The sequence below is a fragment of the Arvicola amphibius genome, chromosome 3 (assembly GCF_903992535.2).
Source record: "Arvicola amphibius chromosome 3, mArvAmp1.2, whole genome shotgun sequence".
Taxonomy (NCBI): Eukaryota; Metazoa; Chordata; class Mammalia; order Rodentia; family Cricetidae; genus Arvicola; species Arvicola amphibius.
Genome location: NC_052049.1, coordinates 119,473,250 through 119,545,338, shown reverse-complemented (window position 1 = coordinate 119,545,338; position 72,089 = coordinate 119,473,250). Strand labels below are relative to the sequence as shown.

The 72,089-nt window shown below is 43.6% G+C and overlaps 2 protein-coding genes across 2 annotated transcripts; both read left to right on the top strand.

The window, feature by feature from the left end:
• Positions 1–14,467: 14,467 nt before the first annotated feature.
• Positions 14,468–45,944, top strand: C3H11orf53 (chromosome 3 C11orf53 homolog). The gene is made up of 4 exons (XM_038322216.1): positions 14,468–14,650; positions 40,590–40,632; positions 44,132–44,430; positions 45,543–45,944. The coding sequence occupies exons 1-4, from the start codon at positions 14,468–14,470 to the stop codon at positions 45,942–45,944; spliced, it is 927 nt and encodes a 308-aa protein (XP_038178144.1).
• A 6,277-nt stretch (positions 45,945–52,221) lies between these two features.
• On the top strand, positions 52,222–65,122 carry Colca2 (colorectal cancer associated 2). The gene is made up of 5 exons (XM_042054720.1): positions 52,222–52,360; positions 57,708–57,802; positions 61,502–61,556; positions 62,881–63,110; positions 64,751–65,122. The coding sequence occupies exons 1-5, from the start codon at positions 52,222–52,224 to the stop codon at positions 65,120–65,122; spliced, it is 891 nt and encodes a 296-aa protein (XP_041910654.1).
• Positions 65,123–72,089: the final 6,967 nt, after the last annotated feature.

Sequence of the window (72,089 nt, the reverse complement as noted above, 5' to 3'; positions counted from 1 at the left end):
TGGCAAATCATTATAAATATGATAGAGACTGTCCCACCCAAACCTGGACAGAGAGGCTCACCCTGGTTATATCCCTTGTAGAAAATTATCTAAATATCAGCTAAAATGTCTTTTTAAAAGAGTACATTATGATAAAAATTGTCATTAAAATTATCTCGTCAGGGCTAGAGAGATAGCTCAGGGGTTCAGAAAGCATTCTTTCTTCCAGAGCACCCAAGTTCAGTTCCCAGCCCCCTCAGCAGGTCAGATCCTCAGAGGGGATCTGACACCTGCTTCTGGCCTTCAGGAGGACCCAATGCACTTGTCAATTCCACACCGATATACACAGAAGCAAAGTCAGTTTCCAGTGGAAGCCACACATCTAGGAAAACATAAAAACATCTCTGGACGTAGTCCAGCAAAGATGCCTGCGACATAAGGAGCTCCCGCATATGCTGGTCAGGCCTGTGTGACAGAACAGAAACTTTGTTTCCAGGTTCTGAACTTAAATGCCCCATCGACTGAAGAATGGATAAGGAAAATGTGGTACATTTACACAACGGAGTACTACACAGCAGAAAAAATAACGACATCTTGAAATTCGCAGACAAATAGATGGATCTAGAAAACATCATACTGAGTGAGGTAACTCAGACCCAGAAAGACAAATATAATATGTACTCACTCATAAGTGGCTTTTAGACATAAAGCAAATAAAACCAGCCCACAATTCACAATCCCAGAGAATCTAGACAACAATGAGGACCCTAAGAGAGACATACATGGATCTAATCTACATGGGAAGTAGAAAAAGACAAGATCTCCTGAGTAAATTGAGTAAATTGAGAGTGTAGGGATCATGAGAAAGGGTAAAAGGGGTCGGGGAGGGAAGGAGGGGACCAGAGAAAAATATATAACTCAATAAAAACAATTTAAAAAAAAGAACAGAAACCCACTGTGTTTAATAACATATAATAATTCAGAATCTGAACTAAAGTATTTCAGGCAGCCCTCATTGGAGCTGCTTGGTATAAAATTTAGCACAATGCATTGCATGCATGTCCTGTGTTCAGGACCAAGGCTGCAGTAAAATTGCACCATGCAACACAGGCAAGCAGAACCAGAAACACCTCTGGTTCATTAGACATTTGATTTTGAAATCATTTTTTGGTTATCTGCGTTATAGGACTGTGAAGGAGAAATGGGAGGAGGGAAGGAAAGGAAGAAGGGGTTATTACAAACCACACACAAGGAAGGTCAGTGTCTGTACAGCTCTCACGTCAGTAAAATCATCTTGGTACATCCACAAGTAAACCATGAGAGGAAAAAAAGCGTATCTGTGGCTGAATCTTAAAAGAATTGCAGAATTTTTATCAGCACAAAGTGAGGGGATGGTGCTTTGATTTGAGACTAGCATAAACAAAGACAGAGGCTATACAAGGACCCTTGAGCAACACTGAGCAGGGCTGAAGATCTATTATTTGGTAGGGTGCTTGGCTACCATGCACAAAGCCCTGTGTGTGATCCCCAGCACTGCATCAACTTTCTCGTGGCACACTTTTGTGACCCCATCCCTGTGGAGGTGGAAGCAGGAGTACCAGAAGTTTAATGTCACCCTCTTTAGCTACATAGCAGAATCGGGGTCAGCCTAGGATACAATAGGACCTCTCAAACATAAATAAATAAAATACACAAACATTTGAGTGACTGGTTACAGCTGCCGTAGACGCCATCAGCTCTTAGGATTTAAGAACAGGGAGAGGAACTCTTTACCATGTGAATTACCTGGCAGGGCTCTGTAATACTCAGACTGGGGAAGTCTGGCATAGACTGAACTTTATAAGCATTCTGAGTGATTCTGAGGAAAGTGGTCCAAGAGCCACAGGAGAAACTATAATGCTTAGAGGAAAGCAAGGGCCGGCAAGGTAGGAAGGTAGGATGGAACCAGATCATGGGCAGACTTGACAGCCAGCTAAGAAGGTCGGTGATCTTCATTCTGTCAGCAGTAGGAACTCATAACTATGTAAGATTGTTGTACTCTACTTGGAATTATTATTTCAGGCTCTTTTAATAGTATGATGTTTTAAGGCATCTACAGGCTCACTGGAGGTTATTATTGAGACACTGAATAATCAGCCTAAGAAGTTCCTAAGAATGTGACCCTGAACTGCTGTCTGCGAGAGCCCAAGATGAGCCGGAAAGACTGCTGGACACCGCTGCTCCAGGAAGGACATGTCACCAGGGTCAATGTAGTCCACGAGGTGGGAGTCAGAAGCAGATAACTTGAGATGAGTTTTGCCTTTTTGGTTTTCTTTTAGACATCCAGAAATCCAAGCAGTGTTACTCCATGAGAAAAATGAGCACAGACATTGAGTATGCTAATTTGTACATCAGAAAATTCCAGAAGTTCTTTTAATCTACAACAGTCTATCTAGTGTAGCAGATCTAAAATCTCATCCTCTCAGACCCTTTAACTCTCTTACAAAGTATCTATGGCCCCAAAGGTATTTTTAAATATGAATTATTTCTGTATTTCCACATACACTTACAGTATCAAAATCAAAACTAAGAATTGTTAGCTCTTTCATTTAAATTGACAATAACAAAGCAATACATATTAGCACTCTTTCTAAAAAATGTATTTTCTTCCCTACTTCCAAAATCTTTTCAGTGAGAAAAACGGAACTGAAATTTGCAGTTTGGTGAATTACTTTATCATTCAACTCCATAGAAAACAGCTCTAGTTTTTTTGTGTCTGCTTCTCCAACCTGTGCTATCATGCATCCAGGAAACTCTCAGATTCACCTATGAGAAACTGAGAGGGTGAAGGATCAATTGCTCATTGCTTTTATTATGGAGATAGTTTTGGACTTTGCAGAGCCCCTGGGATCTCTAGAGCATACTGATGTTTTAGATTCCTTTGATCTCACTCCGGTTCTTGAGAAGCACTGGACGGTGCCTGTGTGAACCTATGGAACATCACTTGTACAAATCTAGAAAGGCTAGGAAAGATGTTCCAGAAGGTGCCTAGTTCTAACCTTGTTCAGAATAGCAGACAAAAGTCTAAACTAGATTATTAAGCAGCAACTGTAGGTAGCTAAAGAGGAGTGGGGGAGATGCTGAAATGCCTGCCTTCTGTTCTCGTGAAGTTTTTCTCCAGAGGAACTCAGAGCACCAAAAAGAGTCTTTTTTAATGAAGACATTTGATCAAAGGCAGCTCTCCATGTACTCCTTTGAACCACACTAGGAGGGCAACTTATAGAATGTTTTTTTAAAGCAGCTGAGAAATATTTGATACATGAATCTCTGAAGTAGCACACACATTAGGTTATAAATAAGAAGACTATCTACATGTATTTAAATGGTCTGGTATTTTATTTCTTTTTGCAAACGAAAATATCTAAGATTTTAACTATGTCCAAAAAAGCAGCCACTTTCAAAAAAACCTAACAGCCTAGACAATACAAGTGCAGTACCAACTGGACAATATGGACTTTTACAGGCAACACGCTATCTTCTAAAGCCAAACCCTAAGTTAAGGGATGAGGAAACGCCAATGCTATTCACAAAGAGAATAATAGCTGCATTGTTTCCATAACAAACATTTAAGAGAGTTGTTTCCTAATGGAAACTCATTGTTACTGAAGAAAAATCCTTAGAGAGGGAAAAAGTACCTTCATATATAATCTGCATTGGGGATGCAAATTGGAGAGAAACATACACCAAAAATTTGCATTTAATCAAATCTGAAGCAGGTCATCTCTGAAGCAGCGCTCCCTGTGCAGAAGGCTCCCCACCAGGACCAGCCTGAGCTCTCTGGGATATCAGGACCCTAAGGACATTTACTGGAGGCCAGACGCTGCGGCACCGTCCAGGATGGACAGCGGTGAGTGGATTACTACAATAAAAGCAATCTTTAGCAATCCTAATTCTTAACAATCTTAACCTCATCAAACATAAAAGTGCAATCGCACTGTCTTTGGCTAGAGTACACACAAATTTAAGAACAAAGGCAGAAGTCAACTGTTGTTAATATTTTCGTAACTCAAGTCACAATGTATTGCTCTTAGATTTGATTTGAGTTTGCCTTAAGTTTAAATAGGCACTCATTCTGAGCAAGTAGTCTACTTAAATAAACAATATCCTCATAAAATGATTACTTGAATATTAACACATTTTTCAAGGATAGTGGAACTTTGCATTAAATATAGGTACTTTCTGGGAAGCCCTCATATAAAGGAAGGACAGAAAAATCCACATGTGTACAGAGCTCAAAACATCTCTTGGCTTCTGACTTCAGGCTCTTTTGGTTAACATCCAAGATCACTCTCTTAATGTATGATAAGGAGAGGCTTGAGCGTCATTTCATGAATTCAGAGTACATGCAGGTCTTTCCTAGTGTGTTTATCTTGAAGTGGTATGTGTTAGTGTTGATGTAGAATAGAGCCTACCCAGTCAGGGTCAAATCTGAGATGTCAATAATAGCAACATAAATGTTAATAAATGATAGAAGAAATACTTCAAAAAATCTTTATTAAGCACTTTGAGCAATAACGATGCATCCTAACTGAGAGGTCTCTTTAAGGAGATCCCTCCCAAAATGTAAGAAGTGGGATGGACCTCTCAGAGCACCTGCCTGATGTAACAAGGCCTTGGTTACTGGTGGGAGAGCTCAGGGCTCCCTGGGGGAGCTAAGAGGCAAGAGGCAGGAGATGAGACAGGTTGTTGGTAGCCCTGCGTGATGAAATGACTTCAATGCAATCCTAAAGAAACTCAGTAATTTCACTGTTCCTGCTGAAAATGCTTTATCTTTACTGCTTATGCTTCCCTGAACAATGGACATCATTTTCAGATTAATAAAAAAAAAAAAAAACCCTTCTAGATGCCATGAGCTTGGGGACTGTTGGCCTTGACCCCTCGTCTCCCCAGATCAGAAGCAGACACGCAAACAGTGGACTCTTAGCAGATGTACAGCAAGCAGTAGTAGTGGTTCTGAGAGGGCATCTCCCTTCCCTTCGGTGAGGCAGCTAGAACTATGGAATGGGATACAGGAAGGGGTATGTACGGGACGGGGGCTGAGAGAAAATGCACACACACTGAGCACACTGTATTTATGCTGCGCTGTGTGGGACCTTATTCTTGCCTCTCTAACAAGCAGAATCTGGAACAAACACAGGCTCTCCATCAACAAGCCCTCCCATTCAGTATTTCTACTTTGTTCCTGGTGACGGGGGCCTATGTAGACGGTCCCAGGGACTATAATTCAGACACTTGTGCCTACTGGTTTCATTGTGTTGTTGTCTAGCTGCACAACTCAAAATGTAGTTCCTTTCCTGAACTGATTCTGCTTTCTCCCTCGTTTCTTTCACCAGACCATTCTTCATTATGTCACAAGCCCCTCCTTACCTCTCCAAAGAATGTAAAAGCAAGAAAACATAGCTCAAAAAATTCATTAAAATACTAAAATAAGAATGTGTTTCAAGTATCATGTGTGTACTTGGCATAACTAAAAATGCTTTGGGGGAGGTCACCAGTATTTTAAGCATGAAATCAATTTTAGAACATATGAGTTTGATTTGATGGGAAAAGTAATTTTCAAAAAACAAAAGAAAACAACGACACCATTAAAAGTCTACTGTGGATCAAATTCTCCAAAGAAAGGCGGGGGACAGTGTGACGGACACATTTGGCTACATATACATAATCATAACCCAGCAGTGCCAAGTTCTGTCCCGATTCTAAAGCATAAATTGATTCCTATTGATGAATTTGCGTGTGCTTTCTCTCTGGAAACACTCGTCTCTGTTTTCTCAACAACCCATCTGAATGTAAGTTTGTATCTAGAATATTTGAATAAAAACTCTCCAGTCCTTGCTGATGCAGGTGTGGCTCTAGGCAGACACGGTGCACAGAGAGGGTCAGGTATCCAGGAGTGGAAACGCCAGGAGCATTTGTGAGCTGTAAATACCACTCCACCAGAACAAAGAAGATAGACCCTTCCAAAGGAAGAAAACTGGGGATTTTAAAGAACTTATGCTAAGCTCCATTGATTTGCTAAAATTTCTTTCCATGCACCCGCCTGGGCTGTTGTCAGTAGATGTTCACATTGCCACACTGCTGCTACAGAGCTGGCTTGTGCAGCTCCTTTCATTCCCTTACTACCCTTGCCCCTAGACACCCAAAACTAAAATCTTCACCTCTGCTTCCTATGAAAGGACTCCCAAGTTCTAAGAACCTTTCCAATCCCACTGGCTCAAGTTCATCTCCCCCAGATTTTTTAAAGTGTTACTAAGATAGATAGATGATAGGTAGGTAGGTAGGTAGGTAGGTAGGTAGGTAGGTAGATAGATAGATAGATAGATAGATAGATAGATAGATTAGATAGATAGATAGATTAGATAGATAGATAGATAGATAGATAGATAGATAGATAGATAGATAGATAGATAGATAGATGATAGATAGATGATATATAGAGATATAGATATTAAACTTGTAGGAGTCATATTATATATATATGCAGTTTTTGAACCTCTACTAAGTACCCGATACTTGAAATTGCTGGCTATCCTTTTTTTGCTGGGCATTTTCTTTCTTTCACCTCCCTGGTGCTTCCATATTGATCCAACACTACTGTTCTGTCTTTCTAGATTCTTCCCACAGTGGTCCTTCCATGGACCTTTCTTTCCCTAAGCATCTGTAATTAAATATCCTCTTCCTTCTTGTTGCAAGTTGTTCTATGGAAAGCACTATTTTCATGGCTCTAATTATAATAGTTTTAAAGACATACAGTGCCAACCCAGATCTAAATTCTTGTTTTATCTACAGGATACTTTTACTTTTTTATTTGATTATATCCCTACAACCCCAAAGTCAACATATTCAAAATGTTCTTTCCCTATCCAAATCTTCATCATTCATTGTTTGTTTTTGTGTGTTTGTGTGTGTATGTATTTGTGCATGTCCGTGCACGTGCCTGCACACATGTATGTGAGCATGTGCATGTAAGTGTGTCACTTTGAGAGATCTCTTAAGTCTGTCCTTTCTTGTCATTTTTGCTGCTACATGCTATTTTCCATTTTATAAGTTCCCACTCTCTCTGCCTCCTCATCCGAACCCTGTTGTAGGATCCACTCTCCCATGAATCTTTCAAATATTTTTCAAATCTTTCAAAATATGACTCTCTCTCTCTCTCTCTTTCTCTCTCTCTCTCCCCTGTCCTTCTCTCTTTCTCTTCTCTCCCCTTCTCCCTCCCTTTTCCCATTCCCTTCGTTCCCCAATTAAACTCCTCACTTAAAAAAAAACTCTGTTAAATATTTTAGTAGCCTCTTTCATCTTTGATATCAAGTGAACACTGCAATAATGCTTCAGTCAATTTTTGAATGTGTAGAGGACAGTTGTCTAGTAACAGTATGTCATACAATGACATCATACCACCTTAACTTGCAAAAGTACACTCCACTCTGTGATGTTTGCACAAGGTTGAAATTGCCTAACAACTCATTTCCACAGCATGTTACCACCATGAAACCATGCATGACAGTATATATTTCTTTTTAATGTGCTATAAATTTTAGTTGCATATATTCATGTACATGCATAGGTGGGTTGAGGGGGATACGACACAGTATACCATTCATGTGAAAGTCAGAAGACCACTTGTAGGAGTCAGTTCTCTCCTACTGTATGGGACCTGGGGATTGAACTTGGATTTATGGCTTGGTGGCAAACCCCTTTATGCACTGAGCCATCTCACCAGCCCAGTAAGATAAATTCCTATAGACATTTGTTGGATTACTTCAGCACTTGCATTACTATTAACAGCAATGATGAAAAACTCTTTCTACAGATGTTTCCCTAGACGCCTAGTGTGCGGCAGACACAGGCATCAGGGTGTGCTGGTGAGATACCCATTTCTCGCAAGGAACAGTCAGCAATATGCTTCTAAATAGGAAACTCTGTGGGATATTATGAAATGGTAGGTCCTAAACAGAAATTAAAGTACAGGAGAAGAAGAATCTGGAATATAAAATATAGGGATGGTGCAACATTTAAAATTCTTTCATGGAGATGACCTTAACACCGGGGCTCTGAGTGAAGACAGGGCAGTCGGTCACAGGGGCAAGGAAGTAAAGGACAGAGGAAGACAGAGCAGTCAGTCACAGGGGAAGGGGGATAAAGGACAGAGGAAGTAGGGCAGTCAGTCACAGGGGAAGGGGGATAAAGGACAGAGGAAGAGGGGGCAGGCAGTCACAAGCATGACAAGGTAAAGGAAGAGGAACATTCCTCTCAGGGGCAGCAGTATCCTCAGGCAGAAGCACTCTTGGTCCATTTCAGAGCTACACTAGACTGCAAAGAGGGAGAGCACAGAGGAGCCAGCAAGTAGGGTTATGAGAGCCTCTTGTCAAGGCTTTGGCTTTTACTGAGTGAATGAGGAAGTGCTGCGTAGCTCTGAGCACAGCAATGACACAAGTGGATTTTTTAAAGAACACCCCCGCCTTCCGTGGCTCCCAGCACCATGGCTCCAACTGCTGGGAGGATGACTAGGGCCGGGATGAAGGATGGAAACGGCAAGACCATTAGAACAGTGGCTCAACCTTCCTACACAGTTCCCTTCATACAGTTTCTCATGTGGAAGTGACGCCCCCTCCTTTCTCCCATGGCATCAAACTATTTTCGCTGCTACTTCATAAGCATAATTTTGCTACTGTTATGAATCATAATGTACATATCTGATATGCAGGATTTCTGATATGCAACCCCCATGAAAGGGTCATTCAACCCCCCAAAGAGGTTGCAATCCACAGGCTGAGAGCTACTTCATTAGAGGGATACTAGAATGATCTTCATGAAAGGACAGTATTTCTTCTGGAGATGAAGGAAGATTCAGGAGACTCTCGACCTATCCTGTGGGTAGCATCCCTGTGTATTTCTAAAGCACCGCTTGTGAAGCATGAGAGAAAGGGGAGTCAAAGCACGGCTGTACAGTTTGGGGAGTGAGGGACTAGGAAGGTGGTGTTGCCATCGGCTAAGATAGGAAAACATTTGGACAGTAGGAAGGAGATGGTTTCTATGTGGACATGGTCAGGCTGAATTGTCTGCTACAGATGCATACAGAGATGGTTTTCCAAGCCTAAAGTGTAGGTCAAAGCCTGGGTGAGTGTTTGAAACTCATCTACATATAGGTCCACTTAAACGCAATAACTAAGAGCCCTTGCCATGTAAGAAGGGAATGTGAGTTTGAATTCCCAACACCCATATAAGGAGCAGGAAATAGCCCCGCACGCATGGTAACTCTACTATGGTAATGGGCAAAGACAGGAAAATTGTTGGGGTTTTCTGGCTGCCAGTGAGCTCCAGGTTCGATGAGAGACCCTGTCTCAAAGTGATAAAGGGAGTGACAGCAGGGGACCAGACATCCCCCTGTAGATTCTTCACATACATCCACACATGTACATGCACTGTACATACATACAAACCATGTAATTAATTAGTTATAAAGAAAAACTGCACCAATACTTGACCCCTTCCACACAAACATGGCCTCTTCCTGCCTCTTCTCGTTAGCCTTTGCATATCTACTAGCCCCAAGGTCTCTCTCCTCTAACCTATCTTGACATCCTTCTAAGTTCCCTCTTAGCCTCATGCTCTCCTACAAAACTTTGCTTAGACATCCAAAGACCACTCAACTCTACTTCCTCTTACATGGAAATGTCTCATTGATCTCACTAAAATGGGATTCTGCTGTGTCTGAGACTTATTTAACATCCTCAATAGCATACATCCCCACATTTCATGCCGAGTCAAGACTAATAGGTACATACGCCCAATTGTTTGATGGCAAAACTTCCAGAATTTCCATCTGGTTATTTTCTGTCTTGTGAACTTTATCCATCTGTTAATTATCATGTGATTGCTATTTAAATTATTTACAAAGAGCATGTTTTCCATAGGCTTTTTGGCATGCACATAAGACAGAAATTGCTAGTTCAGATTCAAATAATCAATTTAAAAGTCCTTCAGAGAAAAGCAATGTCAATACTGTCTGCAAACACGTGGGAAATTCAGCCTGGACCTCTTCTCCTCCACCCTCTTTTCCTTCCCAGGCCTGTCTGAGTCTGGGCCTTCCATCATGCAGAGTGGCCTCTCATTGCTCAGCAGGACTGCCAAAGTTAGAGCTGACTCTGACTTTTGACACGTTGATGTATACATCTCACCACGCACAGGAACGTCATAAAACCCTTCCTGCTGTGTCTGGTCAAGATTCAGGCACTTCTAAGCAAATCAGAGTCACCTAGAGAGCTAGACCACATCCTACGGTTTCTGACTCAGTGCTCCAGAGTGGGCACTGGGAATCTGTATCCCTCACAAGTTCCTGGTTACTGATGCTGAAGATACAGGTGAGAATTTCAGGTTGTATATTCTCAACTTGATGTGTCTACCAGACTTTGACCCCTACTTTCTTCCAACCATTAAGATCCCCATTAACCTCCCCCTTGGGGTTACTCTTCATGCATAGTGTGACTGTCTTAATCACCCCTCCCCCATGTCCCATCTTTCTTTCTTTCTTTCTTTCTTTCTGTCTGTCTGTCTGTCTGTCTGTCTGTCCGTCTTTCTTTCTTAGAGGTTGAGGACCAACAGGCTTTTAGCCCAGTTTATAACTTTTTCAAGACTAATTTCTAGCGTTCCTTTCAAATGCTTTACTCTTTTCTTCTTATTCAAATATCTTTAATTCTTTGTTACCCTTAAACATGCACATAGGCAGGAAAACCCAAGCAAACCTCCCCTTAACACCGAACTTCTCTGTAGTCATAATCCAATCCCTTGCTACTCTTTCTCTTCAAACTTCAGGAATGATTAGGATCCCTCCCTGTCTCCACTCCTCTCAACATCCACATTTGACTTCTAGGCACCCCCACATCTTCAGTCTCCTTTGTTAAGGACCACATCACCTACTGAACTGGAAACACTTCAATCCTCATCTTCATTCTACCACATCAGATAGTTTTCTTTCTTTCCTGTAAGATCTCTCCCTAAATTCTTGATGGGCAATGGTTCTTCTCCTATTGATCTTCCCCCATCATCTTTGTAAAGAAGTAAAGTCTTCTCTTCCTCTCTCAATATTTCTTCAAATGTGAATACACATTCATCTTCTAGTCCAGAACCCTGACCCTGTGTGTCAGGATACAACCTGGCTTCTGTTATTCATCTTCTAGTCCAGAACCCTGACCCTGCGTGTCAGGATACAACCTGGCTTCTGTCATTCATCTTCTGGTCTAGAAGCCCCACCCTATGTGTCAGGATATAGCCTGGCTTCTGTCATTCATCTTCTGGTCCAAAACCCCTGCCCTGTGTGTCAGGATATAATGATATACAATAGAGTTTTATTCTGTCATAAAGAAAGATGAAATTATGCTATTTGCAGCAAAATGCTACAAATGGAGAACATAATATTAATGAAAGCAAATCAGGCTCAGAAAGACAAATGTATGTTCCTCTCACTTGTGGATCCTAGATAATTACATAATACATAAATGTCTTTATGAAACTTATTAATATGTATAATGAATACATGCCAATAATTATATCACAGACACACACACACACACACACACACACACACACACACACACACACAATCAGTGTCATAGGGATTTCAATATAATTGTCTCAGCACTTTAGAGTATCCTGACCTGTTTATCCCAGTAGGCCAGATGCAGATTATGACTTCATCATCATGTGATCTCATCAAACATTCCCCCGAAGGATTACTTCCTCTTTCCTGGTTTGTCATCAATATCATGATGGCTCCAAAACTATGTCTTAGAGCAATGCTGGAAACATGGGGACTTCCTTTTAATCTTCCCCTCCATAACCTCGTACCTCTAAAAAATGTTCACATCTGCTCCTGGCCCTCCTACCTCCTACCTATGATCTCTTCTCTCAGTTACTCTAGAATTCTCCAAACTGAACTCCCTGTGGCTTTGTGGTTCTCAAATCCACCCCCATGCTGTCATCTGAAGAGTCTATCTAAAATGCAAATCGAAGCAGCCCTGCCCTTGCTTAAGAGTCTCCAGTGGCTCTCTGCTGACAGGATGGAGTCCTAGCTGCTGCAGCAGACCAAACAACATCATGGTTGAATGCTATTCATTTCCCCGGTCTCCCTCTGACCACTTCCTCTCTCACACCTCATTCTGTTCTGCTCCCAGGTCTTTACCTGCCTTGCCCTCTACACCTGGAATGTTCTTAAAAAGCCTCCACTCACATCTCATCCTGCCTTTCCCAACTCCCACCCACCCTGTCTCACAAGGAAGTAATACAGTCCATGTGTCTCTAAATACTCCAGACGATTTTCACTGTTGTACCTGGTACATTTCCTTTATAATTATTTTAAGTTACTTCCCTCTCTACTAAACAGTACATTCTCTTGTATTCTATTGACAGATAGAAAATATTGGATAAATAACTAATTAATAAATATAGCCTAAGGCTTTTCAGAAAACAAATAAGATATAACCTATTCTAGGTCAAATCTCGTGCTTTATATTAGACAGTGATTAGAACAAAGTACTTCATTCCTCTTTAATCAAAACTATATAGACCAAGTCCTGTCAAAATTAGACAAAAAGGACCATTGAAATAATCTTACTTCATGGAAAGCAGACTGTGCGGTTTTATTCGAAGTAGGTGACTCATTCTTTTAAAACCTACTTTTATTTTCCCACTCCATCTGCATACAGGTGTTTTTATGAAACTAAGTAGTTTCAAAGCGTTTTCAGATATATGTTATTTTCCCTTATAAATCCCTGAAGATAGCTAAGAAGAAATTATAATCATTTAACACATGAAAAAAACAGGGCTGAAGGATTATCATTTTTCCACAACAGTAACTAGTGTGTGGCAAAGAAACTCCTGATGATAAACCAGCAACCTCCTCTACCCATTACCTTGCCTGTAACAGTTTTCTCTGTGTCTTTGTGTCTCTCTGTTTCTCTCTTTCTCTGTTCTCTCTCCTCCATTCCATTCTTTATGTGATGATGTAATACAAATTGGTTTTTGTGTTAGCTATACTCCAGACTTTTTACAAATTCAAGCAGATTAGAGTCGTCCATGTGCCTCATGTATGCATGAGTACGTTTTGTCATTTGCACAGATACTCAGTCTGTACCAGACGAATTTGCTTGTAAGCCAGCAACACTTCAGCTGAAGTAGATCACAGCCACCAACCTACCGCAGCAATTTCAAGCTTAAGAATATTTTAAACTGTGTCTAATTCAGGCACTAACTCAGTGCTTGAACACACCTTCAAGGTGGTCCAAGCAGAAGATTCTGCAGTAATTACCTGACTGACTTAATTCACCAATCTCATAATCGCTAAAAACAGTGCTGGCCAACTGCAGAACCTTGGGGAGACGTATCTCTATAAATCCACCCATCTGCCACTTATTGGCAAAGGTTTTTCCTAGTTGTTAGAGCTACAAACTGACCTGCATCTAAAATGCATCTATATTGCTATCAGTAGAGGATTTGGAAAATAACTTAGCCCAGTTTGCTCTTATATAAATGGATTAAATTAAATAATGCATGTAAATTGGCAAGTACTATAGTATCTTCAACTACACAGAGTAAGTACTCAACACCATGTTAACTAAACCAATAACTCTTCTTAATCTTTGGTATAGTTTTATTTTGAGGGTGTGTGTGTGTGTGTGTGTGTGTGTGTGTGTGTGTGTGTGTGTGTGTAGGTGAACATGCATGTGTGGGTGGAAGCCAGAGCCAACCATGAATATCTTTCTCCATCATTCTCTACATTGTTTTTTAAAGCAGGGTCTCACTGACCCTGGAGCTTGCTGACTCAGCTAGATCAGAAAGTCCAAAGGATCTTCCTGTCTCTGCTTCCCCATTGCTGAGATCACAGGCGTGTACCTCCATACCTGGCTTTTTATAGAGCCCTGGCCCCCCCAAACACAGCAAACACTTTACCAACTGAGCCCTCTCCCCAGCCTCCACTGACATAGATTTTAGCAGCAATTCCTTAAATCCAATCACCAGACTTTTAAAGATTAAACATATTTAATGAGTAAACAGAACCCTGATGACTTTCTTGTTAGGAACAATCCTCAAACAACCCACTTTGGCCTTCTGCCCCACATCCCCATGCTGACAGAATGGGGTCGGAATGCAGTCTCATAGAAACCTGGGTCATGCGGATTTAACTTCTTCCTGTGTAGTAAGAGCATTATTCCAAGTTCATCCAACCCTTGATCTTGTGACCAAAGCATAAATTGTAAATCTTATTGGAACGAATCTTGACCAAGTGGAAGGGAAAGAAGAGGTCACTTTGAAGAGCCACTGTGTAGGAGATAGAGGCATGTCTCTTCCATCTATGCGGAGGGTGGGTAAACTTTCATCAAGCAGCAGGAAATAGAACTCATTTGAATCCATCTCAAATTCAAGATTTTTCTCATTCGAATGAGAAAGCAGCACCATGCGCTTCAGTCTTTGGCAAGTGACCTGCTGGTCCCATCTGTACCTGATGGTGACTTTTCCATTTGCTTCAGTCTCAGGGGATTACAGCAAGCGTGTGTACCAGGGCGTGAGAGTGAAGCACACCGTCAAAGACCTCCTGGCAGAGAAGCGATCCAGACAGACAAGTAACTCCAGACTCAACGTAAGTGCTGATTCGATTCCACCTGAGGTCCTGCAGGTCTGAAGCCTCTGTTAAAGTTCCCTCTCTCCTCTCCTCCTTTACCTAACATCACCCACTCTTTTGCCTCCTGGCTCTGACTGTCCTCAAGGGAGAGGACATGCTTTACCTAGGACATGCTTCAGAAATACTTTGACATTTTTATTCCTCCCTGCAAGGGCAATCTTTCCTCTTTGAGGACACCCATGTCATAGTATCCGTGAACTTGATTAGTGACATCAAGGTTTGTGCTTGAACTTTTATTTGCTACACTCTTCCCCATTGTCCTCCTCACCCCATTTTACAAATGGTTTTTGTTTTACTTCTGGAATTTTCTGTGTATTGCTATTCATCTGTTATTGCTCATATGACCCTGGAAATAGAATGTGCTACTTCTTCGTGTTATGCAAATAACAGTTCATAAATGCCAGCCCTCCTCCTTATTAAGGTACCTGGTGTAATAGAAAGAACGTGAGTAGAGAGAGAGCCTTTGTCTGCCAGGGACCATCTGTGTATGTGAGCCTGGAAAAGTCTCTGAATGCAACAAAAAATTGAAGCAACCAAAATGATCATTAGGGGTTCTCATAATGTAAAAGTATCTGACTGTTCATCACCCCAAGGCATGTGAGTTTGCCAGCAAAGTTTCCAGAGCTGCGTGATCTAATTAGCTGACTACTTCAGCTAGGGACAGTAAAAATGGGGTATGCCTGGACTTTTCCACATCTCCCAGTCACTGCTTGAGAAAGGCTCAGGGCTTGAGAATACAATGCTGTTACATGAGGGGGCCATTTGTAACATGAAGGGACCTTTTATATTCGTTGTATTCTATATCCAACAAATGGGATTTATAATAAGTCCTCTGAAATTCTCAGTAGGTGTTTTTCGGTATGTTTTTTTTGTTTGTTTTTTGGATTTTCGAAACAGGTTTCTCTGTAGTTTTTGGAGCCTGTCCTGGAACTAGCTCTTGTAAACCAAACTGGCCTCGAACTCACAGAGAGCCACCTGCCTCTGCCTCCCAAGTGCTGGAATTAATGTCCTGCATGGTGTTTTGAGCTTCATTCGTATCTGTCAATAACATCTGTACTTACAGCTCTGCTCTGTGCCTAATAAGCTGTGCTCAGGTCTCAAAAAGGGACCAGAGAATGGCAACAGTATTAGGCTAACATGAAAAGTTAATTCCATGCATTCTACTAATATAATAGCCCGAATGCTGGGCATGTGTATATAACCAGGAGTAAATGGAACAGTCACATCTAGCATCTAGCATGGGGCACACAGGGGGAGTACTTCCTCCAGAACACTTGCTGGCATTGTGGGTACCACCCTCCATACTGCTCCAGTAGCAATTCCTACAATGTAAGTGATCAGCTTCAGAATCAACTTCTGTATCAAGAACACCTTTTAATGCACATCCCTGCTACCCTTCCCTTCAAACAGCCTCTTCCCTTTGAGTTCAACACTCAGATCAGCTTATAAGAGAAATCTGAACAGCTGTGCTCCTTGTCTGATTCCCATTCAATATTTCTCAGGGTGCTTGCTCAGAAGCATCTGGAGGGTGTGTTAAAAATATCATTACCAGACTGAGAGGGAAATCAGAGAGAGTGGAGTGGGGGTGTTTCTGAATCTACTCAAAATGAACCATTTCCATGCACAAATGAGGGGATTGCTCAGCCACAGCTTCAAACAAGAGAACACTGAATTTTAAAACCTAATAAAAAAAAGTCCCAGGAAAACATCAAATTAAGTAGAGAAGAGGCACACATAAGGACACTACAGGCAGGGAATGAGCTGTGTATCAGTACAGGGTGCATTAGGGCAGATTTCACACCTTTTTGGTATCATCAATATCTACATACAGCTAAGAAGGCAGAGTTACAGACTTCTATTTAAAAAAAAAAGTTGTGCCATATAAGAAAACAAGGCAGGCTATATCCAAATGGTGAATTCATATAAGTTTTTAAGAACAAAGGACTTTGTGCCCAAGGCCTATAAATATCAAGTCATAGATTTTTGTTTTTAAGTTTTTCTTTTTTAAATAAAATAAAATAAGCACAAGTAGTACGTCACATTAATTAAATATCAATATTTTATTAAATCTTTTAGACTTCCATACAATATATTTTTATCATATTCACCCCCAATTCCTTCCCAGATCTACCACCCACCTCCCAACTTCGCTTCCTTTCCTTCCTTTAACCCTCTGAGTCCAGACTGTGCTTCCCATATACTCACAGCTGTGGGGCCATCCGTAAGAGCACGGTCAACCTTTCAGGGCCATGCTCATTGAGAAAACTGATTCTCCCTCCCCAGGAAGCCATCAGCTGCCCATAGCTCCTCTCTTTATGACCCCTTGCTGGAATAGCAACTGTCCTCATCTTGTCCCAGTCTGTGCGGACAGACATAGCTGCTTTGTAGCATGAGCACAGAGATCCTGCCCTGCCCAGTGGCTGCTGTTTTGCTCTGGTCCTCATTTCCCCGTGGCTCTTACAATCTTTCCAACCCCTTCTTCTGCAATGCTCCCTGGGCTTTTGGAAGAGTGGGGTGATGTAGATGCCCCATGTGTGTCTGAGCACTCCCTCCATACACACTTATTCTCTGCCCTCAGACCAGTTGTGAATTTCTCTGCCAACCTCTGTCCACTGCACCAAGAAGCACATCTGATGAGGTCTAAGAGGTGCATATTGAAAACATATCATTTAATTTCATAACGTACAGATGCTTGGGTTTGTCCCATTTGTGGGTATGGGGCCAGAGAATGATCATCTTGACTTTCTACAGTCTCCTTGAGAAATTCTTTTGCAAATGGCTATTTACAATAAAGAACAAGTGCCCTGGCCTCACATAGCACAGTGGCTCCTTATCTCTTATCTAGCTAGCCCATTGCTATTGGCCTACAATGAGAAACTGGGAAACAGCTATATGGAGCATGTGGACAGCCTGCTAAATACCAAATAAACCTGTAAGAAGAAAAATACCTACACATAAAAAGTGTACATTCATATAGCCAAACACTAAGCTGAATGCTTATGACCACACAAGCAATATGAAAATAGCTATGTTTATGTGAGGATAGATTAAAGTATATTTTCTGTGTATTTTCTCATTCCATGGGCACATTATCCTCTGAGATTTGAATTTACAGTTTCCTATTTTACAGATAAATATGTTGAAAACAAGATAAAGGAAGGGATTGGTACACTGGAGAGATGGCTCAGAGGACCTGAGTTAGGTTCCCAGCATCTGAGTCAAGGGGCTCACAACTGCCTGTATCTCCAGCTCCAAGGGACCTTTCGCCCTCCTTTGGTCTACATGGACACCCTCACGCAAACACGGACACCCTCACATGGACACAAACACGGACAACCTCACACAGATACAGACATGGACACCCTCACACAGACACAGACACCCTCACATGGACAAGAACACATAATTTTTTATTTTTTAAAAAGTGCACAGTTTGAAAAAGTAGATTTGTTGAGTCTTAATTCCATATTTAAAAAGACAACTAAACTGGACTAAAGGAGAACAACCTTTGACACATGAAGAGAGAGAGAGAGCGAATATGAGAGAGAGAGAGAGAGAGAGTGAGAGAGAGAGAGAGAGAGAGAGAGAGAGAGAATATGAGAGAGAATAAATACCAGATAAAAAAGAAAACTGGTAACAGAAAAGTGGGTCGCCTGCAGCCATGGTCTGGGCAGGCCATTCTAGGTGTCCAAATGGACCTTAACTCTCTGTTCTCACTGTATCATCTCAGTGCTCGCATCGTCTTTCCCACTTTAGTGATGTGTACGCTTCCGTGATTAAATATGTAACTCATATGTGAGCTTGTTTAAACTTTAAGCATCTCTGAATTGACTTTCCTGTCTGCTTACTATTTAAGAATACTGAGAAATCTGTCTAGAAAAGTGTTCCCATCAGTCACCGCCCACTCTGAAGACCTATTTCTATCCCTGCTGTGAATGTGACTCAAGGAGCAAAAATTGGGGAGCACCCTACAGCCAGAAGACCCTCACTCTCAGGACTCTGATTTAATGACCAGTGCTTAGATCACCTCCTTTTCTCCATACTGCTACATACAGACACAGTGAGTCTTCAGCCTCAGATGGGTTTATAACAAGGACATTACTCATGAGGCATGCTTAAAATCTTCAACTGGCAGAATGGCTAACAGTCAGTGATGAATGGCCCCAACCCAAAACTGAATTCCCAAAGATCCTAAGTTAATCCTCTGGGACCAGTGGGCAGATGCAAGATTAAGTATCTTGAGAGGAGTTTACCTGGGCGGGCACTTAATGCAATCAGATGTGTCTTTCTAAGGGAGGTTTGGGATGGAGACACAGAGAAGATGCAGGAGGAAAAGCGACCCCTTTAGCAGAGAGGCTGGAGGCAGCAAATCAAGGAATCCCGGCACCTGCAAAAGCGGGTTGAAGATAGGTCCCTCAGTGAGTACCGTAGCCGGGACAATCTTGCCAAGAGCCTGGTTTGGGATGCCTGGCCTTCAGAACCATGAGAGCACGTCCAGATGCTCATTGTAGTAGGTTACAGTTGTCTTAGAAAACTCATGCATGGATTATGAAAAGTTAGGTCCCCCTCATCCGATCTCCTTCCAGATTGTTCGATGCCCTTGTCACCACCTGGGTCCTTGGACCACCCTCTGAGTAAGGTGGCACAGCTGTGGTTTTCTATCTTTACCAAAAATTTTCTCAACTCTCATGATTTTGCAGTAAAGTTTTGGAAAATATCATAAAACAAAAATCTTGTGTCAAGCAAGATTTTCACAAAATCACCTTCATCTGTTTTACCTGTTATATGATGGCTGCGCAAGTGCTGCGTCTATGTGCTTGTAAATTGTGAATTTCCTGCATTTTTCTTCCAACTACTCTTCACTACATCACTGGATTTCTGTCAGAATAAGTAGATACCACTTGCTAACACCTGGTGCCAAAAATAAATAGATTTCTGACCAATGAAATCTTCTGCAACAATTGAATTCCTAAAAGCTAATCATTTAATCATTTAAATTTTTAAAGATAGCATCATAAAATTCAATAAGCTCTGTTATCTATAGAGAAAAAAGAAAATCAATAGGCCTAATTGCCACCATTTTTCTCTTCCGTTTTGAAATTCAGTCAATGGTTCACAGACTATTTAGCTCACGAATCAAGTTTTTCTTAAGCAATCATAAAGATTCATCTAGAATCACTAACTATCCAGCAGCTGGCATGAGGGGAGAATGAAAAACTGTTTGGAATTTCAATTGTGTGGGAGGGTAGGGGAGTACCTTGTCGTATGTGGGAGAATAAGAAGGGCGTGGAACCACAGTCTGGTACTTAATCTCGCCCACACATTGGTGGAGATGGTGATGGCTCTCATTCTGAGCACGCCCACGGAAATGCTGCACTTAGTGACAATAGCCACGCAGATGTGAAGGCTTGAGTTAATATTTTACATAAACATGAGGAAAAAATAAATAGAAATATCTGGCTCCTCTTTTGAAAGCCTTTAACTGAAGGAAATGCCAAGAACTATTCCGTGTAGGAAATATTTGAGCTATGCCGTCTTGAATGAATAAAATCAACGCAAAGCCAAACTTACTTTCACATGGTGTGATTCTTTCCTTTCAACCCCAAGTGTTAGCTTCTCAGCTATCAGTGATTACACCTCTGCTCTTCGTCTACCCAGTCCTAAGTCCTTCTACTTCAATTTGCTGCTGAAGTCTCAGTCAAGGGCATTGGGGAAATGACCATATTGTCAGCTGGGGGTCTGGGTTAATAATTGGTCTTAATCATTTTCCTGATGAAAACATCTTGAGTAGTGTAACAGAGCCTGGCAGAGGGTCAAAGTGAAGGGAACTCTGAACAGAAGGTAAATGGGTACCATCTAGATCTAGCATCTTTATGGCCTGTAGTCATTGCAAATGTTTGCTCTTCTGCGAGAGGTGTGAAAACGCTAAATGCAGGACAGCTGTCCCCTGGCAAGCGCAGTGCTGGGGACTGTCTTTGCGCTGAGGCCACTGTGGGAAGTCTGTTCAGCTCCCTGCCCAGCGGCTGCTGGGCTCTGCCAATCACATGCACGCTCCATTTACCACCGAATACAAACCTGTGACATCCAGATCTGTAATTTGCATCTGGATTTCCTGCGAAATTCTAGCGGGGAGGGGGCAACACGCAACTGGAAACCGTATATTATGTCATCTCAAAAGTTTCTTTGACTGCCCCGAAAGTAGAAAACATAGTCAAGACATTTCTTCTGCCCCCAGAGACAGTCTGCTGCTGGCTTAGTGTAGTCTCTTTAAGGCCCTCACTGCAGTCAGTTAAAGTGGTTTGGAGTTTATCCCATCCTCCTTCCTGAGCCTTGGTGCCCCTGTCAGTAATTAGAGTTGAACCATTTCTCTAAGCCACCTCTCATCTCAGCATTCACTTTTATTTTTATTTATCTCTGTGTGTATGCAGGTATATTATACACGTTTGTGGCAAGAGCAGGGTATGCACATCTGTGTGTCCACACATGTATGTAGAGAGCAAGCTCAAATGTGATTTAGGAACTCCTTAGGACTGTTTCCTACTAGGCTGGAACTCACCAGTTGTTCAAGGCTGACTGCCCAGGGCGCCCCAGACAAGCATCTGTCTTCACTGCCTTTTCTCTGGGATTGCAAACTCCCATCATTATGCCCAGTATTTCCCTGAGGACTGTGGGATCAGATTCAAGGCCTACTGGTCTCAGGGCAAGGATTTTACCAATTAAGCAATCTCCCCAGTCTCAGTATTCATTTCTAAATAAATTTTATTTCATATATTTGAGATTTATAATGTGATTCTATGAAATAACATGTAGATAGTGAACTGGTTACCATAGTGATGCATCTTAACATATACACAGATGAATACACACACACACACACACACACACACATCACTGTACATAGTTACTCTTCTGTGACAAGAATCATTGCAATGTGTTTCTTTTTTTTTTTCTTTTGGTTTTTTGAGACAAGGTTTCTCTGTAGCTTTGGAGCCTGTCTTGGAGCTAGCTAGCTCTTGCAGACCTCGAACTCACAGAGATCCACCTGCCCCTGCCTCCCGAGTGCTGGGATTAAAGACACGCGCCACCACCGCCTGGTTTGCAATGTGTTTCTATGACAAAGGTCCCCAACAGTAAAATTTTGTGAACCACAATCCCCAGTACTGGGTATCAGACCTTTTGACTGGTTCTGCCTAGTTCCTCCTCTGGACTACACCTCGGTATTTCATTTCTAAGACCTTTAAAAAAATTGTCCTCTTCTTTTACCCTCTTCATTTTGGTTATTCATTTTCAAATGTTCTTATCATGCTATTTAGCATTTAAAATAGTCTCTGAGGGCTAGGGAGATAGTTTGATGGCTCCTGGAGACTAGGGTGATGACTTGGTGTCTCCTGGGGGCTAGGGAGATAGTTTGGTATCTCCTGGGAGCTAGGGAGATGACTTGGTGGCTCAGCAGGGAACAATGTTTCTGGTATGCATGAGGACCTCAGTTTGCATCCCACCCACTCAAGTAAAATCTAGGAGTGGTAGTATCCATCAATAACCTCAGTGCTGGAGCCAGGGAGGGAAGGGCAGAGATACGCAGGTTGCTGGGGCTCACCAGCCAGCCAGGTTCAGCAAGAGATTCTGTCTCAAAATAATGATGATGATGATGATGATGATGATGATGATGATGATGATGATGTTGACCGGCTGAGGAGATGGTTCAATGGTAAAGAGCTCACCACACAAGCATAAGGACCAGAGTTCCTGTGTCCTAAACTTCTTACAAATGTCAGGAAGGTGGAAGAAGTATGGAGGACAGCTCCCAACACCAAGCTCAGGCCGCCACATGTGGGTGCACACTCTCAAACATAGGTGTGCCCACACCCACGCAAACATGTGTGCAAACACACATGCATATCTCACATGCAGGAGAAGATGCCTGAAGTCAACCTCTGGCCTCCATACGTGCACACACAGATAACACCGCACATACATGTGCACGTACACACACACCACACAGTAGATGGCTGAAGGAATAATCTGAAAATGAGCCTCTGAGAAGTAGCTTGTCCTGACTTTGCAGCTTCCTTGAGCTGCTGTTGGAGACCACCGTCACCCAGGCACCAGTCATAGTTCATCTAAGACAAGAAGAAGCGTGGTGAAGAACTTAGGCTGTATGCCCAGGTTACCTCGATCCGTGCCCCAACTCCGTCACCTACACACTGTGTGTTTGGCTAAGGTTTCTCTACCTTTCCTTAAACCCTGCCAAGGTTATCATAAAAGTCACAGTTAATCTTTGCCAGGGACTTACCACAGCATAGGCGATCGATAAATGGAGTTTCAAGGAAGATGACTCGGGGAGGCAGGGAGCAGTAGAGCCCAACAGAGCGCACTAGGGGACAAAGGTCAAAGGAAGGGAGAGCAAAACCTGCCTGTCTGCCACATGAAGAAGGTGAGCCCACTTTGTCTGCAGACTGGACAGGCGAGAAAGTGGAAAGCAAGCCCTTCAAAACACATGTCTGGCCCTGCTTAGAACAGTTTCTCAAATATGCTCTTGGAAAATATGCCCTACCCCTGCTGATGTTTTGATGTCTCTGCCCATCCCTTCTGGATGAATGGCGATGTGGTAGAATGACCAGGGGCTTGTTTTCAGAATTATGGATCAGGCTTAGACTCCATCAGTAGAAGATAAACCTGGTTTCTGAGTCTCAGTCTTGTCCCACAGAGATGGGGACAGTAATACCCAACCTAGGCAATGACAAGAGTGACATTAGGTTATGTCTATGGAGTGCCTGGTACAGCACCTGATGTGTTCGGAGGGCTCAGCCTGTAGTAGCTTTTCTGGGTGTTAGAACAGTTGGCACACGGCACCACTTGATACACTTCAGAGACAGTGAGTACCAACCCCAGGCAGACATCCACGAGATCATGGGGTGTTCTGAGAGCAGGCCTGGGAATCATCCATTCCCCACGCTCATTAGTACTGTCTCTAACACAACGGAAACTCGTCAAACCATTAACTCTGTAGCTCAGAAAAAAAAATTGCTTCCCATGAGTGGATGAGGCAGCAGAATGGCAGGCACAAGGGCCAGCAGTCTTAAATTTTGTGGTTTGAGGTCTTTTGTTTATAAGTATACATATTTACAGTAGAATGTGATCTCTCGATCTACTTGTACAGTATATAATCAAGCAGAGCACCTGGCATAGCCGTCCCCTCCAACAGTGGTCATTCCCTTGTTTCGCTATGTAGGATGCACAGTCAGTCATCAGCCAGAGTTTGATGCTGCTGTGCAAGGAAGCCTTCAGTTCTTTCTTCTACTCCAGCGGTTCTCAACCTGTGGGTTGAGACCTCTTTGGGGCCAAATGACCATTTTCACAGGGGCTACCTAAGACCGTCAGAAAACACAGGCGTTTACACTACAATTTATAATAGTAGCGAAATTACAGTTACGAAGTAGCAACAAAAATAATTCTATGATTGGGGCTCGCCACCACATGAGGAACTATATTAAAAGACCACAGCACTGGGAAGGTTAAGAACCATTGTCGTATTCACGTGCACCATCCTACCTACAGTATTCACATGCTCCTCCCCTTCTCTCCACACACATCCCCTCTGACCCTTCCCAGTCTCTCTGGCAACTGCTCTAGGAGATGGACCTGAATAGGTTCCAGATATGACTGAGAACATGTAGTAACATCATGGCATCCAGTTCCATCTGGGCTGCCACAAATTACAGGATTTCCTTCTTTCGAAACCAAATAACACCCTGTTATGCACCTGCACCCCATCTTCATTCACCTATGGGTAGCTCAGCTCTCTCCTTGTCTCACTTGAACACTAAGCTAATGTCACCCTCTTTCCTTTCGTGGGCCAGGACAGCTACGGTTAAAAGTCTAAGCTAACAGCTAGCGCTGAGCTACTCCAACCGCTTCGCTCTGCAGTCCTAAACGTTCTCCTCCTTAAGAAGGGTTTGACTTAGTCATCAGAAACCCCATTTCACAAAAAGCCTCATTTCAGACGGCAGGCAGAAGATCAAAGCCAGGATTTGCTACCCGCTTACTAACCTGCTATAACTTCCTGCAGCTGCGGCTCCTGAGGGTGAGAGGAGGGTCTCGTGAGAGGTGTACAAGAGAGGGGATCAGTGCTCACCACAGCTCAAAGTGCCCCCTTCTCCCCACTAGGCAGAACTCTTCCTAACTCAAAAATTCCTCAGACCTCACAACATATTCTACCCATGCCCCAACACACACACACTCACACCAAACTCCAACCCCTAACCTCTAAGGTTAAGCTTAAGCCCTTCTGTATTCTGAGAAAGATAAATCCTCTTTCCTCAGATTAAACTGGGTTTTTTTTTTTATAAGTTGGATTTCTCAAGGAAGATGGAAAAGAGAAAAATCACATAAAACACAAAAGCAACCACATGGCCTACAAATAGCCTGACAGGAATTTTAATATCTGGTCAAGGACTGGCACCGGTGGTGCAATTGATCTGACTTCATCCCTTATCTCCAGGATCATCATCATCATCATCACCATATAATAATAACAATAATAAATAGTCGGATATGGTGACACATGCCTGTCTATCCCAGCACTGGGGAGATGGAGGCTGGAGGATCTGGAGTTCAAGGTCCTCTTCAACTACATCATGAACAGAACACTACCCAAGACCCTGTCTCAAACACTAATCACCATAGCTGTCATTTACTGGGCAATCTAGAGCTCTGGAGGGGGAGGCAGGAATACAAGTTCAAAGTCATCTTCAGTCACATAGTGGATTTGAGGCCAGCCTGGGCTACATGAGAATGGCTCTAGATTGCTTGTGTGCACCACCATGCCTGGCTTTCTTAGTCCTAGCATTCGTTCATGCTAGAGTAGAATTCAACCAACCCAGCTACGCCCTCAACTCTACTGCCTCCTTAGATGTATACATCCATACCAAGGTGAGACAAGGTTTGGCATCACCATTATTTTTCAGGTCTTCACATCGAGCTCCAGGCTTCATACGTAATGATGGGTTCTGGTCTTGTGCTCCGCATTATCCACATGTAAATCTCCGTGCTTATTGCAACGGGTGTGTAGACTCTTCGGGGAATGCCCCACCCAGCCCAGACCAAAACCAGACATCCCTTTCCTGTGATTCCAATATATTTGAAAAGAAACTAACCCCCCCCCCAAAGTTCTCTTTCCCTTCATCAGTTTTCTCCAGTTTGACTCCGGAATCTGCTGCTAGCACGTGCCCGTGTCCGTCATTTCCTTCTCCCCTAGACCGCTAGATCTCATGGGTCTCTCCACGGTCCCACCCAGCCTCCTGAGCCAGAATCCAATCATGTCACACATGGACCTTGAAGAAGCTTCCTTTCCATCCTCTTAAAAGTCCCTCGGGCTCACAGGACCTGTTTGTCTCTGCCTTTCTAGTCTTATGTGCTTACCCTCTGCTGCATCTTGTGGTGACAACTCTGATTCGAGGAGCTGGTGTGGCTCTTGCTTCCTCAGGTAGGCAGAGTAACACATGAACTTCATTCGCAGATCAACTCCCACTTGAAGGAGGATTCCTGAACATGTAGTCCCTGGACCCATCCCTAGATGTGATCCTACTCCCATGGTATGCAGAATTCTCTCATCATTACACACACAAAAGCGCATTGCTCATGTTTTGATGTTGTATTAGGATATATTAATTAATTATCCATGAGTTTCATTGTGACATTTTAAACTTGCATATATTTTGAGCCCTATTATCCTCCCTCATGCCCTTCCCCTCTCACTGATTTCCTCCTTCCTCTTCCCAATTTAATCCCCTTCTATTTCCGTGTCTCTTTCTTCTGGAATGACCCAATGATTCTCAATAGTGTTTCTGATAGACGCACAGGTGAGGAGTCGTTTGCAGGAGCTAGTACACCTTTACCATGGCTTGACTATAAAGAAAACAAGTCTTTTCTCATTTACCAGCTATGGTGTATATTCTGAAGCAGCAGGACCTCATGAGCTCCCTCCCCCTCCAGACCAGAATGTCGGCAGGCTGTATAGATTTTGTGCAGGTGGTCACATCTGCTGTGAGTTCAAGAGTACAGCAGCCATACCACGAATGAAAGTCGGCGTTAGCAAAGATAACAGTAACTGGAGAAAGAGGAAGGCAGCATCCTTATGCCTTCCCTTCATAGGGAAATAAGGGAAGAGATTGGAGGATGACGATTACCAATGTTCTCATTTCCTGGGACCCAATGCAAAAGACAAATGAAACCCTTTCCTAATATGGATCTCTTAATTTCAATCAACACACACACACACACACACACACACACACACACACACACCTACCTACTAATAGACCTTGGCATTTTGTACACCGGTTGCCCTTTAATGATTACGCTGACTGGAAGGAGCAATGTAAAGTGAATTCTGATGCTAATTACCCATGTTTTAGAAGCATGGAGTTGATCATATAAACTCACAGCTACTGTTGGGGTACAAATGCCATCTAGGATCAGGGGTTGTAAATTTTTGGACAAGGCGCCCCAAGCTCTGAAGGCATATGAGTGCAAAAGAGTCAGTGGCATGGCTATTAAAGAGTACACCCACGATTTGCCCTGATATCCTAAACTTAACCATTAAAATTATTTTTCACCTCCGCAGCACTCATAAATGGAACCAATCCTACAATGTCTTTGGTTTCAGTAAGATTATATTGCTTGCCTATGCATTTTCTTGGGTTTTTATTTTTCCTTGATGATATTTTCTTATATTTTGAGGAATGCCTCATGCTTGTTTGGTTATTAAAGTTGTTTAAAAAGCTTTAATTTTTAATATATTTATTTCATTTTACCTTACTTTTATTTTCTAAATTTTCCACAGAAAAATCCACATCTTATTCCCTTTTAAATTGCCAAAGTTCTCTGGTAAAAAGAACCCACGTCTAACCAGAGAGAATCTCCCCCACAGCTTTTGCTTATTCTCAAACACAGTGTTTAGCATGTTGTTAGCACTGCTAAATAATCCCCTTCGTGAGCCCAGGAATTAAAACAACAACAATAACAACATTTTCTGAGCACTCAATGCCTTGTAAACGCAAAATGCCGTTGTTTGAATCTAGGGACACACATGATATGGTTGGTCTTCATTTGAATGAACACTTTATTTTCTAAGGCTTTCCAAACCGCCTTTTGTCTGACTTTAATTAGACCACTGTCCTGCCCTGTTTGGAGAACTGAACCACATTTCCAGAGCTTTCTGTGGTCCCCACCCAGCCACCTGCTCTTTCACAATTACAGGAGAAAAAAAATGCTAAATAATAATCAAAGCGAACCTTTCATAGGGAACTTATTTTCTCAGCTGTCCTATTGGTTCCGTGGAATTTTCTTTTTAAATGTCATGAAACTTAAAATCATTCCTGGTGGTGGATTCTTTCATGCAGCTTGCAAAAATAATCAGGTTTTACAGCAAAACAACCGTGGCAGGTCCATCTGGCAGGTCTGAGGTTCTGCGGGATCCATGCTGGCCGAAGTGCTTCCCAGTCGCTCCACAAATACAAACAGCATTTCAAAGGCATGCCGAAAGCCCGGGTTGTAAAAATGTTTTATTTTGTAACTTAGGCAGCAGCAGACCCTTCCTTACAGAGACAGCCTGCACAGATTGGGTGCCAAGCAGGAGAACTGTGAAAATGAAATCTTAAGAAACTGTCAAAAAAGTTGGAATTCTGTAACCATGTGGGCTTTCCAAGGGACATAAAATAGCTCATGGCTCAGAAATTTAGACAGTCGGAATCATTTTTTTTCAAACATTTGAGATTAACCGTAAGGATCTAAGACCTGACATCCATTTTAATATTGATTAACTAATTGCTTTAATTACAAAAGAAAAACATTGTGCAACTGCCAAAGAGAATGCTCAAGTAGGAAGTGTGCAGTAGAAGCCTATGGAAGTCTCCCCCACCCCCCCGCTTATCCACTACATTCAGTTTCATGTGTGTTCTTACACGTTTGCTGTAACAACTCATCGGGACCTAAGTTGATGCGTCAGGGTGACGGATTTGCACACGTATGTTATATAAATCCTCACACGATTACAAAAGTAAATTTGTAAATTTCATGATAAGTTCCTTTCCCTTAGAATTAGAACACGGCTTTCATGTGACACTTTGCCTCTGTGTTTGTTTTTTAAGCTTTAAAACAATCACTTATTCCTTTTACATAAATGATGTGGGTCCTATGGCCCAGGCTAGGAAGAATGAAGACATACCACACAAAGAGTGGCTTTGTAAACATAAGGCAAGTGTTTATAAGGATGCTTCACTACCCCTTCCTCAATTAGACATTGACACTGGCCTTAAGACTGAACCTACACAATTCGCTGTTAAATTAAATCATGGAAGAATCTACAGACCTTTGATCTTGTAAATAGGGACGTCCTAGCCCCTCTGCACATCGTGAGAAGGTAATGGTGGTGAAGCAAAGAGGAAGGGAGCCCTGGGAATTGTACAGTGTCCAGGAGAGATGGTCGGGATGGCTCTCAGCGATACAGCCATGAACCAGCCTTCCTGGTAAATCCTCTAAAAGGATGCCAAACAGAAAGACAAAGACAGAAGTGTCACATGCCAGCCTCCTGAGTCCCCTCATCATCAGGACCCTGCTGGACTCTAACAGCTGGACACTCACTCTGCCAACAACCCCAGACCCGTGGCTTCTGCATCAGCATCCGTGTTCCAGAATAGCTCTTCCATTGCGTGTGTACCACCGAGACTCTGAGCGGTCAATGCCACTAGTGGACAAAGTCCAAGCCCTTAGCGTGGCTCAAAGGCCCTTTGTAACCGTGCTCCTGTGACTTCCCCTGGCTTTTCATCATTCCTGTCTTCACACTTCCTGCTCGCATTCCCACACCTCGGACACGCTGCTGTAAACATCCTAAGCCGTGCTTTCCCCACAGTGACACATCTTTCTCCAATCTGCTGAGTGATTTCATCTTTTTAGACTAGATTCGGGGGTGGGGGGTTACCTATTCTATGATATTAAATCCATCCTCTCAAGACAGCCAATTACTCCAACTCTCCTCTTTGCCCTGGCTTCTCTACCTACACCTCATTGTGGTTAAACAGATCTAGAAAGAACCCAGGCCAGGCGATGGTGGCGCACGCCTTTAATCCCAGCACTCGGGAGGCAGAGGCAGGCGGATTTCTGTGAGTTCGAGACCAGCCTGGTCTACAAGAGCTAGTTCCAGGACAGGCTCCAAAGCCACAGAGAAACCCTGTCTCGAAAAACCAAAAAAAAAAAAAAAAAAAAAGAACCCAGGCTGTGTCACGTGACCGTGAACAGGTCAAGCTATAGACTAGAGGATACCTATAACGTCATCCAAAGATTCATGGTGAACAGTAGGTGAGAACGCTTAGCGCACTGAAGAGAACACAAACGCATCTATGTAAGTGAGACACACACATTTGTCACTAAAAATGAGTGTCACGTACATAATGCCTGATGTCGAGCCTGACAAGAAGCAGCTACAGGAAGTGGTGGTTCCCTCAGCCTCAACTGTTACTCTAAATACTACTCTAATTACCCTTGCATTTGTATAACTATTGTCGCTAGGAATCCGTACGTTAACTACAAAATCCACGTCTCCTTTGTGCTTCTGGGAATCACTCCAGTCCTGGAGCACAATGGGCACATGATATATTGTTTTCTGTGGGAATCAGAATGAAACATCCTGAGCAGGCTACTCTCTGCTCCTTACAGAGAAGCCAAGCTTCTCCCTACCAAAGCTCGGCTCGTGGGATTCCTTGCACCTGGGGCTTCCTAGACCCCTTCCTCAGGCTTCAAATTTAAATCCTCAGCACATTCACTAACCTGATTCCTAATCTCCCACTTGCAGAAAGCCAGAACAGCCATTGGCTCTCATGAGCTACTTTTCCTAGACATATATCTGCTACCAACTGCTGCCTAAGAAACTGGCCTTGGCAGTTTAAAACAACTGTTGTTTCTTACAGTTTTGGGTGTCGTCCGGATCCTCATTTGTTGTCTGCCGGGGCTCCTCATGCAGTTGCATTTAGCTGGAGTGTCCGCGGAAGCGCATGGCCAGGAGCATTCTCCTTTGCCTGGCTGGTAGTTGGTGCTGCTGGCTGTTGGCAGGGCCACCTCATTTTCCCTTCACAGGGTCTCCTGCCCTCCAGGAGGCTAGACTCCCTTTCTGAGGAAGGCAAAGGGTAGTGACTGACGCAACCTTCAAATCCCCTTGAGGCCTAAGATCTGAAATTTACCTGTCCCTCTGGCCATGTTTGATCAGTCCACTCAAACCACAACCCGCTACCCTAAATTCAGGAGATCAGTGACTCTACTTCCCGACGGGAGGAGCATCCAAGAAAAGGTAGTCACAGTTTATTTTCACAGGGGGCTCGTCTCCTTAAGCAGCTCCTAATCTGAGCAGCTGATTCTTGTCTTCCAGCACCTGTGAAGCCCTGTGGTGGTTTTCCACGTCAGGGCTGGCTGATGAACTTCATGACTCTGCTGAGGAACTAGCACCCAGAAGTTGCTAAGGTAGCGGTGTGTGAAGTCATCGGCACACCGTAGACGCTCATACCTGGAATTTCTAGGCATCACGCAGCGCTTGTCCTGTTTGTGATTAATTGTACGACTCAGACACATGGTCCGTAAGGGAAATGTGTTTCAAATTCTGCAAAAAAAAAAAAGAAGAAGTCAGATTCCTTAGAAGATGTTTGAGGAAGTGTAGGCACCGTATGAGATAGGACATGGATCGGATTTCCCTGGGTTCGGCAACATATTTATCACATTAGCGCACCCAATTCTCTATGCCCATCTTTATTTACCGGCAGGAAAACGTGTGGCAGCCTAACAGGGGTAACCGTTTGAAGGTAGTGTGTGTGGACGTCAGCATAACTTTACGTTCATTACAAAGAGTGAAATCACGTGACCTGAAGCGGATCTAAATGCAGATGCAAAAATGTGGTGCTAGATGGACCTGCCTCCCAAGCATGGGCACAATGGTAGCGAGAAGCTCAACGTGTAAAGTGTTGCAAATACCTTGGAGATACTACCTACTCACCAACAGCTATCACCATTGCTTTTGAAGAGTCAATATCAATATCTTCAAGTTTAAGAAGATGCTTTACAAACTCTGTAATTATTTTTTAAATGGATTTAACAGTGCGAGAGAAACACTATGCCAGTGTTTCAAATGGCACCTAAAATATTATAGGGTCATAAAAATGGCAATAAATGTACGCAAAGGAAACTCCTAATCTTATCACTTTACTACCTTGGTGACCTATTAGTTCAAATTAACTCATTTCCATGGAGGGGCTTTTGGGGCAGCTGTGAGACTGCCCTGCTAGCTACAGGAAGTTGCAGATGGGCAAATTTCATTCAAATATAAACCTCTAAATTTGGCTACCTGGTATTGCAGGATCCTGTTGTTTGCAGTATGCAAAATAAAAATTATATACCATCTTGCATGGTCACAAGCTAGGGACTCCAAAATATGGAACCCAGTGTTAGCGGTAGGAGGGGAAGGAACTGAGTGAATACCGTGTATTGAGCGAAGAATAAAGGGAGTGAGCTGCCCCATCACCTGGGGAAGGAAGCTCGTCTGGCCGAGGCTGCTCTCTCCTAACCTATGAAATCCGAGAATGCCGCGATGGAGAAGTAAACCCCAATCCCTGAATCTGTCCAGCGAAGTCCTCCCCAGTCACACACGGCTCTTTCTTCTTTGTTCTGTGAAATGAACTGGAGAGATGTGTGTTAAGAGTGGCTTTTAATATGGTTCATTTGGCTAGTTCCTGGCCACAGAGGGGGACACACACCGATTATAACTACAGAATAATTAATTCAATAAAAGTGCTCGGTAACAAGATTCTGGTGCTGGGTTGTAAGGGCTTATCAGAATTTGTCAGAACATATCAAATTGGATATTTAAGATCAATGAATGTTAGTACATGTAAATGATGCCTGAATAAATCTGGCCCCCATCAAAGTGAAATGTCATGGGAAAAATTAAGAAAAAATATATCCTGTGTGTAGATGTATATATTTACACAGATATACATACCTACAGCCACACACATGTATACGCATCTCAGAAGTATCCAGTTCCATCTGATAGTTCTGTGAGCTTGAAAATTGTATAGTTTCTCTGAATGCCATTAACTCTCCTTTAAGCTAAATTTTTCTAAAATAGTGGTGCATTTCTACTTATATTTTCAAATTATTAAAATTCTTGGAAGGTAGCCTGGTGGTGAAGAAGTGGGCTCTGAAATCAGAGTTCCTGGTTGAATCTATCCTCTGCCACCTCAACAACCTGCCCTAGAGAGAAACTTGTGCATTCCTTCAATGATTCAGCCTCATAGTCAATAAAATGAGATTTCTGATACTTTTGAAGACAAAAATCACTAAGCGAGCTTTAAAACAGAATTTATCACAATGGAAATGTAAAATATTAACTAAAAACAACTCGATATGGATCTGGGGAGATGGCTCAGTCCATAAGAGCAAAGATGGGAGGATCCCAGGAGCTTGCTTCATGGACTGTGTAGCCAAATCAGTGAGCTCCAGGTTCAATGAGAGATCTTGTTTCAAAAACTAAGGTGGAGGGTAACTGCAGAAGATCCTGACGTCAACTTAGGGCCTCCACTCACACATGTGTGCACATTCACATATGTGTGCATGCACGCCAGCACACTCGGGCACATAAATAGATATTTTTTAACTTAATGTATGAGTTAAGCAGCAAAATACAATTAAATCATTAGTGAACCAAAGAGATCTGAGGAAATTTATACCAGTCTCTAACAAATGTGAAGAGACATAAAATCATGGATAGAGGGTAAACAAGAGGAGGTTGTAGAACATAGAGTATAAAAGCAAAAGAGCCAAAATAAATCTAAGTAGTCTCAGGGGTTGTAATAGGGATAGAGTAATAGTTAATGAAATAATGGTTCAAAACAGTCCTAACCTGATGAAAGACTCAAAATCCCAGACATGCAAAGACACAAAGCACATCCTGCCCAAGCAGAATAAAGAGGAGTGGGATCTACCTCCAGACAATATAAGCTGAGCTTGAAGAACCTAAAAGGTGGGGGGGGTTCTATTTTAAAAACATCACAAAAAGAAAACTTGTCACACAGAATCGCTTTAAGAATAATACAGACTTCCTAACTGAAATTATGGCAATCGAAGATAGTAGTCTTATGCTTTCAAAGTGCCAGGAAATTAAATACTAAATGTTCTAATTATAAAATTAGAATTACCTTCTACACAAGGTCAAAAGCAATGGTACCTTTAGATCAATAAAATCTGAAAGAGTTTACTGAACAAAAGCACATTACTGGGGTTTTCTAAAGAATTGCTTTTGGATGATGAAACTAATACAGAGAGTGTGGAAGAGCACTGGCCAGAGAAAAGGTAAACACAGAACTAAATACAGTAGAGAATTGCTTAATGTAACAGTGATGTCTAATTGTGGTTGCTTGATTTTAAGAATAAAACAGGCCAAGGTTTAAAAAAAAATACCACAGCGAAATGGCAGTGAGCATTAACGTCCTTGGGCTCTTGTCTTTCGGGAGAAGTTTTAAGATACTGTTTGTAGGCCTTGTTAAATCTGCATGGTAAAGTTTTATGAGTGACCATAAAGAACGGAAATAGTGATAATCCCTACAGTGGGCACAAGGTGAAATTATATAGAGGGAAAGAACACAAGAGACTTCTTTTTGTCAAGTCATAGATAAAATGAACTAGACTCATAATTGGTAGAACCCTCGGTGTTAAAATCGGGTTGGGCGGGAGTCATCCTGGTATTTCCACGGTAATGATGAAGATTATGCAGAAGGAGAAAAAGAATGAGAGGTTCAGGGTTGGTGATGGAAGGGAAACTCTGAGAGCAGAGTTGTAGAAGCCACATGGATCTTTGTCAGCCAGAGGGAGCAGCCTGGCTGCAGCACAGCCTGGTGCAGTCACGCGGGCTGATGAGTGATGTCTGGGGGAATCCATGGTGCTAGGACTTAAAGAGTGTCTGAAAGGCTCAGGCATCAAACTAAGATTTCATTCATAACATCATCCTTGCCACAGCTTGGCTAGAGAAGGAGCAGAAATGGGAAAGGTGGGGCCACAGTAGATTCAACCAGAGAAGTACCCTGAAGAGCAAACGACCCCGCCACAACCTCACCTTGCTGCAAAGGAGACTCAGACAAAAGTTGGAAGGTATCAGAGCTTTGTCAAGTCCTTCTAGGAGAGACACTGGCAGACAATCAGAATCAGAAGAGGAATGCTGAATAGTGGGGGCCCTGGCAGCATGGGGGGGGGCATGTGCCCCAACCTAGCTCATCTATGATTTAGTCAAACAGATCTGCCCCTCTCTGGCCATCTCTGAGTTCCTATCTGCCACTTAACTAATGTAGCCAGGGGTGTCAGTACACACCCGTACTCCCAGTAGACAGAAGCCCAAGCCTGAGTTCAAGGTCTGCTTGGACTCTGCAGTGAGACCCTGTCTAAAAACGAAATTGCATTATATTCATCCTCTCTGCCCAATTACTCTCTTGAGTAATTCACTGAGAACAGCAGATTGTTGTTGTTGCTGTTGCTGTTGCTGTTTATCCATCTATTTTATGACCCAGCTGCAGCCTTCCCACTTCCCTCCCAGTCTCTCTCTCCCATTCCCCATCCCTCCCTGCAATCCCCTTCTCTACCATCTTCATCCAAGAAAAGGCAGGTCTCTTATGAGTATCAATAAAGCATGGCATATCAAGCTGCAGTAACACTAAGCACCTCCCCATGTATTAAGGCTAGGCAAGGCAGCCCAGTATGAGGGGTAGGGTCCCAAAAGCCAGCAAAACCGTCAGAGACAGCCCCTGAGAACAGCAGTTTTAAAATAAGCCACGGAGATTTCATAAATGAATTAACTCATAATTGTATGCCATGCTAAGGAACAGATGAAACCTCTGCTATCTCACCAAGTCCTGCCCAGGAGATGAGTTTGACCTCTGTCCAGTATGTCTGCAGCGTGAATGCTATCTGCACTCCAGCCAATCAGAAGCCTTCTCCTTGGGATGGGGAGGTGGCTCAGTGATAGAGAACTGCTATCTGGCCTTCACAGGCCCGGGTTCTACCTCCACCCAACATAGCTAAAGGAAAGACGCTTCTTGGTTACCAGGCCAACATCACAACATCTCAGAGCCTAGGTCTGTGTCACCCTTGTTCCACTTAATAATTACTCACTCCAAAGCTAGAGAGAAGAGATGCTGGCAATTTTGTTAAAGAATAATGTATTAATTCTGTTCTATATTCTTAATAGCAGTCTCTTACTGAGCCTGATTTATAAGCTAAACTTGATTAGTATGTATAAGCAGGAAAAATAGTGTATCTGTGCCTCATAATAAGAGGGGACTACTGTAACAACATCCATTTAGCACAGCTGGGCTACTGTGCACCAGGTGCTATTTTAAGCACTCCACACCTATGTTCTAATTCAATTTTCATGTACCCAAAATTCACAAAAATGAGGCAGGCCTGGGATTCCAACATAGACATATTGGTTCTAGAGCCTTCACTCTTAAATACAGTGCTGCTCTTGAGTGGTTGCACGATGATATTTTACCTGGAAGACAGAATTCAAAGTCAGTGCGATACACTGAGTGATTGAGACATCACGATTCCTCAGATGGAACTCTAACCTCCGGCATGGTGATATGTGGAGGACTTGGAGGTAATCATCATACTGGATACATGATCTCTGGGTGTCACTTGAAGTCACCTTCAGAAGACTGCAAGCCAGAAAGGGACCCTCATCAAAAAACCAAGCCATGGCCTCAGAGTCCCAGGCCCTGGGACTGTGGAATAAAGTGTTGATCCAGCAGTCTGCAGTCTGCCTTGTAGCAGAGAGAGTGACTAAGAAGACGGCTGGTAGGGGCGCTCTCGAGAAAACTGCTCAGTTGGTAAAGTGCTTACCACGCGAACATGAGGACCTGAGTTTCATACCGGACACCTACACACAAAGCTGTGCATGATGGCACAAGCATGTAACCCCAGAGCCGTGAAAACAAAAACAGGACGATCCCTGGGGCATGCTGGCCAGCCGCACTCAGTCATTGATCCCCAAGGATTCCGATGAGACCTTGCCTCGGAAAGCAAGGTGGATGAGATTGGCCTCTTTTGGTCTTAAAACAGGCACACATGTGCCCCACACTTATACATGCACACGCACACACACATAAACATGTACACACGAGCACGCATGAAATCATGACAGTTCAAAAATGATGGATTATCTTCAAATATTTGAAAAGCTCTCCATGGAATAAGAACTAGACATATTCTATATGAACGACAGAGATAATTAGAAAAGAGAGGAGACTTTTACAGTCCAGTTTGTGGAATCAGAGATCTCCAGGAGAAAAAAAGTGAGGGTAGAGAAGCAAACAAGGCACCAAGTTCTCCATCATCAGAGACTGGACACATGGCATTAGAAACATGCAGGCTGCTTGAGTGAGATTCTGTGAAACCTCCCCAGCTCTTAGGAGTCTCGGGACCGTAAAGGCAGAGGCTGGAAGCTCAGGCCTGAGGCCTGAGTGCTAAGGATGCTTAACCTCTTTGGAAGGCCTTTTCACCTCCTTCTTTATTCGGGGCCATTTTGGAGCTAGCGTTTGCTTTTGTAATATTCTGCAGTGGTATTTCATTTGCATTTTAATAAATAAAGCTGGCCTGAAGATCAGAGAGTAAAACAGCCACCCTGGTCAGCCTTACAGACCAGGCATGGTGACACACACCTTTAATCCCAGTAGCCACACTTGTTTGCCATAGAAACTGGGTGGTAGTGGTGCATGCCTTTAATTCCTGCACTAGAGAGGAATGTAAGATGGGAGGAGACAGCTCTCAGTCACAGTCCCATTCTGAGATTCCTGGAGGCAGGATCACCATTTCGGACTGAGATAGAGATAAGAGCCAGTGGCTGGCTATTTTGCTTTTCTGGCCTTTAGGTTAAACTCCAATTTCTGTCTCTGGGTTTTTATTAATTGTGCTACAGTATTCACTTCTTTTGTATTTTATCTGTGATTGTATTATGCTGTTGTATGCATGGATGGTATGTACACATGCGTACATGTAGAGACCTCAGGTCACTGTTGAATGGCTTTTCTCCATTGCTCTTCCACTAAAGACTGGCTGGCCAGCAAGCCTCAGGGATGCAATGGTTTGCAACGCCTACCCCTAAGGCAGGGTTACAAGCACATACTGCCTGCCCAGCTTTTTACATGACTCCTGAAAATCCAAACTCTGATCCTGGCACTTACACAGCAGACACTGAACTGACTTCCCAGCCCCATTTCTAATATTATAAGACACTGCAAACCTGTTTACCCTTCATGCTGATGCCAGTACAACAGCCCTCCTCTAGAATGTGTTCCCACTCAATCCCCAGTCATGCATCACCGGTCACAGGGTACCACAAGGGAAAGAGCAGAAAACAATTGAAATACATTGTCTCCCAGTTCTGGGGATGTCAGCCGGTCCTGGTCCCTGGCAACTGCAGGAAAAAAAAAATCCCTTCACTTCCTCTAGCTTCTACCAACCAACCTTGATCCCTAATCTTGAGGTTAAATCATTCACATTTTTCTTATCTCCATATGACCCTCACCTCATCTGTATCACTGCGTGTTCTCTTCTTTTTAAAAAAAAAATTGTTAAAAAATTTGTTTTTATGTGTATGATTAGTTTTGCCTGTGAGCAGTATCCACAGAGGCCCAAAGGAGGACATCAGATGTTTTGGGACTAGAGTTACAGGTGGTTGCGAGCCACCATGTGGGTGCTGGGAACTGACCCTGAGTCCTCTGGAAGGACAGCCAAGGCTCTTACCTACCAAGTCATGTATCTAGCTCCCTTTCTCTTCTGATAAGGACATCAGTCATATGGGCTTGGGGACCCGTCCTAATTCAACATGACCACATCTTAATTTAAGTAATTATACCTTCAAAGATCCTATTTCTAAATAAGTTTCAGTTACAGTTACTAGGAATTAAGGTGAGACTTCAGTGTTGATGCTCGGCCGGTCACAGGATCACCTCCAAGCCTGATGAAGTAAGTTCCATACTTAGAAGGCAGAAGGACATAACTGACGCCTCAAGGTGTTCTCTGACCACCACAAGGTGCATGCTCCCACAGGACACACACATATACATACACACACGTACATGCACACACATAAAAACACATATACATACACATACTTGCACATATACACACACATACATATATACACACATAAACACACACACATGCACACATAAACACACACATACACATGCAGACATAAACACATACACATGCACACACACAAACACACATACACATGCACACACACAAACACACAAATACACGTGCACACACAAACACACACATACACATGCACGCATAAACACACACATACACATGCACACACACAAACACACATACACATGCACACACACAAACACACAAATACACGTGCACACACAAACACACACATACAAATGCATGCATAAACACACACATACACATGCACACAAAAACACACACATACACATGCACACACACAAACACACATACACATGCACACACACAAACACACATATATACATGCACATATACACATACATATACATATATACACACATACACATATGCACACACATATATACACACATAAACACACATTTACACACACATACACATATACATACAAACATACATGCACACATACATACACAAATATACACATACACACACATAAATACATATACACACAAACACGCATGCATTTAATAAAATGTAAAGACATGCAATCTTTCAACAGAACAGTATTCTGCCTACCACTTCCCCACCCTCCCACAATCACCACTCTGTGCGCTCTTTAAGAACTGCATTTCAGCCAGGCGTGGTGGTGCACGCCTTTAATCTCAGCCCTAGGGAGGCAGAGGCAGGGAGATCTCTGTGAGTTCCAGGACAGGCAGAACTGTTACACAGAGAAATCCTGCCTTGAACTGCATCTTCTCTCCACAAATGTTTATTATGTCTTTTATGAACCATGCTCTACTTTGAGCAAGAAAGAAAAATCACACTCAGGATTCCTGCTCTCCGTGGATTATTTACTTTGCATAAAGACCCACAATAAAATGTATCCATTCAGGGTTGAAGCCAACTGCATATAGGAATGCAAACACGCTAATATATATGTGCATACAAAACATTGTCTAAGATATTTTATGAATGAGTGTCGACACAAAGAGTAAAATACAGGATAAATCATTCTGTTTCATCTAGCTAATGCTTTTTGGCATATCTATCAGAACCTAAAAATTTGGTTTCTCTCTTGCAAAACTTTATTCTATTCTATATAATAAACTTATATTCTACTCTAAATTGCCCCCCTCCAAATCTTCAAGTAACATTTCTAAGCATCAAAATATAAGAGTTTAGAGAGTGAAGAGGCAACTCTGTTCATAAACGATTGTCATACAAGCATGGCGACCTCAGTTAAAACCCCAGGACTCATGCAAAAAGCTGGGCATAGTATATGCTCACACTTCCATGCTGAGGAGGTGGAGACGGGGGATTCCTGGAACTCACTGGCCATTCAATCTGGCCTAATCCACAAGCCCAGATCCTGGTGAGAGATATTATCTCAAAAAAAAACAAAAAGCACGCTAACTAGCTGGCCATCCTGAAGACAGCACCCAAGGTTAACCCGGGTACCTCTGGCCTCCACACACATGTGAACACGTGTGCACTTGCACATGTGCATAAACACACGTGTCCACACCCAGAAAAAAAAAGGAGGGAAGGAAGAAAGAAAGGATGGTTTGGAAATATATATTCCTAATTTTAAAATTAAATTCAAGCTGTAACTAAGGTTGACAACACCTGCATTCTGTTTGCCTTCCAGGGCAGTGTCAGCTCCTCCCAGCCTCCATTCGTCCAGATGCCAGGTGAGACCTTTAATTCAACAAACAATTTACTGGCTTTTAGGCAGCAACTGAGCATTTGTGTTCTGTTTTCCACCAAGCCCAGAGCTACGCACATGTTATGGAGCTACCTTATCGCCGAAGTTCCATCCCCTAGCCAACAGCGGCCGAGGTTCTGATAACAGCCCCATTTTCACATTTTTGCATCTAAAAAAAAAAAAAAAAAAAAGACAAATCTCACCGAATCATCCTGAGCTTCCTTAGTCCTTTAGGTCTTGAGAGGTAGGCAGTTTTCAAAACCTTGCCTGGCAGAAGCTTTTAGGCAAAAGCAATAGTAACCAGGCTCTGGGTATAGTATTAAAACATCTAAAGCTCTGACACCATGATCTGATCGTAGACAGAAGGAGAAAGGAACATTAAGGGGCGGGGGCTACCTTTATTAAGTACTTTCCATGGTGCATCACACACAGCGTTGAAGATACTGTATTCTTGTCAGTTTCATATGTCAGTTTCGTGGGTCTCAATTTCACCGTCCTGGGAGGATAGGAAGGGAATATTCTTAATGGTAATAAAAGTGATATACCCCCTTGCCCTCACCACTCACAAGCTACACACACACACACACACACACACACACACACACACACACACTATTCCTCCAGATCTCAAACTCTGGAGAGATTTAGCACTTTCCAAGTTGCATAAGGTGGGGAGCTCCAAAGCCTCCCATAACTGAACGACTCTTGTATTTTCCCATCGTGTTTACTTCCATTTGAATTTGCTTGCCTCTGCTCTTTTGTACTAGAGGGAGTATCTGCCGATTCTCCTACCTTCTAGAATGCGTCTCCTCTTCTTTAGGGAGAAATGGATCCACTGAGTAAAGCAGAGGCTTTTCCTCACGTTGGTTTTTATTTGAAATTAGAAATATAACTCTGTCATCCTGGGATTCCTATTTACCTTCTCACTCTGTTCTCTGCCTGCGCCAATTCCTAGGATGTCTTCATGACATGAATTTTCATTTGCATGGATTTCTGTTCCTGAAAGTGTGCTGATAATTAAAACTGTCTCCACATAGTTCAATTGTACAAGCAGATTGGATATTGGTGAGTTAAAAATGAAAGCAGCATAGTGAGTCAAAACATGCTAGAGGGTTTGCTGGGGAGCTTGTTTGCCCCCTGAGTGTGACCCCTGCATGGAGTATCGGATGCAGCATTTCATGCCCGGGTCTACAGACCAGACACTGCATGAGACCTGCTCCACCACCACGGGACTTTTAGACCCACTGGAAAGATAGTTGTAGCAGTGACAGAGTAAAGAGTAAAATCTAAAATGCCCCGTTGGCTGGAAGGGGCTAAGGCTCTCGCTGTGACAAGTCACCAAGGGAACCCCCCCCCCAATGAACTTCACTTCTCTTCTCTCTGAAGAAAAGGCAGGGATGGGATCAAAGCTCAGTTGTAACCTCCCATTGTTGAGGGAAGGGATGAGGGACAGAGATGGCATCTCCTCCACATCTCAGCCCTTTTGCTACCTCCCTGTGTTGGTCTTGGTGAATGAGATTCCACCCTTTACTATATGGACCATACAAGCGATAAATTACACAGACCTGGAGTCCGTGTCCCACACAGATTCTCGAAAAGTGCTGAGCATCTCTCCTCTCTCCTGAAACCAATTCACTGGCCTTTCTTAAATAAGGCTCTTGCCAGTTTCAGTTTTCCCCTCTGTTCCTCTTTTTTTTTTCTTTTTTTTTCTTTTATTTTTATTTATTTATTTTTTTATTAAAAATTTCCATCTCCTCCCCTCCTCCTCCCCTTTCCCTCCCCTCCCTTCCACCCATACCCCCACTCCACCCCTCTCCAAGACAAAGAGCCATCAGGGTTCCCTTCACTATGTTAAGTCCAAGGTCCTCCCAGCTCCCCCTAAGTCCAGGAAGGTGAGCAACCAAACTGACAAGGCTCACAGTGAGCCCGTCCATGCTGTAGAGTTCATGCTCATTGCCGTTGTCCTTGGTTTCTCAGTCCTCCTCCACCGTCAGCCACATTCAGAGATTCCGGTTTGGTCCCCTGTTCCATCAGTCCCATTCCAACTGGACTTGGTGGTCTCCCGTTAGATCTGTCCCACCGTCTCAATGGATAAACGCACTCCTCACGGTCCTGACTTCCTTGCTCATGATCTCCCTCCTTTTGCTCCTCATCAGGACCTTGGGAGCTCAGTCCGGTGCTCCTATGTGGGGCTCTGTCATTTTCTCCATCCAATGCCAGGTGAAGGTTCTATGGTGATATGCAAGATATTCATGAGTATGGCAAATAGGATCTGGACATTTCTGGCACCCTCTCCTCAGCTGCCCACGCCCCCTCTGTTCCTCTTAAAACCCTATTCAAGCTCTGTCTCCATAATGTCCAAAGTGAATGAGGGATCCAGTGTGACCACAAGGGGGCAGCAAATAACACTAGAAGTGTCAAAGCCAGACGTGTGTGGCGGGATGGGTATCGTTTTTTGTTTTTGTTTTTTTTTTTGTTGTTTTTTTTTTTCTCAAAAATTGACTTTTCTACAACTATACTGTCCCATGGTAAGTCATCACTTTATGCCAGCCGGGTGTGAGGCAGGTGGTGAAGATCAGTGCGCAGAAGAATCAGAAGACAGTACTGCCCTTGGCATGAGGTGGGCTGTGTGTTATCTTATCTAGAGAGACATTACCTCCTGTAAGAAGCCCAGAAGCAGCCACTTGGAAACTGTCCTGTATGCTACAGGATGTCGTTCAGAGGCTGTGATAAGATCTTTATAGTTCATTGGAAGGCATAGGTTCCAAATAGCCCAGCTTCATTATGTCGCTGCAACAAATGCCATGACCTAAAACAACTTTTAGGAGGAAAAGACCCTTTTCAGCTTCCAGATTCCTGTCCATCACTGAGGGAAGACAGGGCAGGACCTAACTCTGCAGGCAGGAACTAACTCAGGCAGGAGCTTGAAGCAGAAACCACAGAGGAATGTTGGTTGCTGGCTTATACTTTAGCTACCTTTCTTCGACAGCCCAGGGCCGCCTGCCCAGGGAGTGATGCCTCCCACAGTGGGCACCCCCTACATTAATTAATAATCAAAGCAATCACTCACACACATGCCCACAGATGAACCTGATAAAGACACTTATTTGAGACTCTCTAAGCCATGTCAAGGGGACACTTAGTGCTGACTAGGATACCAAGGGGCTCTTTAACTTACCTCTCTATGCCCCTCCTAGAAGCATCTGGACCTGGAAGATACTTGATACATCATTATCTGGGTAAAGTTATTGTACGTCTAACATGAATTCATCCCTAAATCCAGAGTGAACTTTAAGCATATCTGTCATCTGGGCTGAAAGAGTGATGCAGGAATATTACACACCACTCAGGACATGTCTATTTCTTTGTTAACGACGTCAGGCACACGTGGGTACCCTCTTTTCACAGGATGCCGATGAAGGAGCCACAGTGCTCTGAGCTTCCTGCATGAAACCTTTGCTAACTTCTTTTTCACTTGGCCACAGGATCGCCAGTCATGTCAGGTTACTACGGTGTCAGGAGGTCTTTCCTGTCTGACTCCGACTTCCATAGCAGCAAGCAGTTCTCAAATGACCTCTATCCCTCCGGCGTGACTAAGCCGTTTGCCTGTGAGTCCTCAGCTGGACAGAGTCACCCGGGCCTGCTGGAGTCCTACCTGGCAGAGCCCTATGGAGACTACCGCCCACCAGCGCTGACCTCCACACCGGGTTCGCTGTTCAGCACCTCAACTCTGCCACCGCTCCTGCCACCTCCGTTCCCTAGTGATCCAACTCACTTTGTGTTTGTGAGTATGGTTATTTCAATGTGCAGGGAGGAAGGGGAGGCCCCAGCTCCGGTGACCCAGCCCTCATATGCAGTAACCAAGCTGAAGGTAGAGATAACTCATCTGGGGATTCTTGAGGTTGCTCTGCTCAAACCTGGAGGTGCCCAGTCAGGCTGGATCTGCTGGGACACTTCTGAGGGATTCAGGCCTGCACAAAGATCACATTAATCAAGGCATCAAAATTGTCTAACTGGGGTTTCGAACCAGGGACCCTGTAAAGTAGAATTCAGGCTCATCTTGTTACTATCCTGTTTGCTGAATGCTCCACACCCTGTTAGTGTAAGACTTCTTCAGGCCCGTGGACCCTAAGAAGCAAATGCCGAAGTCACACTAGACAAACTCCCCAAAGAGATGCACCCAGACTCATCTTCTGCTCCCTTGCCATTCCCTCTGCTCCAGCTTCCTCCAGAAGCCTACACACACACACACACACACACACACACACACACACCGTGTTCTCCCTTGATCCCTCCAAAGAAATAAGTTCAGAAAGATCTAAAAAAGCTGCTAATACTCCTTTTATAGAAAACTGTAAAGTCTCTTGGCACAAAGGAATGAATCGCTGAAGGTGGAATTTTAGACAGTGAGGGTGGGTGAGGGAATTAGCCTTATTTTGTGACAAGAGCTTTCACGGGCCTTTGTTCATTTAATATTTGCAGCAGCTCAATTTTGTGCCCCATTTCACAGATGAAGGGCTCAGAGGGTGGTAGGTGATACGGTGAATGAACTCAGTCCACCCCAAAGAATGTACTGTTGAGGAGGTAGGGAGCCCCCACACCACATCGTTCTAAAGACTACATCATTGGAGTACTACTCTAAAACAGAACCAGGTACTGCCTTTCCCTGCTTGTGTAAAGAGGAATGCAGGACCCAGAGAAACATCCCTGAGTAGAAATTAACCCAGATTCCCCTGGCTTGAGTCAAACACCAGAGGGTAAAGTTGCCTGGAGGGTAGGCTTCTGCGGCAAAGAGAGGGTTTGATGGTTTCTCTGGATGCCTCAGTCCAGCAGGCAGCGCTATATCCTCAAAGCATCCCTAAAAACTAATTTCCATGCCTTTACCATTCTCCTCAGAGAGACTCCTGGGAACAGACAGTGCCGGATGGACTCAGCCAACCAGACCCTGTGCCTGCTGAGGTCCTGCAGACCCTGCCACCCAGCACCAGCTGCCTCTCCCAGCTGGAGTCAGGAAGCAGCAACCAACACAGGAGCATGGGATGGGGATCATCCCTTGCTGGGGCTCAGTCCTACTCGCTGCATTCACTGGAAGATCTGCACCACACGCCAGGGTACCCCAGCCCGTCTTCATACCCCTTCACTTCGTTCATGACGGTGTCAAACGACCTCCCATCCAAGGTGGTGCCCCTCTCCCCAGAGGAGGGGTCAGACACCTCTTCCCTTCACGATCCTTCACCTTGGACAAAAGAAGATGGTAGCATGGCCTGGGGCTCTTATGAATGCCGGAGAGCTTACTGAGACTGCAGGCCAGGGGACTTCTGCATTCTTATGGAAGTTGGATTCTGTGTCCACAGATTCTTCTAGGTGTGCTAGCTCAATCAGAACTGGATTTTGAGTTTAAGTCACAGCTCTGCCAAGTGCTAGGGCCTTTATCCCTGCTCTTGTCCACTGTAACACCCCTACAAAACACTACAATGTCAATCAAATATTTTTGTGGCTCACATTCTAATGAGACAGTCTTACAGGGAGACCACTTTAGAACTTGGCTAACCCAGTTTATTCTGAATTTTCTGTTATCTTTGAAGCATCATGTTTGGCACTGGTTATTTTTCTTATATTACATTAAAAACTTTATCCATATCATAAAACACAATGACTTTTCCATCTAATTTTTATTAGTTATAAAACTGTGTATTTAGCAAAAGAAAAAGGAAATGGCATAACGTAGCTTGGAGTGCATAAAACTCATTTTATATGCCGTGTGACTTTAAAGTGTGCAGTGTTACACACATTCCATATTACAGGGACTTGTAAAGGCCCAGTAAAAAATATGGCACCAGGTATGAGTGCTTTATTGTCCATAAAATAGGATGAGGTCAGGAGACTGGCTTTGTAAATGTAGAGTTTTACCCAGGGTGTCTAAATGTTATTTCAGAATCCCCCCCTATAAAAGGCTGATCAATGGGAGCCTCAGTTAAACTAGACAGAATCTGACTAATGGAATCAATTTATAGTCACCAGAGTGTCTGAATGCAAAGGGAAGTCAATGATCAAAACCCAATTTATGTATTTCAAGACTAGACTGTTGCAAACGAGCAGCAAGCAGGACACCAAGAGGCAAAGGGGCAATTGGGATGGGCATATTGGCAGGCAAGAGTCATCAACAACGTGCCCAGTATTTACCAGCTATACAAAGGAAATCCTCTGTGGCTTTTCAGTGAGAAACGGAGAGCACTCATCATCTACAAATTTAGAAACAGACATCAGAAACAGGAATCTGCCCCTAGAAAGTCTGAGGGGTGTGGATCCCTTTGCTGAGTTGAGTAATCTCCACCGAGTAGAGTGGTTACTTGCAGGTCATGACCCTCATAAACGACCCCCACCCACCTTGACTTTGTGGCTGCATAAACCAAGGCCCATAGGTGACATTACATACCTCCTCCCATCCTCTGCCACAGCCGTTTCTTTACTTCCTTCTCACATCTTTGAGAACCCTCTGGTCCCTCGTGTCTCCTAGAAGCCAAAGCTCTCATTTTCCACCGTGGTCTCTAAAATTCCTTTTTGGCTCACTTCTTCAATAGAGTCCCCAAAGTATCTTTTGCTATTGTCTCATCGTTTACCTCAGCTAGGTGGGGGCAGGGGGTCTTGCAAATTCAAACCTGGGTATTAATTCATACTTAGATGTGAATAGTGGTTTTGTTTCCTCTCCTAGTCTTCTGGTGGTGTTTTCTGTCTAAGTAAACCACCCCTAGCTCACGGAATACCAACAGAAATGCTGAAGTTAAAACCCTTCCTCTTCCTTGTACTCAAAGCTCCCAACTTGGAAAGTATTCATGTGGGAACAAAGGAACAATGAGCTCCAGTGGCTGTCTGCCGTGTAGCACCCTCACAGGTCCCCTGCCGACATCCTCTCTCTCCACGGCTGCTTTTGGACAGCCCTAGATACACACATACAGATGTGTAATGAGCACATCTGTGGGAGAACAACATGAGACTTCAATATGCATGCTCTAATTTGCTGTCTGCTGCTGTGATAAATACCGTGGTCAAAAGCAACATGAGCAGAAATGGTCCTTACAGTCTATCATGAGGGGAAGGCAGGGCAGGAACCTGGAGAAAAAGACCGTGGAGGAACCCTGCTTCCTGGATTGTACCCCAGGCGTCCCTCAGCTTTTTGTCTTGGTTTATACACCCAGAACCTCCTGCCAGGGGTGGCACCACCCACAGCGGACTGGACCCTCACATATAAATCCTTAATCAAGAAAATGGCCCCACAGACTTTCCTACAAATCTATCAGATGGAGGCATTTTCTCAGCTGAGGCGTCCTCTTCCAGATGACTCTAATCTGTGTCAAGTTAACAAAAAACTAGTCAGCACACTGCACGAACATCATACAGGGATCAGATCCTGGCAGTCAGCGTATCAGAGGCTTCAAAACATTTATCCTGTCTTGGTCATAAAACATTAAAATCCTTCCTTCAACAATTACAATTTAAAAATAAGGGAAAAATCATCTCTTCTAGCTCTTTTGAAATATTAACTGTGTTACTGTTGATGGCAACTCTTCTGTGTGACAAAACCTACCTATCCTAACTGTAACTTTGTACCAGTGACCAATTTCTTTCATAGTCCCCCCCCTTCCCCACTTCAGTCTCTGTTAATCATTATTTCTATAAGGTCAACTTTTTATACAATGTATACAAATGAGAGATCATGCAACACTTGTATTTGGGCTCCTGGCTTACTTCACATCATGTGTGCCCTTAAGGTTCATCTGTATTGTCACAAATCACAGAACTTGTTTATGGTTGAATAGTATTTGTGTGTGTGTGTGTGTGTGTAAGAGAGAGAGAGAGAGAGAGAGAGAGAGAGAGAGAGAGAGAGAGAGAGAGAGAGAGAGAGAGAGAGAGAGAGAGAGAGAGAATTTTCTCCATCTGTTTTTCCACTGGTGAACACTTGGGTTGATTACAACTCTTCAATAGCAGAGATCCCTCAGAAGATTAGAAACACAACTGCCGCCTCACGCAGTAACTGGGTACGCACTGGAAGTAGAGGTTGGTCTGCGCTCTATTCTACTCCGTGTGTGCTCACCAGGAAAAGCTGGCAACATCCGCTACAGCAGAGGAGAGCTGCTCTTTCTGAAGTCTTCTTCCACTTAAGACCTCTGTTCTGGTTCCCAGTAGCTCTAGAAGAGCCTCTGTTATCCTGTTACTCAAACCTGAGCATCAGGCCCCACACCAGAAAGAAGAGATCTGGGTCTTCTGTAGATTAGGGATCTTCATGAGGGCCCCAGAGTTAGTTTTCTGGATCGGTTGTATAAACTTTCTAATAACTATAGTTACATAGTACTAAGCAGTAATAGAATAACAGCATTTCTATATGAGGATATGATATATATATACATATATTAAATTTATATATCATATCCTCATATATGTCTTCATAATTTTAATATTTATTTGGTTATTATGTTCAATATTCATCATCATGGCTCACTTTGCATTTATCTACTCAAACATTATGCTCATTTATGGGGTAATACTTTAAAGATACATTGATTCTCAAACAGAGCCTGTCAATCAAGCCTTGGAACATAAGAGGAAAATGGGGCATACGAAGATGTCTACACCCTTCTTAGAATACCTAACTTGGTTCAGTGTCCACGAGGTTAACTTAACCTATGACAAGGGAGACATTCACAGCACACACTCCATCTATTATCCATTCCATCAGCCCGGCCTGCTGGAAATGGGAGGAGTGAGAATTAGGCTACCAAATTCTAAGTAGTAAATGACTTTAAGGATTCTGTTTAGCTTGATGTGTGTCGCTTTTATATATTCTAATTTGATCCTGTTTTATTGTTCTTGAAATGTCTTGTTAAAAAATGGAAACAAACTACAAAGTTATAGCAGGGAAATTAATCAAATTTCCCGACACTGTTTCCTATTCAGCATGTGGCTATTAGCCCACCTTTGCTTGCACAATACCATAATGAGGGAAAAACACATTCCTCTCTCTCTCCCTCTCTCTCTCTCTCTCTCTCTCTCTCTCTCTCTCTCTCTCTCTCTCTCTCTCTCCCCCCCACCCCCCGCCTCAAACCTGGTGTCTTCTGGCTCATTGCCTCTTGCAGAAGAACCAAAGAAAACTATGAGCCAAGTATAATGCCAACTCTTCTGGGTCTTGCCAGGACTTTGGACATATTTACATTTTAAATAGGTAAAAATGGTGATGCCAAGTTCAACCCATTTAAGAAAATACCGGAAATCAAAGGTGAAATTTACCGAGCAGCAGTAAGGCTTAGCAAGTGAAGCCTGCTGGCCTGAGTTCTAATCCCAGGTCCTACATGGTAGGAGGTGAGAGCTGACTCCTAGAAGGTATTCTCTGACTTCCACACACATACTATGACGTACACACACCCCAGATGCACACCCCCACATGCAACAAAAAACACATGGAATTAAAATTGTTAGTGAAATTTAAAATCAGCCCATGCCAAGCCTGCATTTGTACATAATCACCCCATGAATCACTGGGAGCAGACAGAGCATGTTACTGAAAGTGTTTGTATTTCTCTTACAATGTCATTCAAACCCCAAAGAAAGAGAGAAGAAAACCACATCTTTACTTTGTTTATTTAATAAGTACTTTTAAATGATCATTATGGCTTTCCACAGATGAGTTAATAATGTCAGGGTATGGTAGTCATGAAATGCCCCCAAAAGAAAGTCCACAGAGGGGAAAGTTCACGAAGGGAAAAAGTAACCTCAGCAGTAAGCTCCGTGCTTGCATATAGAGATGCAGATACACAGAAGAGTATCTGAATGTTGACTTTTTCTATATGTAAATATAAATACATAGTCGAACATAAAACCACTTGTAATTAAAGTACCAAAATACTAACTGATTTCAAGGTTTAAGTCACACTGCACTCTAATGATATTATAGTGACTCACCAAAATTAACTTTAGGTTCAACCACTGGGTTCTGTCTCAAGTGTCCTCTCCATTGAAGCCATTGTCCACTGTTCATCTTATACAATATGTTCACTAACCATTGACACTAGAAAGACAAAGTGCAAACTCCTATACTCTGGAGAAAGAGTGATCATCAAGGAAGTGGAGGACGTGTCAATGGCTCACCTTGCATCCCTAGTACTTGGCTTAGGGCGAGGATGCTCTAGGCTCTCAGTAGATTTTGCTTAGACTGAACTAAAACCACCACAAAGATGAACAGCTATTTAGTCCCTGACTCTGTGGATGACCAGCTCTCTAAAACAAGTTGACCATAGATGAATATTAAGCATTTATGGGCACATTCTAAGGATGGGCGATTAAGTATCTTGAAATATCTTTAAGAAGGAAAATTGATGAACTTTTGAAGTAGTACAAAATATATTGGTGAAAAATATATATATAGGTATATCATTTAATAACCATGTGTACTATGAGATAGTTCTAAGATGACATATAAATTATTTGTTTGGGGTTGAATATCTCTGGTATGATTAAAACAAACACAATAAATCAGAAACTTAATAACAAATTTATTATTTAAGGTCAAACTAAATAATAATACATTTTCAATACTCATTTACAAACATTGGCCTCATGTCAATTTAGATATGTGATAACATAAATATCTTTTAACAATAGCTTCTGATAAAACAAGACTTACAGATTTACAAAATACAGTGCATTGTCATTAGATTACAAGAAAGAACAGGAAAAAAAGTTACACATTCCAAAAGGAAAAACTGTAGCCCAAACGAATAATACCAAGGTATTAGACCTTTTATATTAAGAAAAATGACAGACTTTTCCCCTAACCAAATATCATGAGTGGAATAATTCAGAAGATCTAATGCTTAGCAATTCATAAATGTATGATCACCCAGCCATTTTATTCCTCAACCTTGGTGATATATTCACAGGTTTTCATGACAGTATTCTCTGTACACTTTTATATGTTAGGAGTATGATACAATAAAGATGTTTCAAGAAAAACAGAAACTTTCTAAGCAGTATGTTATGATACTTTTCTTGCCTAAATAATAAATGATCAAAGGCTGGTTCATCATAAGTTTTTTCTTAAAGAAAAACCTGAATTCTGAATATATGCTACGAGGAGAAACTGGCTGTTTACAAAAATCTTCCATATCCTCCATTTACTAACCTTCTCAGTCATTTTTACATGGACCAGTCTTGTACCCTAAGGACTAATGAATACTTGTTTCTTCAATAGAGTCAACTTTTGGGAACTTGATATTTCCCACAACATCCGGTAACAGTGTCCCAGCATCGGGGTGACAAAAGAACTTTGCATTACTAAAAGGCTATAGTCAAATCTGAAAGGAAGGGAGCACACCTTCCCTTATCGCGAAGGTCTTGTAATATGAACATGCCTAAGTTTAATAAAACCTTCTTTAAGGGACAGGCATGGTGGTGTGCTGTGTCATCGGCATACAAAAGGCCATCGATACTTTACACATTAAAAATATCCATCTATCCACTCCAGGGGCTGCTGACTGACTCTACAAAGGTCAGAGATGAACTAAAGGATTTGTGAACTTGCGGCATGGAAAGGCAAAGATCTGAAAAGCTGACTTATGAAGAACGGGGAAAACGACGGACAGTGGCTTCAAGGAAAGAAGGCTTGAGTGGAAAGCAAGCACTGGACTGGTCAGAGAAGCCAACATATGGTTGTGGAATAGATGGTAAGTGGATATCTGTAAGTGAACCCATGGTAGGAAACCGGTAGTGTGCATGTGGCAGGACAGAGCCATTGCTGGCAGAAACCAAGGTTTGCTTCTCTTTATATTCCTGTACTCACTGCCATGCTGGTATACACCGTGTGCACAAGGAACACCTACTTGAATTATGGATCAATCGCTCATCACCATATTTAAAGGATTCCAATCCTTTAATCTGCCTTACAATAGTGATACCCATCTCCTCCAAACAGTTTTTCTATGATCCAGCAATGGAGCCACCAGCTAGACAGCCAAAGGCCGAGATGTCAGTCCCTCTGAGATGTCAAGACCCCTTCCAACACTCAGCATCAAGACACTGTGTTAAAAGCAAAGGAGCCTGTGACAGCCTGTCAGACAGACCCACAATTGTTTCATTACAACCTCAAAGGAGTTGGTGGGACTTCAGGGGAGACATCCTAGAACAAGCAGCCCCCAGAAAGAAGGTCCTGGTTGGACACACAGACCACAGTCACCATAATGAAGAGTTTGTTTTCACCTCTAGCCAGTTGCTTCTTCCAGGCTCTATGTTTCTAGAATGTTCTCACATCAATATGCTGCAGTCTTAAGCTCCTTGGATGAAATGATAATATGGTAAGGACTTTGGGGTGAGACTTACAAAAGTTTGAACCCCAGTTCTCTCATCTATGTGCTTGCTAAACTTGGCAAGATGGCCATCCCTCTAAGTCAGCTTCTTCAACTGTACAGTGGGAATACTACACAACACAGGTCTAGCGCCCAGTAACAACAGATGAGAACTTTAAACAATCTTCTATGGGTTGGGAATGCAGTTAAGTTGTAGACTGCTTACCCAGCATGCTCTGGATTCTATCTCAACTTCAAAATGAATGAATGAATGAATGAGCAATCAAGCAAGCAAGAAGGGTACCCAGTTCTACAGGCATTTGGAATCTCAGGGCAAAAAAAAAAAAGCTGGTTTCTCTAGGTTTCAACACACACACACACACACACACACACACACACACACACACAGATGAAACATAGCTCCACTGAGAAAGTATTGTCTCTTGCCTCCTCAGACATGGCCTTTGGCTCTGAAATGGCTGTTCTGAGGTTTTTCAGTTAAAATAACAAGAATCAAAACTCCTTAATGTTGGGTTGACCTGTAGTATAGATGACGGGGGGAGGAGGGTGAGGAGTCTCAAACTGAGTCTGGGGAAACAGTTTTCTGTAGTTGCTTGGCAGCAACAGCGCCACACTCTCACTCCCGGCGGCAGCATCGACCCACAGATGCCCTGAGATTTGCACTGTGATGCAAGCAAAGGCTTCTGGGAGAAAAGGCACAGATTTCTTTGCTCTTTGTTGTCTCTGTAGACCCCAGGCTTCAAAGGAGCCTGCATCTCCCAGCCTATGTTCTCTCTATGGACCCAGTCCCCAAGCATTAGTGGCCTTGACGCTGCCGAAGGAGAACTGTGACCTCAGGCTATCTCAGCCATTCCTGTGTGAGTGGAGAGCTGAGGAAGAGTATTTAGTCTGAAAGAATGAGACAGCACTCCAGAACAGGGGAAAGAGAGGCACCTATAGAACCATAGAGAGACAAGAAGACAGGGAATGAAGAAATAAACAGGGAGGGAAAAAAATGAGGAATAGAAAATATGGGGAATAATAAACAAAAAAAAAAGCCAAAAATACAAAGAGGAAAGCTTCTTAAAAGCAAGCAAAAAAAATAAGACCAAGATAAAAAAAGGAGACAAGAGGCAAAGGGAAACGCTGCATGGAAGAAGGAAGTGGTACCAGGGAGGGGATTTCTCTCAGTCCTGGCTCCTTCCCTGGTCTGGTCCTTAGGCCTGGCTTTGCAGAAATAGGCTCCAGTGGCTGATAAACACCAGCTGGACCAAATACAGCCACACCTCACCCTACTCTCCACCACCAGATGCTGCCCTGAGTGTACCCAGCCTTGATCCTCTCCCACACATGTGGCTCCAAATGCCTGACAGACATTTCTGCCCATGATGCTTTTATCATCCCCAGAGACCCTTTAGCTGAGCTGTTTGTTATACCCTATAGCTAATACACTGCATTTGATACATTGTCCCTTTAGCTGAGCTGTTATACCCTATAGCTAATACACTGCATTTGATACATTGACCCTTTAGCTGAGCTGTTTGTTAAACCCTTTATCTAATACACTGAATTTGATACATTTTACTTTTTCAGATATTTTTCTAAAGGATTTTGAAGCTAAAGCTTACTTTTTTTCTCATTTAAAAGAACTCAGGGATCAAAGAATAGAAACCAGTACTATCACTTTATCTGCATTCCTGGAAACACCTAGTTGTTTGCAAAGGGGACCCCTCTGTCTCTCTGTGAAGACTTCCCCTGGCCTTCTGCATCACTCCAGTCTCTCCCATCGATCAAATCACAGGTCAGAGAACAACAAAGTATGCATCAGCACAGGCCCAAGCTACCTGTGAGGGGGTCCACTGAGGCAGCTCAGACTCCACAACCCCCTACCAAAGACTGGGGTGTAGAGGAAGAGGAAGAAGAAAAAATAAGAATATGGAATGCCACAGAGCAGTGATGGAATCCCGGCCTGGAGAAATCTCGGCTGATCAAGGGCAGCAGTGATGATCCACAGCTCTCCTAAGAGCAGAGAGAGCGCTGGTACACACGGATTTCTTGTTGGAAGCCCGGTGTCTGCGGCCTAGCCCGAGGGAAGATGGGTAGAGAGGAAAGGCCAACAGAGGCCAGGCAGGCCCAGAGGAATACGAAGTGCAAAGCTTAGGCCTCTGCTGTCCTCTGGCCTGCAACCTGGGCCCAAAGGGCCCTTTGCTGTGCCACACCCACTGGCTGCCATGTTCACTTTCCAAAACCTGAGATTTCTCCTTAAAATGCAGATTGGACAAGTGAGAATCCTTGTGGCTAGCCAGCCTGGCTCAGGTGGTCCCAGAGGAGCAGCCTAGGCCAGTGGGGGTTTCTGGACTGCCTTTATGGCAGAAACAGGGAGCATCTTTGAGGACACCTGCTCTGTCTGTGGGAAGGTGGACAAAATGTTTAAAATGGGAAAAAAGCAGGGGTCAGGACCCAAAGACACCTCACTCCCTGTTTCTCTGGACTCTCTGTGGGGTGCCTGTGTGCAGGATTTCTGCAGAAGATAGGCCATTTTGTTAAGCCTTTGAATATTCAAATTGAAAGTATCGCGCAATCATTGATTGTCAAATCATGGGTTTCTAGAGGTTTTAAATACTTGGCATGAGGGGGGAAAAACTCAAACCTATACCCGAAGGTATAAAACATTAATTCTGTGTATCTCCTGCTCCAGAGACCTGGATGCTGTCTCTTGTTTTGTGAAACTTTAAAAATGTCGCATCTCTGCCTTTCTCCCTGCACAGGAGCCCTCCTAGGTGCTGAGTCTCTGCAGCTGCAGCATCCAGTCTCCAGCCCAGCTCCTGCTGACCACGATGTCGGGTAACTCGACTGCTTCTCCAGGGGTCGGGTCATGAGGGCCAGGGGCACTTGGATCCGGGTGTATTTCCTCTGCTTTTCCTGCGTATAACAGAGAGTCACAGAGTGAGAGCAGGATAGTCAGGGCCGGGCATGGATCCAGAGAGGGCGCGGGCGGCTGTGTCGGCTCCCGCTGGGTAAGGGCAGAGGCCCAAAGGCCCACCTGGCTGTACAGGACAATCGCGTACCCCAGGCCTCTGCCTGCCCCTTCACTTTTCCACCTTGGCGTCCTGGGAATTGCAGGCTCGGATCATGTGCGCCCAGAAACGGCGGCGGGGGGAGCTAGAGGCTCACCATGAGCCCGGGACTGGAGCAAGGACGCATTCCGCAGGGAGCTGGGCTGCGGCTGTCTCCGCGTAGACCCCCAAGGCGCGCTCGCAGCCTACAGATCCCCGGAGCCAAGCTAGGCAGTGGGGATGGGGGGGGGGGGGGGGGGGGGAAGAAGACCGGAGCGCAGAGGGTGCGCCCTGGCACTGCGGCGGGACATCCGATTCCCAGGATCGGGAAGAAGAATCGCGCAACAGCCTTCCTGTGGGATCCTAGCTCTCAGATCTAGCTCGTAGGTGGGGGTCTCCCAGCTGTCCAGCCGCGGTCCCAGAACTAACCAGGCGAGGCGCTGGCGGCCTGGCCTTGTCGCCAGATGTCCAGGCCAGGGACCACTGCGCTCCACCCCTCTCCGTGCTACTCCCAGGCGCTTGCTCTTGGGTCAAGGTCGAGGAGGAGTCACCCTGAACGTCTGCAACAAACCCGGCTAGGAAAGGGCATCTACCCGGTCTAACCTGGCCTAACAACCAGCCAGACCTACTCACTGCGCTCTGCACCCAGGCTGACACAGGTCCCTCCCAGCCGACCCCTGCCTAACGCGGCGGGCCACTTGGGCTCTCCCAGGCCACCCAGCCCAGCTCTGCGGGCTCAGGGGCGGCCCCTTCCGGAGGGCGGCCTCCAGGTGACTGCGCGGTCCTAGGGAGCCTCGGGATGCCTTTACTCAGAACTGCAGCTCTTGCTGGAGAAATCTCCACAGCCCAGTTCTCAGAGAAATACCTGTCCCGGAAACCAAGGGGGTGGAAAGAGAGATGAAGAGAGCTACAGGGTCCGAGAATGAAAGGAGAAAGGGGATGAGAAAGAAGGGGAATTAGAAAAAGAAAAGGGCAGACAAGAGGAAATTCCCTGGGCTTGGCCCCTTTTCTGGGGGTCAGTCCAGTGAGTACCTCACAGGGTCTGGACAGGCTACCCAGAACCATGTTGCTTGTCGGCAGGGGGAGGGGGGAAGACTTCCAGACCAAGGGCACCACAACTAAAGGTTGAATCTCCCCAGAAGCCATGTCTGGCCCGATGGAGGAATACAGTGGGGGGAGGGGAGGGTGTCCCAATATGAACACATGGTGAGGTACGGGAGGTCAGTTGTTATGAATCAGAGAGCTCCCCCAGGTTCACAAGCTCAGTCAGAACCCCAGATTTTACTGTCTTAGCCAAAATAGTAGGCTTCCTGAACCTGCCTCCACATTCCAGAACAGCACAACTTGTACTGCACTAAGGATGAGGCCCAGCCAGGGGTGAATGACTTCTTAGATTCTCAGATGCCCATGGGAACTGTTCCCACTAAGACCCTGAAGCTTGTCTTCACCTTTTCAAGTTTGAGAGCTCTCTCTCTCTCTCTCTCTCTCTCTCTCTCTCTCTCTCTCTCTCTCTCTCTCTCTCTCTCTCTCTCTCTCTCTCTCTCTCTCTTTGTGGTCTGCAAAGGTAGAAACTCAGTCATGGGTACCCTAGCCTTAACAACGGGACCCTCGCTCTAGCCCTAGACACCCAAACTTTGGGGTTGACCGTATTGACCCGCTTGCCTCTCCTGCAGGAAAACCGAAGGTGTATCAAGGTGTGCGAGTGAAGGCGACAGTGAAAGAGCTACTGCAGCAAAGAAGGGCACACCAGGCCACCTCGGGGGCGACCGTAAGCACGACCCCTCCCCCGTCCCCAGGCCCCCGTGGGCCTCCTTCAGCCCTGTGTCCGGGGAGCTGTAGAAGCCGCTCACCAGCACAGCCCTGCTCAGGGATCCTTACAACTTCTCTTCCCAGCTTCCCCCCAGGTTACCACAGGCAGTCGCAAAAACATGTGGGACATGGTGTAGGACTCAGGGCTGTGGGAGGCTCATCCCTCCCTGTTGAGTGTGGAAGGCTTGTTGGTCCTCTGCAAGGGAGAGAGGTAGCCAGCAGGTAAGTACGTTGTTACAGTGTTGAGATAGATTATAGATACAGCCCCCACAAACTCATAGAAAAATCTCTCTCAGAAACCCATCTAGCTTCTCTGTAACTTAGACTCTGAGGTCATTTTCGTGAAAAAAAAAAAAAAATCACCAGTCACTGGAAGTCTCCAGAAGAAAAGGACCCTGTCTCTAAAAATACACAGAACCGTTACAAAACTGATCTGGGAAATCGTGGGGTACCCTGCCACTTCACATACACTACCAGAGTGCACAGGGCAGCTGCCGAACCATGTACACTAGGTGTGTTCGTCCACCAACAAGAAGAAGTTCAATCTGAAGTGCCCCCGGCACAGGATACTGTTATTGCTCGTGGGTAGCTACGTGTGGGTGTGGAGAGAGGATCAGACAGCTAGGACTCCAAACACATGTGTCAGTTACCACAGGTCCTCGTCTCCGTGTGGTGCTGTTTGTGTTCCAAGTGAAACTTCATGGAAGGGACTTTGGCTCCTCTAGCAATTGGAGGGAGACACTGTGGAGAAAGGGTGACATAGGTTTCTGAGCCAGAGGAACTGGGGTTAGTTCTCAGTGACTGCAGCTCATACCCCCTGCACATTAACCTACTCTCTTTTGTCAGTTCCCCCCATCTTTCAGCCGAAAGCTAATAGGGCTGTATAAGTACTTAGAACAGAATTCTCCACAGTGAGTGCACAACAGATATTATTTGGGAAAGTAAATTCCAACCAAGGGTGGATAGCTAGTACACACTAATGTATAGTATACTCCTGGCTCAGAACTTAGAGTTCAAGTATATTTGCTATGAATTTGGTATATAGAGCTAGAGAGATTAGTTCTCTCCATTTGCAGAATTTCAGGTGGCTGTAGAATGCCCTTACATTGCAAAGGGGGATTTGCAGTGTTCTTTTTTAAAGCACTCTTATATATCATTATTTCATTGGTTGTAATGAGCAGATGACATAAATAGACCAGAAATCTGTGTTCCTCCATGACAGCTAAGTCTTGAAGTTGACAACTGGCTAAAGGCAGAGACGAGGTGGTCTTATTTTTCAGTATTGGCTCTTCTGAACTCATCATACTAAGCGGGAGTTTAATAACCTCAATGGTTCATAGCTATACCATTAATAAAACTAGGGAGAAGGGAGCTGGAAAGGGCTTTTGCAGACAAAGATCAACCCACCAAGGTGTTTACAATAAGACACAATCTTTCAGCAGGGAGCCTTTGTACTTGGCAGAGCTCTGCTTCGGCTGTACCAGGAGCGCCCATCCCATTTGGGCAAAGCACACTGTCCCTGTTCGATCCTCACAGCTGGTGTGACCACTGTGGGCTCCTTAGCAGAGTAAGAGGAAGTATTTGACCAGGTTCTGGTCCTAAGAGAGTTCTGATTTGACATTTCTGAGTTCCCTCTGAGAATGAAGAGGGACTTCAGAAGCAATGTCTATCAAGAACATACACTGCTTGCTAGAATAGTCTCTACTCTGCTTCTTAGGAGGTTCTCACTCATCCCTGCCCTTTGAGTCATTGAACATAGTGCTGCGGTAGGAGACCCAGACGTGAAATCTCTTTCTGAGAGCAATGAGAAAGATGTCAGATTTGGTGGCATCTCCACAGTGTACTAAGTCGGCAAGGGTGTTAGTTACCATCCCAGGGAGAATAATGTGTGCCTGTTCCATGCAAATCTTCCTAGTTTAACAGAGACTGTATCCAACTTCATTCAATGTTAAAGGATGTCTCTGGGAAACAGTAATCCAAGGAGAGAATTTATTGTGCCAAATATTGCAAAGCAAAATAAGTCTGTTTTGATTTTTGCTATGAAGTCAGAGCAGTAACTGAAATTTTAGAGAGCCATCATGAATGGTGGTTACAGACAGAGCTAGATGACCCCGGCCTCTAGTGACCAGAAGAAACTATATGTGTCAGACTGGTACATTTAATTTTAAAAAGTTATTTCCGCCATATCAAATTACACACACACACACACACACACACACACACCACTTCTTTGACTTTAGGTTAAAAAAAGCTTGAGTTAGTATTTATCTAAAGATAAAAAATCTTTTTTAGCACTAATTGTTTTTGTTTTTTAATAGCCTTGATGTGTTTTTATATACTGTCGATTGTGGATTTGTGTGCTGTTTGAAATCTAAGAGAGAGGAGCCATTCTTTGTATTCTTGGAGCAAAATAGAAAGTGAACTGAGGGCTAGAAAGATAATATCAAGTAGGATATTGTAAACATACCTCTGGGTGATAACAAGGAAGCGAGCAAACAGACCAATGGGGGAAGCAGGGGTTAAAAACCAGCTCTACAGTGAAGCAGATTTTCTTTAAGACCCATTCCTCCCAAGTCCTCCAGCTCAAACTGCAGTCAAATATTTGCATAAAGAGCAGGTAAAGGCTTCCAGCTTCCTGGTTCATGACATTACAGCATGGATCGTTTTCAAAATTAGCACACCTTCTGTTTGAGCCATGGCTGGCTGTGCAGTGCCCACAGGTGGCTCAGGGGACAGCAGTGAGTATATTCCTGGCAGCCCAAGAGAGGTGTGGTGAGTAGCTTCCTAGACCAGAGCAACAGCACCCAGCGCGTGCTCGCTGGTCCCTTTAAAATTTAAAGTCACCGCCTGAAATCTAAAAGAGAAAAATCCCAAATGGCTTAGTTAGTGTAATTGTCCTTTCAGTTTGTAAAAGGCAAGCTGCTTAACTTTAAGGATTTAAAAGGCTCAGTCTTATGAATTTTCAGCATTTAGAATCAATAATTTTTAAAAGTAAATTGTATAGAAAACGGTTTTTTGAAATATGCAAAGGACTGAAATTGTTCTGGCTATGAACTCAAATGTGTATAGGTTCTGAATCACTTAATACTACTTCAGGAATTTTTTTTATATTTTAAAGGTCATAAACGTGAATATTTTAGCATCTCAGATTTAACAAATCTAGAAACAATGCCTCATTATTATTAATTTCTCTAGGGGAAATAAATTGCTAGGACTAAGAAACCAAGTAGTAGATACAAACCTAGAGGAAATGTATTGGCTAAAGTCATAGTTGGGTTAAGTAAATGTTAACTCTTACTCATTATAAAATAAATTGATTAATAAAAGACTGCTTACTGAGTTTTCTTGTATTGTTATATTTCTGTAACAAAAATTATTTACCTTAACCTTTATCAAAATTAATCACTTAACATTTTAGCAAGGAATCTAATGTTAGGAAAAAAACAGAAACAAACACTCCCTAAATAAGCAAATATAAAATTAAATCTAAATTATCATGCTGGTTTTATTTAAAGAAGCCCCATGTTCTTAGAAGAAGGAGTCTGGCTTACCTACCCCAGCAGAGCAGAAGGAGAAGCCCCTGCCCAGCCTGCCCTGTGCATACCTGCAGCCAGCGCTTGCTTCTCTTTGCTTCAAGCTTCTCTTCTTGCCTTGACAGCTGTCAGGAAGTAGCAGTATCCACCTTCCAGACCCCAGCACGCCGTCGCCTGCAGGTCAGTACAACCAGCTCTCCAATTGCCTCAACCCCCTGCAAAAGTCCATCTCGGAAGCCCTCAGAGCCTGACTCAGGGGTTAAGAGAGGCACCACCATTTAATTGGAATCCAACCAATCAGAAGGTGACTCCAGATGCAAGCCCAGCAAGGAAAGAAAGGCAAAGTTTTGCCCTCATCCGGTACTGTCTATTCTGTCCCAAGACTTTGTCCTTCACATTTATCCCCAGTTGCTGGTCTCCAAGCAACTCAACTCCATTATGAATCAGGGTTAGTTTCACAATTTTGTTGTCTTTTCTTGGTGCACTGTGAGTTGGGATCAGAATATCCAGAATGATGCCTTTGCTCTTAATCATTTAGCTTCCAGCCGACAGGGGCTCCCTTCCCACTCTTTACTCTCTTCCCAGAACGCAGTTCAAACAAGTGTAAGTTTCCCCAGCCCAATATGAATAACTCCATTACATAAACACTCTGCCCTACGCCACTCAGCAGCTAAGAATTTAAGGAGGTCGTACAGAAGGAAGCCTGTGCCTATGGCAGTTCCCACTCAATATGTCACTTTAGCTTAACCTGAAAGGAGACTGCGAATTCTATAAGTCCCTTTAATGGGCTCTCTCTAAACCTCTCCCCTGTGAACCTTTGAGACAATTATCACATGTGGGGACTGCTCTTATCATGGAAAGGGGGTGACGTGTGTCAGATTATTCCCCTTGGCTTTGCTATCACTTTTGTTTCCTTTGCACGCTCCTCTTAACATGTCCACAAATAAGACACTTTGGTTCTGTGCTTCCAAGCGAAGAGCTATCGATTTGTACTCTGCTTTCTAGGCTTCCAGTTTTAGTGTATGCATCACTATTAATGTTATTTCTCAAAACCCTCTCCTCGGCAATTTAAGTTGCTACACAAACAGTTTAGGAAAACAGCAATCCTGAATCAAGAGTATAGTACCAGGTTTCCCAAAGCCCCCAGCAAGTCCATCTGTGGCTTCAGGGAAGTCTCCCTGGACTGCAGATAGAGTTAAGATGTCAATACTTCCATACTCCAAATAGCGGAGGCATGTGCTGTCCATTGAATGTTACATTTAGATACAGGCTAGGCCACTACGCATTGTTTATATTTTACCCTGACCATATTTAGTGTTATCAGACACGTCTCCCTGGTACTTGGGTTAACCCAAGACAACTAAAACAGCCCAAATTCCTAAACTGTTTACTTTTAGAGAGTTTCTCAATCACCATTCCCCCTAAATAAAATAAATAGGAAAAAAACTCTTTTCAAATCTACTTTGCAATTTTTCAGCAAAAATCATTTCCCTTTCTCTTCTAGGACTGTATTTTGAACCAGAACCGATTTCTTCCACACCCAATTATTTTCAACCCCGAGAATTTTCCACCTGTGTCTCTTGTGAAGAAAGTCCAAGCTGCCTCGACCAGATCTTTGAGTCCTACCTTCAGACAGAGACAATCCCGGAGCCTTTGCTCAACACCGCACAAAGTGTTCCCCACTATTTCCCAGACAGCTGTCAAGTGGCCTCTTTCTGCTATAACCAGAGCCTGGTAATTCATCTGTATCCTTCCTGGAACCTGATGGTTGCTAACTGTGGGGTAGAGATGCGTTGTAGAAGCGTTTGCATCATCTCGTGAGAAAGCTTACAAATGTTATCAACAAGGAAATAGTCAGAGAAGAATTTAAAGTTCAATGTGTGGGCAACTTGAAGGGCATAAACCTTTGAATACACATTTATTATGATTTCCAAGTAAATGGATATCTGGCAATAAAAAGGTCGCCTGGTGCTACTCACTATATATATATATATATATATATATATATATATATATATATATATATATCAGTTAAGAAGACATCTGTTAATTTGGAAATCAATAGTTTTTTAAATAGCCCTTAGATTTTTATGTTCTTTTTTTTTTTTTTTTTGGTTTTTCGATACAGGGTTTCTCTGCAGCTTTTTTAGAGCCTGTCCTGGAACTAGCTCTTGTAGACCAGGCTGGCCTCGAACTCACAGAGATCCGCCTGCCTCTGCCTCCCGAGTGCTGGGATTAAAGGCGTGCGCCACCACCGCCCAGCGATTTTAATGTTCTTAAAAGGAATTGAAGATATATATATATCTTATATATATGATATATATATATATGATAGCAAATATTCTAATGGGGCCTGACTTAAGGGCTGAATTGGCTCTACTACCTGCCTGGTTTGGTCTGCCTAAGCAAAGCAACATATTTAAGGCTGAGAAAGTAAGGCAGTCCTGTGGTGTATGTCTTTAATCCCAGCATGTAGGAGGTACAGACAGGATTAGGAGTTCAAGGCAAGTCTCAACTAAATGCAGAGTGGAAGTACAGCCTAGGCTACATGAGACCTTTCCTCAAACAAAGACCCAAAAAGTCCTAATCTTTGAAAGAATTTGGATTTTCTGTTCTTAATGGATCTCAAATGTTCAGAAATATGTTCTCTTTGAAATGAGTAAGATTGTTTCTATGTTTTAGAGGCTTTTTTTCTTTTACAAAGAAATGTGAATACATTTTTCTTTTAGTTTGTCAAAAAGTCTTGATAATGGAAAGACTGAGTTTAGAGAAGACGGGAAATTAACTCCACAGAATGCATATCTGCATGGGGAACTAACATCCAGGTTCTGCTCCACTTCCAAGATTGATGATTGTAAACTTGTTTAAGATGTGGTAGATCTTTGGCAGCTGGGGGCTGGGGGATACAGTGGTGACGGGGGAGGGGTTTTCTTATCTTGGGGTGTTTTTGATGGGCCCTGGAGGCCTCAGTCTTTACCTCTGTCTGTTTACCTGGCTTCTCATGGTCAAGGGTGTGGAGAAACCTCCAAGGTGCCACCTGCAGCTTATACTGTGGCGTGCAGCAGGATCTCAAGTGCAGGTGACCCGAGACACAGTGAGATTCTGTGGTTTAAGAACAAAACATCCTGCAAAGTATGGTTTTAACAAAGGAAGGCAGTGAAGCAAGGCAATTGATTGTTGGGGAAAAGAAAGGGGAGTATAGGATGTAGTGTCGTGAAATCACGCAGTCAGCAAACGAGATTACTTCTAAGGATTTAGTGGACGGCTTGAGGCTTATTTTTACCTCTGATTTTCTCACTTTGCACAATTAAATCCACACTTTTGATCCTGTCTAAGTTACCAAGCTTTGCGTTCCCTGGTTTTCATTTCTCTAGACTCCAGGATCGCCTTCAGATTCCTCCAGCCTCTCTGGCTCCTTTGACTGCAGCTACTCGCCAGCTCAGCCGCCTTCCTACACTCCAGAGAATTATACTTCTCCGCCTTCCCTGGATTCCCTGACCCACAGCCTCCCAGAGGAAGGGTACGCATACCACCACCATTGGTCTTCCCACCCCCAGGACAACCACTTCTTCCCAGCCACCCCTCCAGTCTGCTACTGGGCAACCTGTGAAGCAGAGCATCTGGATGCCCTCAGAACCTCGGAGTTCTTCTGCCCCAGCACAGACTATGTGGACTTTGCTCCCTCGGCAGCCATCACCGGCGAATTCTATAAGAGGGAAACAAGCTGTGATGCCTGCTACAGTTAGTAAAAACCCTGGAGCATGCCGTGGGCACATCTGTTTATCTACCGCATCTAGATGATACGTAAACATTCAACCCTTCACAAAATAGCCCACGTATGGTTTACATCTCAATGTTTTTAACCTCCTGATCCTAGTGTAGGGATGGATAGAAAGCCTTCAAACCTGGTCTTGTGCCACACTTATTTTATACACTCACTGATAAAAGTTTTTGTATGGAATTTCCCCTGTGCCTTGCTTCTCAATGTAACGAACAAACTCTTTTGTAAACTAATAAATAACTTTGTATAATATATTTTTTTTCAATTTGCAGTAATAGAATCATTTGATTTCAATATTATCAGTTAATCAGGAAAGCGCTAACTATAATTGAACAGTTTCATCTAACTTAGTTGTGCATTTAAAATTATTCTAATACGATGGAATGCCGCAGATGCCATGGGATAGAGGAGTCGGAATCCCTAAGAGGCTGAGAAAGGAGAAACCTGCTTTGGCTAATTAAGGATGTACATCTTGGAGCAACATCAGACAAAGATATGATGAGTCATTTGTCTCTTTTATCCAGCATTACTCAATGGAATGCTAATGTGGCCAAAAGCACACACTTTACCTACAGCAATGCTAACCTTGAGGAAACTCTCTTGTGTTTCCAAAATACTGTTTTGTAAACTTTCTCAACAAATGTTGACCTTTCTCTTGACATCTGCCATACAGTAGATCCAGTGCAGAGTTAAGATTTGTGGTTATCTTCTCTTCCTAAACCCCTGCCTTAGAACCTTAAATACATATCCCACATGCTTACACATGCGTGATTTAGAAGACTGTCTATGTCTTTTACAACTGACTTTCAGAGCTCATATCCTCCAATCAGTTTATGAAGGAGTCCAGCTGTCTTTCAAGGTCACAGAAAGTAACCCACATGGAGTCATACTACACTGGTCATACTACACTAGTTAAACTACAGTTTGCTGGAGGCATCTGGAATTCAGGACATAATCACAGAGGTGAAATCCAGGGTGTATTTCCCATGTCCCACCTTTTGATTCATGGAGCTACATTGGCATCGCAGCTGCAATTCTCTGAGTACATTGTGTACAGGTTTCTCAGGCGTTAACCCACTTACTCTTCATAAGAACACTGAGAGCAAAATGAGGAGTCTGGGGCTCATAAAAGTTAAGTCAATGGCCTGGATTCTTCCAGACAGTAAGCACCCAAACTCTACCCCTTGGTCTGGGATAACAAGAGGTTTGAGCCACCTTTTGTGAAGTACTGTTCAGTAGACTCTGAAGTCATTAAAGCCCACACAAAGCCTGTTTTCAGCCCTATTGGCCTCCTGGAAGGACCAAACTGTCCACAAGACACCAGGGTATGAAGCTTAAGAAGTGCTAAGCCCCCAGGGTAGTGTGAGGACTGCCACTAGGTAGACTTGTCCTTGGGAGAAGACAGGAGTGCTCTCAGAATGACACCATCTGTCCTTTCTCAGGCTTGAGCAAACAGGACAAGTTCTAGCCTGCCTCAAAGAATCGCTGTGCCATAGAAATGGAACAATCACTGCCTTTCTGAGGTGCCAATAAAATTAGACTTTTAATGGCTTAAAATTAAATTGATATTGGCCTGAAGTCAACAAATGCCTATTCATACAGTCGAAGGGACCTTAATTCTCTCCATCTCATCTCCAGAAGCTGTCCCCAAGAGACAGCAGTAGAACAAACATTGCCCAATGGCTGCCACTGATACATCCCTGCTCTAAATTCCATCCCTCCTCCCGTTCTGCATCTCGTCCCCCATTCCTCTTCTTCTTTCTCCTCCTGCATTCTCCTCCTCCTCTTTCCCCATTAGTTTGGTGCCTTCTGAACCAGTTCCCTCCCAGTTTTAGCAATGCATTTTCTGACATCCTTATTTTCTTGTATTCTGTCTCTGTCTCTGTCTCTCTGTCTCTCTCTCTCTCTGTCTGTCTGTCTGTCTCTCTCCTCTCTCGGAGTTATGCAAACATGTTCATGTGTATGCATGTATGTGTGTGTGTGTGTGTGTGTTAGTTATTGTTTGTGGAGGCTAGTAATAGATAACAGTAGACATATAGATAATCCCTTCACCTTAAAATAATGTTTAAGGATTCTCCAGAAATTTAGATTCGAGGCCAGATCAATAGTAGCATATTACTAAGTGGATGGACTCTGCCCAAACAGCTGCCATAACTCACGGAGAAGCTCTGGAATGGCTCATTGCCAGCAGCACGGGGCAGCCTAAATCATGTACCTGGACACATGAACAACATACCAATGCCTCCGTGTGAGAAAGCATGACCAGATAAGTGAGGGTGGGGCCAGCTGCCTGCATGCTCCACAAAATACCTAAGTTTATCTCAGCCCTTCGTCTACACTGCATTTTCAATGCCTGGCCATTCACTGGAAGGACCTATTAGCACAATACTCATCACTTTCGTGCTCGCTGTTCTTTCTGTGGACCTGTGTTTCATGTACCAGCTCTTAGCCCACCACCGTCGGGTTACTATTGTCCTCATTTTTATAAATGATGACGCTGAAATTAAAGAGACGAAAGAACTTGTCCGATGTCACACTTCTTCTGAGTTCTCGCAACAGGATTCATGTGGTCCTGAAGGGTCTGGAGTACGTACTCCATGGGCTACCCCTAGAAGAATGATCTTTTCAGAGTTTGACCTTTCGCCATAGAAACCACAGCTGTGTTTTTAGCAGAATAGAGACATTTTATAAGATTACAGTTGGGAATTTAAATGAATGAATAAAACCGTTATTCTAGAACCATCTGAGAATATTTAGCCAATACAAACCAAATGCTAAGTAAGTGCTTTCAAAATGCATAGGGAAGGATTGAAAAGGGGACTCAGTTTTTAAAACTGGGGTCTGAGAAGTTCAGTTAGGATGTGCACAGGCTTTCAAGTCCTTTGGAAACTTAAAAAGGGTCAGCTCTTGAACCTGAGAGAGATGATGTTGGGGGACACAGAAGGTAATAAATGATTGTAAACTATTACCTTAATGACCTAGAGCACAGACATCTTAGAGGCTAGCCTGAGGCTGCAGGTGAACATTTGGGAGCCCTTTGCATATATACAAGGACAACTGAGTGATGGAGAGGAGGCTGCCTGCTGACACATGTTTATTATTAGTAACTCATCAGTCTAGGAAGATTAATGTTCTTAAAGCACTGGGTTATGGACAAAGCCAATAACATTGTGGATAACCAATATCAAAATAAACATGGCCTCTTTATCATTTCCAAATCCTTGAACCTACATAATTAACCCCTAGTACGACACACGGGTAACACTGCTCTGGAAAAGTGACCCTATGTCACCCCATCTCTTACAAAGAGTACAAAGATGACCTGCTTGTGAACAGACATGGCCAGTATCTTAAAGCCTTGGAACTAGATTTTAATGTGGCCAGAGGATGCCATCTAAGACCCAGTGCTTTAAATGCAGAGTAATTAACCTCTGTCCTTGTGTTCCCACAGGCCCTTGGCAAGATGCAGAGACTAAAACTATGAAGAATTTTGAATAGAGTTTTGCATGAAAATGAAGCACCAGACTCATTGCAAACAGGAATCTGTGCTCTCTAGGCCAGTCAGCCAAGTTCATCTTGCTTAATATAGATCAAGAATATCCTTCAGGGCTTTGGGAAACATGAAGGTACAGTCTCTCTCTCTCTCTCTCTCTCTCTCTCTCTCTCTCTCTCTCTCTCTCTCTCTCTCTCTCTGTGTGTGTGTGTGTGTGTGTGTGTGTCCATCAGCAGTCACCTGGATAATTAAGTGGAGGATGAGGGAAGAGGAGACACCTATTTGTCCCATAATCTGATGGTTTAGATAGGAAAATACCACAGCTCCCCTGGGGCTTTCCTAATAGTTACTCCCCACCACCACCACCATGGAGTAGTCTTGGTTAAGTAATGCTTTGAGAAGAGTTTTGCTAGGGTTATAAGAGTCCTGGGATTGCCCTGTGAGAGAAGACCAGGCTCCTGGGGAGGGGCTCATGTAAGAATGAACATCCTCATTTCCGCTGCGGATTAAGGTAAGGCATTTCACTGTGATGGTACAAAGGATCAGTGCTGCACAAAGAGGACTTACCAGAAGGCAAGACTCTCCACGGGGAATTAGGATTCATCTTTAAATGGGCTCACTGTAAGGGGTATAATCGGGAGTGTCTTCTTTTGGAATGAGTCTTAGAGTTTCTATTGCTGCGAGGAGACACTATAACCACAGCAACTTCTATAAAGGAAAACATTTAATTGGGGTGGCTTATGTTTCCAGAGATTTAGTGCATTATCGTCATGGTGGGACACAGCAGCGTGCAGAAAGACATGGTGCTGGACAAGTAGCTGACAGTCTTACATCTTGCAGGCGACAGGAAGTGAACTGTCTAACTGGGCATGACTTGAGCATATATGAGACCTCAAAGCCTGCCTCCACAGTGACACACTTCCCCCAACAAGAACACACCTACACCAACAAGGCCACACCGTCTAAGAGTGCCACTCCTTTGGGAGCCATTTTCTTTCAAACCACCACCGATTGTTAACTTGTCCTCTCTCACATCTTGCTTGTTAACGCCATTTTTTCAGTAAGGTATTGTTTTTGGGTGAAAAAACAAAGGCCAGAGAATAAAGTCTAGTATTGAAGAGCAGAGTACCCTCACATTCACCCCCTCAGCTGAAGCCCTGTAAAGTCAGCTGTTTCTAATTCCAGGAGGGCTCACAGGATGTGACCCTCAGCCAGTGAGTGCAGGCAAAGGTTTCAGTCATGAGCAAGGGTGTCATTTAAGGAGCAGTTCCGGGCCTTAGTAGAAGAGGAGGCTAGCCGCCATGCAAGAGGCTGGAGCTTGTGTCACTCAAGAAAGTTTTCACAAGAAGAATAATAAACTTAAAACTGTCTCACCCTGACATATTGAACATGCAAGTTCAAGATGGGTTTTGGTAAATTTGACCTATGATATATTTAGGGCTAGAAAGGGACTTAGAGATATCTCCTTCAGAGGGCCCCAACTGTGGTGGCTTGTCATGATGACCTGAGGAGATTTCTAAAATCATTAACATCTAAGCTGAGTGTGGTGATGTGCACTTGTACTCCAGAGCTGAGAAGGCCTTGGGGTCGTTGGCCAGGCAGGCTAGTGGGCTTGGAAAATTCTAGGCCCGTGAGAGATTTTGTCTTGAGAAAGGTGGATGGCATCTGAGAAACAACTCCAAGTTTGTCTTCTGGCACACTCACACACACACACACACACACACACACACACACGAGTTAAAAATTAAAATCAGAAACCCAAAATAATGCATTGTAAACTCTGGTGTAGGATCTTGTCATTAGGAATGCTTTCTAAGTAGTTTAAAATTACAGGAAGCTGAGAAAACAATATTTTAAAAAGCCTTATGCACTCCATGTCCAACTGCCTCAGGTGGCAATCCTCACCTTACATAACTATAAGACCATAGCAAACTCAGGAAGCCAACATTGGTCCTGTGTTGTACAATGGACTACAGACATTATTTCATTTTCACCAGTTTTTACAAGCAAGTAGAATTGCTATTTTTATTAATTTTAAAATAAATTTTTAATTTTTAGATCACAAAGTTACATGTTTCCATGTGGGGGTTTCACATATACTTCACTTTGGTTAACACCCCCGCCCTCATTGCTCCCCTTCATCCCCCTGTCCCACTTTCCCTGCTGTGCATCTTAGCCCCCAGCACACCCTTTCCTCTTTGCTCTACTGTCTAACCCACCTCTAACCATATGAACCCCTTTCCAGCTTCCTGGGCTCTATCTATGTTTAGTCCCACCTGGATACATACATGTAACAGAGACTAGAACTGCCACATGCCAGAACATGTTTTATTTGTCCTTCTGAGCCTGAATTGTCTCGTTTAAGATATTTTCCAGTTCTGTTTACTTTCCTGCAGATTTCAATTCTCTTCATGGCTGAGTAAAATTTCATTGTATATTTTTAAAGTTATATGTGAAGATTTTAATTCACAGGGCAGAGAACTTGGAGTTGAGTCAAGCCAAACCTCATTTTACAAGTGAGGAAACTGATTCAAAAGGCAGAATGGCTTATTCAAAGAAGGGCAAGTGAAGGGAGGGAAGGCAGATGGCCATCCCGCTCGGGTGCTCTGTGCTGTACACGGACACGGACTCACCTCTACTCCTTTGTGGATTAAATCACAATAAATGGGGACAAAAAAAAATATTTCTAACTTAAGTCATCCTCAGGGACAAACACATCTTTTAGCACCCCAACTTCAAGGTGTGGGTTTTTTTTTTAAATTAGGGGTGTGGTGTGTCATACATCTTGGGCTAACTTCAATCTACTAAGCCGAAGATGGTTTTGAACTTCTGGTCCTCTTGCCTCCATCTCCCACGGAGTATAGCTGCTACAATTGAACCCAGGGCTTTGTGCATCCTAGGCAATCACTCTACCAACTAAGTTACATCCCCACCCCCCCAGAAGCTTACTGAGGGACTCTCAAAGAGTCATGAAACGCATGAGCCTTGGCGAGTTGTAAGCATGTTCTTCCTGTGTTATCATTCACTAAAGACTATTGGCTTGGAGGGATTTGAGGATGGGGTTCTGAAATGCTGTAGACATTCTTCCACTTTCTCTGTGTTGCAAAGCGATTTCCAGTGGCTGGGAACACATAGTAAGGCTGGTCAGCGTGACCTCCCACCCTGCTCTCCCAAAAATATCCCTTCAGTTTCCACTTGCAGCCCTTGGCCAGGTAAGTGAGAGACATCACTCACTCTGTGGTACCCGGGGTCTTTGTGGTCAGTACCCTCCTGCACTGAATAAGCCACGTAAACTTATTCCTGCTCCACTGGCCTTCCCCTCACACCTTGAACCTTGGTCACAGCACACTGGAAATAGCCTAAGGAAGGACAGGATGGCACCATCCCAAACCTTTCTTGGCCCATCCTTTTGTATGCCACCCTTTGACTGAAATCGGAA

Coding starts and splice junctions, on each gene's coding strand:
- C3H11orf53 (XM_038322216.1), top strand. CDS start 14,468: ATGCGCTTCAGTCTTTGGCAAGTGACCTGCTGGTCCCATCTGTACCTG. Junction 14,651..40,589: donor CAAGTAACTCCAGACTCAAC/GTAAGTGCTGAT, acceptor TTTGCCTTCCAG/GGCAGTGTCAGCTCCTCCCA. Junction 44,431..45,542: donor ATCCAACTCACTTTGTGTTT/GTGAGTATGGTT, acceptor CATTCTCCTCAG/AGAGACTCCTGGGAACAGAC.
- Colca2 (XM_042054720.1), top strand. CDS start 52,222: ATGGAAAGGCAAAGATCTGAAAAGCTGACTTATGAAGAACGGGGAAAA. Junction 57,803..61,501: donor AGGCCACCTCGGGGGCGACC/GTAAGCACGACC, acceptor TTGCCTTGACAG/CTGTCAGGAAGTAGCAGTAT. Junction 63,111..64,750: donor TCTGCTATAACCAGAGCCTG/GTAATTCATCTG, acceptor TCATTTCTCTAG/ACTCCAGGATCGCCTTCAGA.